This window comes from Canis lupus, chromosome 3, assembly GCF_048164855.1.
Source record: "Canis lupus baileyi chromosome 3, mCanLup2.hap1, whole genome shotgun sequence".
Taxonomy (NCBI): Eukaryota; Metazoa; Chordata; class Mammalia; order Carnivora; family Canidae; genus Canis; species Canis lupus.
The window spans coordinates 58,016,516-58,077,463 of NC_132840.1; the positions used below are offsets into that span (position 1 = coordinate 58,016,516).

The window sequence follows — 60,948 nt, forward strand, 5'->3', positions numbered from 1 at the left end:
TGCCCAACCTTTAAGAATTCATTCCAAGTCTAGCTCCTTTGCTCTCTCCTACTTTATGGCAGCCAAACCTGCTCCTCATGTTTTCCAAAGGTGACACCTTTCTTGTGATGAAGGGCTCACTACTGCTTGGGATTCAGTCCATGTGGCTGCCTCATGAGCTCGGCTCTCCAAAGGGCTCCAAAAGAGTTATGATTTGGTAGATTATCAGGGTTTTTCCCATAAGGGCAATGGGAGGGACATTCCTGGGTGGGAGGGATTTCTACATTCAAAGTAGAAGCAGGGCTTCCCAAGCACATTAAGTCTGAAGTGATCTGGAGACGGTCAAGTGAGCACGTGCAGGAGGCAGTTGACCATATGGGTCTGGAAAGGAAAAACAAGAATGGAATTTGGTCCAGTTTATCAACTGCTGTATAACAAACCACCCCAAAACACAGCAGCCCCAAACCCTGCTTATTTAGCTCAAGAATCTGCAGTGTAGATAGAGAGTGGTGAGGATGCTTGTCTATGCTCCATGTTGGTCAACTGAGGCTGGAGGAGCCATTTCAATATGATGTATTCACACATCTGGCTGGCACAGGGACACTGCTGTCAGCTGGACCTCAGGCAGGCCTGGGAATGGGGGGTCTTCTTGCAGGATGCATGAACTTCCTCACAGCATGGCACAGGGCCCGAGAGCAAGACCCCAGGAGAATCATGTGGACATGTTTATGACCTACTCTTGGAATTCGCTTGGCAACACATCCCACCAGGCATAAGGGGATGGAACATGGACCCCACCGCTGAATGGGGAGACTATCACAATCAGATTAGCAGGAGAGCATGTAGGACGGGATATATTGACAGACTATTTTTAAAAAATACAATCTGCTCTAGATTCTAGGATTTAGATGCAGGCTGGTGAGGACAGGATGTGTCTGGACTGGGATCTTCCTTGGGGGACACACCATAGAGTGGATTCCAAGGCCATTAGTTTTCTGCTTGCTTGAAGAGTATGTTGAACCCCAAAAGATTGTAATAAATATGAGAGGGTGGTAAAGGGTCCCTCAGTGGCTCAGTGGTTGAGCATCTGCCTTCAGCTCAGGGCGTGACCCCAGAGTCCTGGGATTGAGTCCCACATCCGGATCCCCGCAGAGAACCTGCTTCTCCCGCTGCCTGCCTCTGCCTCTCTCTTGTGTCTCTCATGAATAAATAAATAAAATCTTATAAAAAAAAAAAAAGAAAGAAGGTGGTAGAGCACAAGGGTTTGAATCCCAGCTCCACTGCTTATCACTGGAGTGGCTTTGGACAAAGGAAACAACCTCTGCGCACAATCTTACTTTCTCCAACCGTAAACCGGGGATGATAAATAGTTTCTACTTCCTAGAATCGCCACAGCATCAGATGAGATCACTCATGTTAAAGATCGTAGCATAGTGCCTGGCATTTAGAAAAGAGATATTAATCACAGATAACAATATATAATAACACAGAGGAATCCTGATTCAAATGTCTGCTGTGAACTCACATTGGCCGGCGCACATACGAGCCTCCAAACCAAGTTTCACAATTCAGAGTTTGGAATAAAAATACCAGAGTACCTATTTCTTGGCTAATAATAACAGAACATTTGGGGAGCATTTTCTGCTTCAGCCTTGAAGCTCATTCCCTCATGAATTGTTAAAACAACCCAGATGAGAAAGTGGATGCTGGGGGAGGAAATGCGCCCACGGAGCCACAGCCAGGCAGGGGCAGGAAGGGGCGGGAGGGCAAGGACGGGTCAGGCAGATGGTCTGACTCTGAGTAGCAAACGTCTCCCCCAGAAGAACGAAGACCAGACACACCCCCCGTGTTTTTCCCTGGAGATTTCCACTCGTCATTAATTATCTATTGTAATGCTTCAGGTTTACAGCCTCGGCTGAGAAATGCAGGATTATTCCAAGTTATCACTTTTATTAATGATGATCAAAAGTATCCAGCGATGTTTAATGAGGTTCTTCAGAGAGACAATTACCAAGGCATTGAAGACTGGGAATAATTCATTACATACTAATGATAAAACTGGAATCGGCTTTAATGAAAAGTTTATAACTTCCAGCCTGAAAGGGCTGGACTCTGCACCTTTTCTCTTCTTGCTGTGAGCCTCTTTTTGGGAGCAGGAGAGACAGACTGGTCTCACTTTCTGGGCTGGGGAACAGTGGGCAGAAAAGTAACAGGGGGGAACCTGTGATCTTTGGAAGGCCTTGCTTGGGGTCTTTGACACTGGGAGACAGTCCCTTCGTACCCCTATGGCACGTGGAATCCTGGTCACTCACCTCCTACTGTGTCGAGTGTGCAGGGAGCAGTTTGGAGCAGCGTCCAAAGCAAGGGGCTCCCAGTCAGGAGACTGGGGTGGGACCTGCCTCTGCTAGGAAGGCCTTGGGGTTCCCAATGTCTTACTGGCACCCCAAGTTGGTTGTGCCAACCAGCAGGTGCCCAAGCATTCCCTGTGAACAGGGATGTGTTTCACCCCAAGGTCATCGCAGCACAGGGGCCTTCCATGGGGTGGGGAGGGATAGGTAATGGTGAAAACACTGATTCTCCGCCTGCCCCACCACTCAGCGCACTCGGCCTCTGTTGCTATCATGGGACTGAGTGTCTGGCCGGCGCCAGCCGCAGGCCTGCAGGACAGATGGGGCCAGAGAGGTTTCCTGGAGCAGCTGTGGGATCCTGGAGCACAGAGCTAACCGCTTTCCTGGGTACACGGGTTTGCGGTTTGTCCTGTGAGCGTTCTGGCCAGAGGAAGAGGAAGAGGGACTCCTGCAAGGGCCACTGGGACACCCCTACCCCAATCGCCATGCCACCATGCACACCGGGGACCACAGGCTGGCTCGTCCACGAACTCATTGTGTGATCACCAGCAGGGCGCTCGTCTTCCATGACCTATCTTCTCGCCATCCCAGAAAGAGCACACGGTGGGTCGCCACCACCAAGGGCCGGTGACCCTGGACCTGGAGGGTCAGCCTGCACTTTGTTCTGATCCCCCCCCTCGTGCTCGGCAGCCACGTGCATGACCACCACACTGTTGCCATGGCAACACTGATGGGCCCTGGATTCAACCTGCACCAGCATGGTCCTTCCTGTCATATCTGCTGCCCCTGTCGCATGGCCGGCTCGGGGTCAGGCATGGAGGAGGCTGTCCTCTCAGTCCCCTTTTTCTAGGAAGTCACAAGAAGTTCCATCATTGGTCTGACTGCTCCTCAATAAAAGCAGAATGTGTCAGTGGAGTTATGAAGCCTCACCTGCCATCTGTGGTCTGGGGACCCCTGGCCCCACTGAAGGTGCCGCAGTGGGTGCCCCAACCCAGGAAGGACAGCCAGCCCCAAAACCTCTCCTCTGAGGCGACCATTAGTCTGACGCCTCTTTAAAAGGGCATTTTGCACGTGTTCCTACACAATCCCACCAACTCGTTCAGATTAAAAAAACCTGATGATAAAATATTTCATACATTCGGAAAATAACATGATGCCTGTGAAGCCAATTCCCAGATTGGACAGAATGTCACCATTTTATCAATATTGGCTTTTTCTCTCATCCTCAATGCCATGAGTCTAGACGTGGATTTACTTTTTTTTTTAATTTTTTTTTTTTTTTTTTTGCATTCAGGATTCTTCAATCTGAAGATTGAGGTAGTTCAATTAGGGAGCATTCTCACCCATCCTGTCTTCTGGGGGTGTTTGTTTCCCTTCTGACCTCGGTCGTGACCTGTAGCACGCACAAAGAAGCCCACACGGCTGGAAAGCACGGTCTGTAACTCAGGGCCCTGGAGGCGGCCCTCAATCCCTGTCCCTCCAGAATCCTTCACCACCTCACCGTTTGCGGCCATTCCTCTCCAGGTTTTCCGCACGGGTTTACCCCAAGGATGCGCGTGTAAATACCAGGGTCAGCTCCGTCTGTTTTGCAAGTGTGTCGTTCCGTGCGTGTTCTCCTGAATGATCCCATGTTCTGTAATCCGCCGCTCTGCGACATGCTTCAATAGCATTCGATTTGCGGCAGAAAGCAGGACACGCGGCTGGGGAAGAGTGTTCCTGCTGGAAAAGCGAACACCCTCACCATCCATCGTAAGCGTTTTTAAGTCAAAACACGGCAATAGCGGTTCACAAAGGCAGAGCAGCGTCAGGGGGTGCCGCCACCCCCCAGCCTTCCAGGTGTCAAAGCTTCTAGTGGGTGGAAACAAGCTGACCCCAAAATAACGGGGCTGCTCATCAAATTGAAGAGACACAGGAAACCCCAATGAGCCACGCGGTGTGTTTGCGTCTGTGTCTGCGGCGTTTGCACCTGTGTCTGCACCGTTTGCACAATGGCCAGCACCCTGCCCACGGTGGGGAAGGGGGTGTCTGTGGGAACGGTCATTGTGTAGGTTGCAGAGGAAAGTAGATCACGTACAACCCCAGAAATCCCGGAGAGTCGAAAAGATAAAGAAAAACAACTCCCTGGCTATGATTTGCTAACATCGCAGAGTAATGATGATAAAATAGATCTGCAACAAGACCCATCAGTCGAAAAACAGGCAAACATCCCCCACCACCCCTCACCACTGCCCCTAATTCTGTGTCGTGTCAAGAAACTCCAAGCAAGACAGCAGAGGGATCGATGAAGATACTGCGAGTCTGTCCCCATGGGCTTCAAGCTTGAAGTCAGGTTCTGAAATACCAACATCATTCCTTGTTTTTTTTTTTTTTTTTTTTTTTTGAGAAATGAAAATTAATGAATTAAGGCCTCAGCTCCAAATGGCCGGGGGCGGGTAGAGGAAAAAAAAAAAAAAGACATGTGAGAGGAACAAAATAAGCTTAAGAAAAGCAGAAGAAGGAGCTGCCGGAGATAAGAATAAAAAGTGATGCATTACCAACCGAGGAACCAATAAATACACAGACGAGCCGGCGCTTGGGGGGAGATGTGATAAAATAAGTAAACTGCTCGCTCATCTAATTAAGCAAATAAAAAAGAGCAAAAAAGGCAAATATGTTAAAAGAGAAATGAGAGAGTAAGAGGAATCTCCAAAGAGAACACGAGACGATGGAAAGAATCGCAGAGACAGAGGAAATTAAAAACGGATGATTCCCGGGGGCCTGGCTCCCCTCGCGCCGCACCTGCTTTGGCGCCGGCACATCACGGCCACACCCCCATCTGGGCCTCATGGAGATGCTCTGTCCCAGAGGACACGCGTGGATGTTGGCTGTGCACCTGCCACCCTGTGGCCGTGGTCAGGGGTGCTCACCCGCCTGCCCGTCCATGGCGCAAGCACCTTCTCTCCTTTAAATGAACCGATAGCCATGGGGTGATGTGCGGGGGGCGGGCGCTGGCATGAATTTCCTGTTGCCCTGTGTCATGTCCCCCTGTGGCGCCATCATCCTCTGTGTCCGTCCCTACGGGGCTGGCTGCAGAATGCGGACTTCAGCCCCAGTTTTGAGAGATGTGGCTCGAGGAAGCCGAGTTCAGCTCCCACCCAGGCATGGGCCTTAAACCCGTGCATCCTGCCACTCCTCCCTGCTGCGCGGGGAGGGGGCGCTGCTCCGGAAACTCTGGACCCGTGAGTTCTGGGACAGCTGCCAGGACACCTGCGTCACCATCAACCCATCCTCTGGAGCTTGGGCTCCTGCAAGCAGAGGGGAGGGAAGCAGGGCTGGTGGGGGTGGTGGGCGGCAGGTGCGGTGAGATCTGTGACCCACTAAGCGCCGTTGGCCGTGGGCTCTGCAGCCTGCAGACCAGTGTCGGGGTGGCCGCCTGTGCTGGCGAGTCAGAGTTAGTCCCGTTGGCCTCTTACGTCTCCGCTGACACCTGTACACACGCAGGTGTTCACTTACCCCCTGGGTGCTTGTTTTAGTTGTGTTGATGCTGCAGCAAGATTCGGATATCTCACCATGCACGCCTCACGTGGCTCGTCACTTGGAACTAATGACAAATGTCCGGCGTTTGCAAAATGGTTTCATTTTAAAAAACTAATAAAAACTGGAGGCATCTGGGTGGCTCAGTGGTTGAGCATCTGTCTTTGGCTCAGGGCGGAATCCCGGGGTCCTGGGATCGAGTCCCACATCGGGCTCCCCGCAGGGAACCTGCTTCTCCCTCTGCCTGTGTCTCTGCCTCGTTCTCTGAGTCTCTCATGAATAAATAAATAAAATCTTTAAAAAAGCCAATAAGAACTGGAGAGAATTTGAGGTTATTTTGGTAAGATATGCTTTCATGCACTGCTCTGGCGGTGAGATGGGAACCAAACCTACCAAATGCCTAGAAGGTACCCAGAAATCAATCTAATGAAAGACTTGTAAGAAGACAACCTGCAGTGCCGGAGGTCCTTAAACTGCCACATGCAGCAGGGTGACCTGGGAAGTGTATTCAGACACGAATGGGCCTGGGGCCCCAAGTGTCTGACACCGCTGGCGGGAGATGAAGTTGGCAACCTGCGTGAGCCTGATGCTCTCGGCCCTTGGTCCATGCTCTGGGGACCTCTGCCTGCCACTTGCCCTGGGAGCCCGCAAGGCCCGCCCCCCCGCCCTCCACCCATCCCCAGGCCAGGCTGTCTGGGAGGCCCTGGGTCACGGTTTTGCCTGCACCAACACCTTCAGCTGGGTGCCTGGCTGCGTGGCCACAGCTGAGCATATGTCCATCTCTTGGAAACTTCTCCTCCCATATCATGTTTGTTGTTGTTGTTATTGTTTTTCTTCTGAGGGAGAGCTCCCCACCAACTGAGTCAGTCAGACAAGAACCCGGGGTGCAGCTTGGATAGCTCCTTGGATCCTTCCAGGGGGATTGTTGGGCAGGTGGCAGGAGGCCCAGCCATCTCCAGGCTTTGCCTCTTGTCCCTGTGCTGAAGATGAGGTTGAGGACAGACAACAGAAACCATACAGAAGTCGAGATATGTCATCCACTGTATTACCAATGAAGGTGGATCAATGAGCTCATGACAGACTGAGCCCCACACACGGTGCGGGCATTTGAATTTGATCAGCCACCCGGAGAGGGCTGAGGGCGGGAGCATCTCCCCGGGGGCAGTCCCATCCCCAAGCCTCCTGCGAGGAAGAAGCAGCTGCCGGGAGCGCATGGGAGGAGCGGGGTCCGTCGCTGGTCACTGGCAATGCTTGGCCGGGGGTCTTCACCGTCGTGTCTCTGATTTGATGAGGGTTTTCCCATTCTCGGAGGAAAGGGCTGCAGAGAAGGATGGGAATGTTCCTCCAGCCCCATCCCATACTGGGAAGCCTCCTGTGCTCCCTGGAAAACACAAGAGGATGGTGAGCACTCCCTCCCCAGAAGCCACTAGAACGAACCGCTGACCTGTGCTGAGCCCCGGTTTCCCCGTCTATGGGTGTGAACCTTTAGAACAAAGGCTGCGAAGGTCTCCCAGGCTTTCAGCTTTGATTGACTCCCGTGCTGGAGGAAGGCTGCGCTAGCAGAGGTTTTCCAGAGGAGCGGGCAGGCGATTTGTCATTTAATTACTCCACGAGAAGTTGGCAGCCCCGCCCTCCCCGGGGGCCCAGAGAATATTCCAGCAAACCTCCAGGAGGCTTGCATCCTGTACGGTGGAAAAATGACAGGCGTCAACACAGCGCAGGACTGCGTGTCACGCTTCCCTCATTCTTTCTTTGCCCGGGGTCGGGTCAGGCATCTGGGCCCCTCACTGGGGTCAGGGGGCCGCAGTCCGCGTGCAGCTGGCTGCCAGCAAGGTCACCCGCCAGCCAGGACAGAGCCGATCGTCAGCAAAGAACGCAGGCGGTCAGGTCACAGGGGAGAACCAGAGGGTCAACACCAGAAGGACAGCGCAGCAGGGAGGGCTTCCTGGGGAAGGCAACGTGTTAACTAGTGGCTGGCGGTGGAAGGCACCCGGGCCTGCGGGGTCCGCCAAGAGGGTTTTCCAGGGAGACGGAGGCTTGAGGACCAGAAGTCACCTGCTTGACTCAAACAGATGGTGTGGAGGGAAGAGTCGAGGCAGATCCAAGACAGGACATCGTCATCATTTCAGAAAGTTCTCCCCTCCACACTGCCTCCAGCCTGAGCCTGATCCACATGGGCGAGTCTGCCCGAACTGGGACCTCACGTCAACGGAGGCGCATGTGCACTGTGGTGTCTGGCTCCTTGGCCTGGGAGGAAAAGTCTAGCTTGTTGCAGAATGTGCCAGCAGGTGCATAAAGCTACTGCTTTGGGCTGCCCTGAGGAAGCGTCGAGCACTGTGCCCTCCTCGGGGTCGCAGCCTCTTTCCTCAGGGATGACCCCCGGGGACTGAGAGAGTGGGTCCAATGGTCAGTTCTGCTCGGGAGATGTCTGTGCGCTTCTCGGGCACCTGAACACACACTTCCTACCTTCTCTGGGCTTCCCCCAGGCATCAGCAAGAAAATGGAAAAATCTGGGAAAATGTCAGAACATCTCTAAAATCAGGTTTCCTTGCACGGTGCAGCCTAGCTGTGAAGCTCAGCCCTGAATCCCCACCTGTGCCCAGAACATGCCACCTGAACACCCCAGGGGGTTGGTGTGCAGCCTGAGCTCCTGCTCTCGGAGGAGACCGGGCAGGTGTGCAACGCTCCCGCTGGCCAGTGCATGCCAGGTGGCCAGTGGGCGCCGAGTGGACCCGTTGGTGGCAACTCCGAGTCCCTGGAGAACCAGCCTGTCCCACCAGCCTCAGTCCCTGTAGATCTGGTCTTGTCTGGTCTGACTCTACACGCCTGCCAGGCTCTTACCAGGCTCTCGGGCTGAGGTCCCTTGGGGTCATTGCCAGCCCGCCCCAGGTGGGTTGTATGGAAGAAGAAGGGATTTGGAGCCGGAAAAGGTGCAGCGTGGTGGCACGGGGACTTCCTGGCAGGGCTCGTCCCTTCCCTGTGCTGTCCCGCTTAGGCTGTTTCTCTGCTGCTGTCACCAGCGTCACTGACATGAGCTTCTAACCTGTGCGAAGACGTTACCCCAGGCCCTGCCTCTAATCACAGCTCATCCCCTGCACATCGGGGCTTCTGTCCCCACCTAAGAGCTGGCTGGGCCGTCCAGGGGGTCGTGTGCACATGCCCGGCAAGCGGGCCCCACGGAGGGAGGATCTAAATGCACGGCTGGTGGCCGCTGGCACCCTCGGCCGCAGCCTGTCCCTGAAGGCCGACGCTGGTGTCACTTTGATCTCCTAACTCCCATCCCGAAGGAGGTTCCAGAAATCTGGGCTCCCCACAGCCCCAGCACAAGTGGAGGCGGGTGGTTGGCCCTGGGTTCCTGGGGCTGGTGTCCCTCTGTGTCCTCCCAGGAACAATGAAAGCTTTGTACTTGTGACCTGGAGCGTAGACGGATTCGTGAATGGGCAGCCCCATGGACATCCCAGTGCCCGGTGCAGGCCGAGGGATGGACAGCTGAGCCCCTGTATCCCACGTGGAGCATGTCTCCGGGTGGGCCGTCTGGGCAGGGTCTGCTGAGTCTCCCTCGGGGTCCCACCCCTCCCCAACCCACCAGGAGAGTGAGGGTCAAGGGTCAGGTGGAAAGTGGGCGCCTCCCTCCTCGGATGGTGAGGTCCTGTCTCCTCCGTCTCAGGCCAGAGCCCCCGTGCTCAGCTGTGTTCTCGGCCCCCGCTCAGTCTGCATTGTCCATGCTGCCGTGTGCATGACTGGTGAGCTGCCCGCCTTTGGAAGCCGCATGCAGAGGTCAGGGCAGCACAGGTGATAGGAGCACGAGAGAGCCAGTTCCCTCTGGGGCAAGCACACACCCAGTCGGAGGGTCCTGACCACCAGCCACCTGGCAGCTGCACAGTCGGCATCCGCACCAGGACTCCCACGTGCTGAGTCTCGCCTGCCCGGCCTGTGATTCCCACAGACCAGGCTCGTGGGACTTCTGGTGCCTGCCTCCAAAGGAAATTTCATGTTATCCTTTACGTGAAGGTTTGTCTTGCGTTAGAGTCAGGAAATTGCACCCCTTGCTGAGCAGCCTCTGCGCAGATGGGAAGCCAGGGGCCGCCGTGCCCAGAGTGGTGCTGACCCAGCAGGTCACCACAGTCCCATGGACACAGGCAGCTGCCACACGTACATCGGCCCAGAAGAGGCATAATCCTCAGACTCTGGCTTCTCTGCCTCTAGGGAGGGGGTCCCTGGAGCCCCTGCCACAGTGAGGGCGGCCAGGAGTGCTGGGCCCCTTGTTGACTCAGGGCCCGGGTGGCCCTTCCCAGTGCACAGGGTGCTCGCCTGCAGGGCGGCTCTTCAGGAGGGTGCGTGGTCCCTGGCCACTGACCTTGCCGGACCAGCTATGGCCTTCCCTGGGCACCGGCTGGACAACGGTGTGCTGCGGCAGGCATTTGTATCTGACCACTTCAGGCATCCTTTCAACCTCAGGACTCATCACCACAGGTGGCATATGAGGAGTACATGATGGAGGAAGTAACAAGTGCATAGGTGAGGCAGGCTGGTGGGGACGGAGGACAGGTGCCTCACAGGGCTGTCCCGCCTGCACCGCTCCCCCACTCGAGAGAGGGAAGCTGCAGATGCCAGCAGAGGGAGGAGCTGGAGCCATGAGGCCAGGTCCCATGCGGACTCTTCTTGATCCAGAGGTCATGTTACTGAGCCCTTATCAGCATCAAAGGGCATTCAGCTCCGCCCTATTTCATCCTGTGCCTGTTTGCTTTCGAAAGAGCCAAGGAGATCCAGAAAACTGTGGTCTGGGGTTTCAGTGAGGGGCCAGGGATCATTTTATTCAGTCCTTCATTGTGCAGGTGGGGAAACTGAGGCCAAGAACATGGCAGGAATTGGTCACTCAGCAGACGGATGTCCAAAGAGGACTCAGGGAACAATGGGGAGAGTGCAGGCTCAGAGTCAGGAAGTGTGTGCATGTGTTCATAGATAAGTACACGAATGTGCGTGTGTGCATCTCTGTGCATATGTGCGTGCATATGCATACACGTGTGCATACATGAGTACATGCATGTGGGTGCAGGTTTGCATAAATGAGTACATGAATGTGATCGTTGTGTGCATGTGTGCGTACATGTACATTTCTGTGCATGCATCTGTGTGTATACATGTGTGCATGCATGTATACACACACGACTACATGTGTACTCACATGTACTCACACAAACACACACGAGCATCTGTGTGTGCTTGTGTGCATGCATTTTAGTGTGTGTGTGCATGCATCTTTGCATATATGAGCACACACATGTGAGTGTGTGCATGCATGTGTGCGCATAGGGGCATTTGTGTGCATGCGTGTGTACAGGCGTATCTTGGAGATACTGTGGGTTCAGTTCCAGGCCCATGTAGTAAAGCAAATATCACAATAAAGCAACGCAAATGAATCCTTTGGCTTCCCCACGCATGTATGAGTTATGTTTGCATCGTACCGTTGTCTATAAGAGCTCTTGTGTGCAAGAGCATCATGGCTAAAAAAACAATATATGCACATTAATTTAAAGATCCTTTATTGCTAAAAAATGCCAGCCTTCCTCTGAGCTTTTAGCAAGTTCCTGATTATTGATCATAGATCCCATCACACCAAAAACATAATAACAAAAAGTTTGAAATACTGCGAAAATTATTGAAACGTGACCCAGAACAGGATGCGAGCAAACGCTGTTGGATACATGGTGCGGACAGACATGCTGCATGCAGGGTGGCCTCAGACCTTCACTTTGCAGAACACGCCGCATTTGCCTGCATGCATATCTTGGCACCACTGGAGGAAGAGCAGCGTCTACACTTCGTTCCACTGTCTGGACCCCAGTTCTAGAAACCGCTCGGCGACAGAAAGTCCCGCGGTCAGACCCTAAACCCTGGCGGCTTGTCCACCCCTCTCAGCGGTGGCTGTTTGGCCCAGAGCGTGGTGAGACAGTCAAGGAAGCAGAAAACAGGAAGCAATGCTCTCACCCCAATGGCAACGAAATCATGGCTAATTTGCTGGGATGCAGACGTTTATTCTCAACAAGGAAGCCATTCCTGAGGGCCTGTGGTGAATACCAACTGGGGAAGAGCCTGGCTGACGATTTCATGTCCCGGAATGTGGGGGAGAAGCCGGGAGGGGGGCCCTCCAGCCCCTTCCCCATGTCTCTGCCATCCCACCTGGCCCCAGCCCCGGGACCATCTAGAAGCTTTCTGCTACCACACCTGCTTGTTTGCCTCGCATCCAGATAGGTGCAGTGTGTTCTTTAAAACATACGTAGATAAGCCGAATTACCGGAGAAGAAGTATGTTCAGGAAAGCACACACACGTGGCAGGCCGTTTGTCACACGTTCGCTCGGTGAGCATATCCACACCAGCTCCACCCCACGGAGAGAGACGCCGCCGCCAGCCCCTAGAAGCCCTCTGTGTGTTCTTCCCTGTGGCCATCAGCCCCTTGGCCCCCCACACCTTGAGTTAGGTTAGCCTGATTTTGAATTTTACCACAGAGACCACAGAGAAATGGGACCACAGAGCACATGTTTTGTGTCTGGCTCTCTTCTCAGATTCCTTCACGCTGTCGCTGTCGCAAATCATCACAGTTGCTTGTGTAGTTCACCATTTGCTACTAGTTCACAAGATGAATATGCTGCAATTTATTTACCCAGGAGGATACATAGCATAAAAAAACAGAATTCCTTCTGTTCTACTGGACTTTGCAGTCGCTCCTAGTTTTTACCCCTCGCAGGTACCATATAGTTGGTGGTAAATGGGTTTGGGTCATTTCAACTTGGGGAGGCCCACCAAACTGTTTCCTTAAAGGGTTTGCACAAACCTATGTTCCCACGAGTGGCGCAAATGCACCCCATTCCTCCACGTCTTTGTCAGGACCCTAAGTCTCTTTATTTTGGACTCAGAGTGAATGGTGGTATTAATGCGTTTCCCTGATTCCCAATGACCTTGATTGATTTTCAGTTTATTGGTCACTTAAATATCCTTTTTCTTTCCCCCAGGGAGGCTCTGTGCCCAGCATGGAGCCCAATGCGGGTCTTGAACTCATGATCCTGAGATCAAGACCTGAGCTGAGATCAAGAGACGGATGTTTAATCAAAGGAGCCACCAAGGTGCCCCTAAATATCCTCCTTCTAAAGCACCTGTTCAAATACGTTGCCTGGTTTTCTCATCTTTTTCACTTACGGGTTTGCAGGTGCTGCCATCGCATCCTCTATCAGTCCCAAGTCAGTTATGAGTCGAAAACGTCTTTTCCACAGTGGCCTTCCTGCTTCCCTGTCCCCACCCTGATGGTGTCATTAGATATACAGAGCTCACTGCAGCCCAATTTGTCTGTCATATCTTTCAAATTTAGCGATTTTGTGTCCTGATGAAATCTTCGCTGACTCTGGCGTTATAAAAATAGTTCCAGCTCTATTGTATAAACAAGTAAATCTGTATAAAGTGTATAAATAAATTCTTAAAAAAATCTTGACATCTAAGAGCATAAAGATCATCTTGTACGTTCTCAGCACTTTTAATTTCTGTATGAATTTTAGAGTTGACTTACCAATTTTTACACACTCACTGCACCTTCTGGGATTTTTACTGGCACTATGTTGAAACTGCAAATCAATTTGGGGAAAATAGATGTCTTTATAATATTGCGTCCTCTGGTCCATAAACACAGTATGTCCCCTCATTTATTTAGGTTTCGTTTAATTCACGTCAATAATATTTTATAGTTTATAGCTTGTGGCTTTTAGAGCAGAGGTCTCTCACATTTTCTGTTGGATTTTTATGTAAGTATTTGGGTTTTACACCATTATAAGTGGTAGATGTAAAAATTCTCTCATTTTCTCTTTGTGGTTAGCATATGGAAACATAATTCATTTCTGTGTATTGACCTTATGCTTAGTGATCTGGCTAAATTCATGTATTTACTCTAATAACTTATCTGTAGATTCAGATTTTCTAAGTATGCAATTATGTCATGGCTGAAAAATGATGAGTTGATATTTTTCTTTCTAATCCCACACATTTGGAAATACTTAACTTCCTCATTGCAGCAGCTAGGACCTGCAATAGACCAGCAGCAGAATAGAATTATTTTTAAAGGTTTATTTATTTATTCATGAGAGACCCAGAGAGAGAGGCAGAGACACAGGCAGAGGGAGACGCAGGCTCCCTGCAGGGAGCCCGATGCAGGACTGGATCCCAGGACCCCGGGGTCACGACCTGAGCCAAAGGGAGACGCTCAACCACTGATCCACCCAGGGGCCCCCAAAATAGAATTTTTGATAGCAAACTATCACTTCGTTACTAAGTGTGATATTTGCTGGAGATTTAGCAGGTTCAGGACTGTCTTCCGATTCTTTTTCTAAGTCAAAATGGGTCTTGCACTTTGTGTGCGTTTCTTGCATTTATGGAGATGATTATGTAACTTTTCTTCTATATCCCCTTGTATGGCAGCTTGATCCTGGACACTGACTGTCAAAAGCTCGGTCTGTTTCGGGTTAGCCATTTGTCCTTTGAAGTGTCCCCAGTGATAAACCTGGGATAGTTGTGATCCTGGTGTACCCTGAGTTCCAATTTTTGAGTCCGCCAATCTATGAGGCCACGGAAAGCTCTCGACCTCACATTTGCTATTTTAGACAATGCTTTGGTGACTTTTCTTTTGCCTTTAAAGTCTTTTTTTTTTTTAGGGCAATTTTAGGTTCATAGTAAAATTCAGCGAAGGGTGCAGACATCTCCCGCACACGCAGAGCCTCCCCACCAGAATGTCATGCTTGCTGGAGGTGATGAATGTCCGCCGACCTGTCGTGATCACCCACAGGCAGTCAGTCACAGGATGTGTTAGGGTTCGCTTGGCTCTTGTATGTGGGTTTGGGCAAACATGTGATGAAATGTACCATGTACCATACAGAATATTTTCCTGCCCTAAAATCCTCCATGCACCCCGCTCACCCCTCCCCGCCCCGCCCCGTGGCCATACCTTTCGGCAGGTCCTTTGTGACCTTGGGGCAAACTCCCATGGGTGAGGTTTGTGGGTTCAGAGCAAGACCCTCTGGAAAGTCTCTGTGTCCTCTTCCCAGCAGTTCCCCGGAGGTGCTCTCCAGTGGGCCACGTGCAGGATCCCTGCAGGGTTCCAGCACATTCTAGGGAGGCAGCTCCAGAGAACCAGGTGCCTGCAGCCGAGGGCAGGAGTCAGGAGACGCTCACCGGGCTCCGAGGTGTGGAGAGAAGCAGGCTCACGGCCTGGCCAGCAGAGCCCAGGGCTAAGTGACCACCGAGTGCAAAACACCCTCCTCCCTTTTGTCACGAGCTCCCAGAATCCAGCTGAGACACCAGAAACAGAATAAATTCACTCACAGAATAATTTGTTGTCAAATTCAGTTTTGGTGTTTCGAACAGGGCAATTTTCCCAATCGCGTCAGCTTGTTTAGCGTTTAGACGGCTGCCCGGACACCAACACTGACTTGGGTTTATGAATAATTGAAGAGGAACTGCAGCAGGCGTAGCAGTAATCAGCTCCTCGTCGGCCTCTCGAGCCACGGTTCCTCCTTTCTTACGCCCTCCCCCGACTCCGGAGAGGCTGTCTGCTTTGGGACTGTGGTCTCAGGGAAAGAGGACCCTCCCTCTGTCCGGGAGGCAGGACGGAATCTCCCTGTTGGCAGTTATCTCCGTGAGCTGCCGAGAGAACCGGGTGTGACCTCCACGTGGTCTGGGTTAATGGGAAGGTCTCTGTCCAGAGGGCCGGGGCGCAGAGCCGCAGCACCGAAGTTTGGGACACAGAGCCGCAGCACAGAGGGTTGGGGGTAGAGCCGGGGCGCATGCCACAGCACAGAGGGCTGGGACGCAGAGGTGCAGCAGAGGGTAGGGGCACACGCTGCAGCACAGCAGAGTCATAGCCCCAACCTCACAGGCTTAGGTGTGTGTCCTCACCTACACTGGGACGCTCAGCGATATTGCACCTGCTGGGTGGGATAAAGCAGGGGAAATCGCCAGCTCATGACAATGAGGATTTCCAGCCTCCCTCACCAGCTGGAGGTCGACTCTGGGGGAAAGTAGTGGTTACCCTGGCTGCCTGCCCGGCATCCGGGGGGTCCTGCTTCGGTGGAGCTCAGGGAACAACCGTCGAGGACACTGAGTCAGTGAGAATGGGCCTCCAGCCCAGACCCTAACCTGAAGGGACTCCTCAAGAACATGCAGGTGGCAGGGCTGAATGGCCGCTGGGCTGAGGGTACAGTGGTGCAGCCTCCAGGAGATCCTGGGACAAGAGGCGCCAGCTCTGGGCTCCTAGTCCCAGGACCAGAACCCCTGCTGAGCTCCTGACTTGGACCTGTGCTGGGGCCGGAGCCCGTTGGATGGACTCTGAGAGGTCACAGCAGTGGAGGAGGAGGCAGGTGGCCCTGAGAGGGGGGATACTGGGCTACTTTTGGACGCTCACATACCTGTAGTGGGCAGGCCTTGCTCACTTAAGCTTCCTGGTTCCTGCCCAGAAACGGGGAGACATCATGGTTTGACGAAACATTGCAGGTCTTGGGGCCATGTGGACTAGGTTTGTACACCGGGCTCGGGCCCGTTCAGTAAAAACATGGTGTGTGCCTTCCAGGGGGGCCAGCGGTGGAGAAAAACATGGAATATGTAATTATAAAAGAAGGAAATGCATGAATGTGCACATGTGTGTGCCTGCGACAGCAAGTGTGTGTGCCTGCGTGTGAATGCATCTGCATGTGTATGCGCATGCATGTGTGTCATGTGCCTGCATACGTGGGTGCATGTTTGAACATGTATGTGCACCTGGTTGGGTGTGTGTACATGTGTGCATGTGCCTGCATGAGTGTGTACATGTGTGAGCATGTATGAGCATCTGGTTGGATGTGTGCATGTGTGAGCATGTACATGTGTGCATGTGCCTGCGTGAGTGGCATGTGTGCTTGTATACGTGTTCCTGCAGGGGTGTGTGTGCATGCATGTGTACATATGCGCGTGTGCCTGTGCTGGTCCCATCACAGCAAGGGGTGACTGGACCTCAGGGCTGCGGCAAAGGCAGCCCAGAGAGCAGGGGTGGCTAGCGGCACAGAGCCAGGGATGCGTGGGCTCCTGTATCTGCCCGGCCTTGCCCGGTGCCCAGTGCGGCTGCCACCAGACCCTAGGCCTGGCAATACTGCCCTGAGGGACTCACGTCCTGGCGGGTCGGGGGCCATCGTCTTGCCGTGCTTGGGCTCCCATGGGCTGCTCGTCCCCGATCTCAGGTGAGCCGTGGGTGGCTGGGAGTCCAGGTAGTGGTGCCTCACCCTGCCAGGTCCCACTGCAGATGTGGGGGTACTTGACATGCTCTCCGTCCCCTCTCGGGTGGGCCCCCCATGCGAGGGCATTGTGGGCAGGGTAGCCCACGTGATGGTCCCGGCTGGAGAGTCAGAGCCTGGCAGGTGGGTGGAGAGGAGCTGGTGGGGCCGGGAAGTGAGGCCTCCTGGCCTCCAGGAGAGGCGGACGCGGGAGCTGGGTGCGCAGATTGCTGGCGGTGAGCGTGGTGGGGCCGTGTGCAGAGCCCTAAGCTCCCAGCCTGCGGTCTGTGTGCACATGGTCCCTCATTTAATTGAACTCTTACAGGGACCTTGGGAGGGAGGCTTTTTTATGCCTATTTTCCAGACAAGGAGACTGAGGCTCAGAGTGGGAGAGTCAGTGGCAGGGCCAGGGCCCCAACCAAGATTGCAGTGGGAAGGGGGTCACCTGGGACAAGGTGGGGCAGGGGGTCGGGCAGAGACGCTGCCCTTTGTCCTTCACTCTGGCCCGCACCAGTTGAGTCCCTGGAGGGTTTATAACAGGGTTGCTGTGGCCACAGTGGACGATGACTGCATGGACAAGGACACGTCCACCTCAAGGGTACTAATCTCAGGGCAGCATGAGGGTGGCTTTGCTGGTCCAGGTGTAGGAGCAGAGCAGGTGGTGCTCAGGCTCTGGACGGGCCGTGAGGCTGCAGTGGAGTTTGCTGACGGGATGGACTCCCGATGGCATGGACGGCAGGATCAAGGAGGACACGGGGGGTGGGGTCTGAGCGCCCGGGGAAACGGAGCCGCTGTGAACAAGAGCCGCCTGGTTCCAGGCTGTCCTGGCCGAATCAGCGGAGAGGAGGTTGCTTCCAAGGTGCCGGCCGTGACATGGGTGCCCAGATGCCCGGCCCCTCCCCTCCCCTCCCTGGGCACGGCAGGCCCCCCAGCAGACCCAGGGCCCCAGGCTGAGCCTAGGGGGGAGCCCCCCATCCCCTACCATCCTGCTCCTCAGCGATCCCCAAGCAACCCCGACAGCCGTGCATTCCCTCTGACCCCTGTTCCTTCCACGCGGCTGGCCCGGGGCTTGGAGCAGGCGCTGATTGGAGTGATGCCCCAACCCTGGGGGGGGGGGGGTGCCCTGCCCCCTGCACACGGCGTCTCCCCTGTACTGCTACAACCAGTGGGAACCAGCCTCCCCCAGGGCCCAACACCTCCTTCTCTTGTGGCTGCAGAGGACATGGATGTGCTCGGGGCACACTCTGACCCGATGGGTGGGGGACCAGCCTGGCTATTCCCTGGGCTGGACCCCAGGATTTTATTTGTTCCCTGATGGTGACTAGAAGGACTCAGCTCCGACCCCGGGGCTCAGGCCTGGGCTTCCCTCCTCACTGGCCCCTCCAAGAGGAGGTTTTCCCTTTGGTCAGAGCCCTGCCTGGAGGAGGAAGCTTTCCCTCTGACAGGGATGCAGCCACCAAGGGGACCCAGGACGGGGATCTGGCGGTGAGGACACGAGTACCCTGACCAGTTGCTCCACGGGGAGGGGGTGGGGGGGCTGTGGGAGGAGCAGGCCTCAGGCTGTCCCTGCCCCTGAGCTGGGGAACAGTTTCTACCAGGAGAGACTCAGCCCTGATGTGAGGAAAACACACATGGATATTCAACCCTCCGTGACCTTTGGGGCCCCTGGGGAGCAGAGCAGGGAGAGAACTTTTGGATAAAGTCCCAATAATCCTGCTTGGAAGGCAGTTGCTATGGTTACTCCCAAAGTCTCCGGGGGCTGTTCCTCACTTGGGCAGGCGCTGGCAGGTGTTTGCCCCAGGGCGAAGCCCACTGACCAAGGGGTGCGCTGGGGGGGGGGTGAGCGCTGGGAGCCCCCCACCCATGTCGAGGGAGCAGGAAAACCGAGTCCTGATGGCGTGGCGGTCAGGACCCCACCCCTCTCTGGGCACCGGACAGGCACCCATGTTTCACCGATCCTCACTCACAGCGTCAGAGGGAAGGAGGTGATGCTCCCAGGTCACAGCCACAGCCACTCTGGCCCTGCAGAGGCTCAGGCCCTGGCTGATCCCACAGCAAGAGGTGGAGCCAACCCCAGCCCGAGTGCACGGGGTCAGCTCTCTGGGAGCCCCGGCCCAGCACTTCCTTCTCCTTTCTCTGGGTCCTTACCTAGGGGGTTAGTAGGGGGTCGGGGGCCAGTCCTGCAAACACCTTTGATGTTGGGAGGCCCTGCCCACTGCCGTACCCCCCAGGGAAATAATTCAGGAGCATCCCAGCTCCTCCTGCCAGGTGGGCTGCCACGGTGATGAAGTGGAGGTTCTACCGGGGATGGGGTGTTTCCAATGTTCCCTGGCCTCTGACCCCAGAGAATTTAATTCTGCTCCTTTCATAACTCCTGGGAGCCTAGATTCTGTGCACGAGCAGGTTTCCTCCTGCAGAAACCAACCTGGATCCTGAAGCTGCAGGCTGCTGGTGGGAGCGGTAAGCATGAGCATGGGGCTGGGATGGGAGGGCTCCAGGGGTTGGAAGTGCGAGCCCCTCCTCCATCATTCATGCCTTTCGCTTGATGCAAGAAAATTTATGTTCCCGTCACTGGATGGGGTTCAGGAGGAGGCAAAGAGGAGAAACGTGTGGCCCCTGAGGGGAAGACAGACATGTGTGGACAACAGATATGGTGGGAACAAGGTGCTCCAGAGTGTAAGGCTGTCCTGCCGTCCGGGCTGCACTGATGCACACCTGACCCTGGAGGGGCCGCTCAGGGCCCCGTCTGTAGAGCCCTGGGACTGAACCGGGAGCTTTGCTGGGTGTGGCTAGAACCACACGGAAACATGAGAAGGGGAGGAAATACCTTTCTACCGTGTGGCTGAGCTGAGGAAGACATTCTGCAGAGACAGACTGAGGGTCAGAGGGGGAAAAGGGGGGAAAGAGACTCTTTCCCGGGTAGAAGGGAGTGTCCCGCGTTCCAGGTTTATACTCCGAGGTTTAGACCGAGGCCTTGCCCTCGGGATTCTGAGGATGCCCCAAGGGCCTGGTAACCGGACCCTCTTTCTGCCTGCATGGGCTTCTGACCCTGGGGGCACAGGAGTCCCTGTGATGAGGCTGAGGGGCTCGGGTGTGTGTCGGCCGCGGGGGCGGCCTGGGAGCTGGGGGAGGGCACCAACATCTCCGAGGACAGTTGGCTTGTCAGAGGATGGTGCTGACGCCCAGGCTCAGAGGACAAAGGGCAGGGACAAACCGTCAGATGGTCCTTGTGCCACATGCTCCCCGAAGCGCTGGAGGGGAGTGGGGGTGGGGTCTGCGCACGGCCCTTGGGGAGGCCTGGGAAGCAGCCCCCCCCCCCCCCACGATCCTGTTCCTCAGACGGAAAACTGAGGCCGCGGTGGACTGTGGTGTTCAACCGTGAGTGGGAGGGCAGAGATGTGCTCCGGGACCCTGGCTTGTTCAGACGCTGGGCTGTATGGAACCCCTCCCAGTACTGCCCTCCACCGGCCAGGTTTATCCTGAGGACAAGGAATGTGCGGCCTGGATCTGGGGCAACTGGACAATGTGGGGAGACCCTTAGTCATGCATGATTGAGAATTTTAAGGGAGGGGCACAAGGTGGCTCAGTGGTGGAGCATCTGCCTTCAGCTCAGGTCATGATCCCAGGACCCTGGGATTAAGTCCTGCATCAGGCTCCCTGCTCAGTGGAGAGTCTTTGTCTCCCTCCCTCTCCCTCTGCCCCTCCCCCTGCTCATGTTCTCTCTCTCTCTCTCTCTGTGTGTGTGTGTGTGTGTGTCAAATCAATAAAACCTAAAAAAAAGGAAAAGAAAAGAAAGAGTTTCAAGGTGACAACATTAAGGCAGATGCTGCCCTTCTGGCCACCGGGCTGCCCAGGAAAGCGTCTGGAGCCTGGACAGCTACACCACCATTTTGAGCCTGGCACTCAGCGGGGAGTGTGGTGGGCATCACAGCCCCAGTGAGGGCAGGCTGGGGGGCTTAGCTTCATCCTGGAAGAGCCAGGGAGCCGGCAAGGGGCTCTGAGGCACCGTGATTCCGTCAGAGCCGGTACTCACACAAGGCCGCAGGCCGTGCGCGTGACAGGTGGGCAGGGAGGGCGTCGTTTCCATGCAGGATTCTGACGAGGTCGCCTTGATGTGGGCTGCTCGGGGCCTCGGACTGCATAGGGGATCCAGCCCTGAGGGTTCAGAGGCCGGGGTGGGGAACGTACCCACGTAGGGGGAAGCTGAATCCATTAACACAGTATTTTTTGAAAAAGCCTCAGCTGGAGGAAAATATTTAAATAGAAGTCATTAGTGAGCATATTTCTGAAGCTGTTGATGCCTAATAAGCCAGAATTGCTTCCCCTAAAAATGAAACCTATTGAAAGTTTCCAGCCCCCTTTCTGAAGTCCTCAATAAGGAAGGAAAAAAAGAAGGAAAAAAATCCCTGTAGCTCTCCCTGGATTGAAATTGCTGAGAGGCGGGAGTGCTTTCTGGTCAGGCACTGTCCAACCACACTGATACAAGTCAGCCCTTTAGGGTAATTTATGTCTTGGAGAGGACTTCGGAAATGGGTCTGCTTGGAGCTAAAAGCATCATAAATAAGCTGCGCCAGCTGCAGTGGGAGATGTGGACTGGCCTCCCCACCTCCCTGCCCAGCATTCAGGGCCTATCCACCTGGGGCAGGTGAGCCCACTGCCTCCTGCTGCGCCGGGCCATCCAGGTAGTCTGTGCTGGGTGCTGGGTCACTGAAGGGCGGAGAGGCCAGTGAAAGAGGCACCCAGGATCTACTGTGAGGCTCACCAGAAACACATGCAAAACCCATCTGTGTGCATGTGTGCACTGTACATACACGTGCAGGTGAATGCGTGTGCACCTCTGTGTATTCACTCATATGTGTAGGGGTGTGTGTATGTCTATGTGAGGACTGGTGGCACTGGACCCAGCCTGGGGGAGTCAGAGGATTTAACTCCTGGGACTGACGGTGGGTCATGTCCTGGGCAGGACTGGCACAAGGTGGTCTCAGGTCCAGCTGGATCAGGCTGCGTCTAGCTCATGCGTTCCCCACTCTGTAGGACCCAGGAGGGTCCTGAGGAGGGGAGTGACTTGGCCAGATCTGTGTTTTAGAGAATGCAAAGGCCCGCGTCTAAGATGATGTTAGATTTCTCTAAGTTTTCCCTTGGAAAAGATTCCTCCTGAGGTTTGTCGGGTAACAAACGGGACGCCGTCCGGGTTGTTGGGAAAAGCAGGGCCATTTGGAGAAAGACGCAGTAGCCGGGAGCCCCTCAATCTGTCACCAAAAAAGGGGGGGAAGGAAATAAACGAAACGCAGATGGAGCGATTCATTGCTCCCGGGAGTCTGGCCCCAGACGCGCCGATGCAGACGCAAGCGCCGCTTTGAGGGGTTCGCTCTGCGGAGCCAGAGAGAGGAGGGCGGGTTGGGAGAGACCCCGTGATGTGACTGGGGTGAGGGAGGGCCAAGCCAGGCTGTGGGGGCAGGGTCTGGAGCCGGACAGGAAGCCTGACCCCCGGGAGGGAGGCCGGCAAGGGGCCCGGGGTCCCTGAGGGGCCGTGTCCACTTGAGTCAGCTCCACCCGCCTGGACAGCTAGGTGATGGAGACTTAGTGGCTGTCACTTCCCGTTTCCTCGTTCAGTGGAGCCAGGCGGGAGGGGGGCCGAGGCGCGGGGGCGGGGGCGCAGCACAGTGGTGCACCTGACACACCTGAGCCCGCCGTGGCTCCTGCGGTGGCACCTGCTACGAATCCAAGGGGCGTCCGCGGCCGGGACATCTGTCTGGATCTCAGCCTGAGATCCTGTGGGTCAAACCCATCTGTCCAGAACCGCAGAGAAGGCACCTCACCTGCTGCCCCGCCCTGGGCCTTCTTACCTCCCCCAGCCATCCAGGTGGGCCTACGGCCTGACAGGACACCAGCACGGCTGTCACTCCAGACCCTTACCCCCCTCCATCCCTCCCGGGTCCCCTGGGCGCTGGCGGTGACCCTGGTCACATCCTCTATGGCTCAGCCGTGTCCTTCCCAGCACGTCCTTCAGCCCTTGGGGGGGGCGGGCACATGCAGAGGGGGTGCCCACCATTGTGGCCACAAGGGACAGGGCCTCAGGGACACGGGGATGCTCTCCCACCAGCTGGTGCTGGGATCCGGGCTCAGCCGCTGATGCCTCTGAGCCTGTGTTCTCACCTGGAAAGCAGGGCTAACACGTGCCCATGTTGTCAGGTTTGTAGGATGGGCCCTAGGGCCTCTGGGTCAGAGCCCCAGCGCCACACCCACAGACCCGGCCTCTCCCCAGCCACCAGGCTAGCAGTCAGTGGGAGGCAGGGAGGCTCCACTGGTGCACACACCCCTGTGCTGCCCGCTCACCCCGTGTCTCCCCATCCTGGCTTTTGCTCAAGCACAGGCTGGGGGGACCCTGGTGGGCGGGGGCCGTGCCCCTGAGAGTGCTGGTCACCTGGGAGCAGGCATGCCTCAGGACCTCGCTGACCCTGTGGGGGATATTGGGGCCTCCCAGCTTGGGGGGAAGAAACCCACAGAAGGGCTCGAGTGTGGAGCAAAGAGACATGGTTTTCCCCACATGTATCCAGAGGGAAGGGTCCTCCGTCGGCGCTGCTGCCCCCGTGCTCTGTCCCCTTCCAGAGGGAGAGTCCCTGGTCCCTGGCGGCCTCCGAACGGCCACTTGGCTATGGGGCACAGAGGACGGGGCACCATGTGGGAGGTCCTGGGAAGGTTACACGCTTCCCCTGGGTAGGATCCATCCAGCAGAGGATGAGGTGCCCCGACCAAGACATCTGGTTTCCTTCATGTGAGGGCCACGCAGGTGGATGATGGGGGCCCCACTCAGGGTGGAAGAGGGCGCGGGGGCAGTGGGCAGGGGCCGCGAGCATCCGCAGCCCAACCAACCTGTCCTCCAGCGATCATTTCAGCACCGGCCACCTGCCAGCCCTGGTCCTTCCACAGTGGCCTCTCCTTCTCTTCCCCTCTCCTCAGGATGCTGACCAGCCGTCCAGTGGCAGAGCTTGGCCAGGAGGCCTCACACAGTGAGAGATGGCGTCCACACCCCCCAGACCCTCTGCAGGGGTGAGGGCCTGGCCGGTACCTCCCAAGGCTGCCAGGTCCCAAAGAACAAGGGAAGCGCAAGGAGTTGTCACAGGCCAGAGACCAGGGGGCATGGCCACCAAGGCCACGTGGGTCCTGGAGCAGGGAGACAGCATTTATGCAGGTCAATTCTGGAACATGGTCACTGGCGGCAAGCTGGTGCGGGGTCGTGTTTGGCAAAGGTGTCCCGGTACCATGAAAATCCACAGTCACTGCACGGTAGGACGTGCTCAGAAGTGGACGTGCATCCTCTTGCACTGAAGGAGGAAGCCTGGGCTCCACCCGACCGAGAGGACCACCTGCTCCTCCTGGACCTCTGACGAGCGACGTACAGGGACGTTCACAGAAATGGAAGAGACGAGGCAGATATTTCTTCTGCCGCGCACCCCCGTGTGCGGAGCAGGTGCCACCCGCGGTCCTCCTGCCCCAGGTCTGCTCCCCAACCTCCGCTGTCTAGGTGACAGCCGCCCCCGTGAGCTCAGCATCTGACCCAAACCACGAAAGCTGGCCTCTGCTCCACCAAGAGGGGCCTGTGTGCTGCGGGGAGGGCGGTCGGCTCAGGCAGCTGCAAACCCGCCCCAGTGAACCTCATCCTGCACCTGCCAAGCCAGACCGCACGCTGGGGCCATCGGGGGCCACTGGGTGAAGGGTCACCGTGGCTACCGTGTACTGTGCCAGGAGCTTGGCCCTGGAACCTTCTCAGTCTGGCAGACTAGGAAGCCACCCGGAAAGGGGGGGCAGGGGCGGTGATGTGATTTATACAGTTAGAGGAGTAGAGCTGACCCCCAAGCACTGCCCTCTGCTCCCCTGCATCCCCCACAGAAAGGCCCTTCCCTGTCACCCAGACATCGTGCCCTCTTACCGCGAGGCAAACCAGGACCCGGTGGAGGGGGTGGTCTGTATGGGGCCAGGCAGCCGGCTCAGGTCAGCCCAGAAGGGACCCCGGGGCTTCCTCCGCTACCCCCACGCTCCCGAGACTCCGGGCTCCCTTGGCCAGGCCTGCACGTCTGGCTGCCCCAGGGCAGAGCTGGGGTCCGGGGGCGCCTTTCCAGGCAAATGAGGTCCTTCTTCCCACTGCAGGCCCCTCCTTCTTCTGCAGGCTCCTCCGTCCCATAAGGGTTACAATTCCCGGCTGTGTCTCGGTGGCCTCGTCAAAGCCCGGCTGTGGCCCCTCCTCACGGGGGGCGGGGGGGGGGGGGACCTGCGAACAGGCAGCCCAGCCAAGCGCAGAGCCAGGCCTGGCGTCTGAGTGCGCAGAGCGTGCCCCGAACGGTTCACGGCGCTGCAAACCAGCACAGGCGGGAAGAGGGTCCCTCCAGGTCTCCAGGTCTCTGAGGGCCGCGGCCTCTGGTGATGCGGATGCCATGCTCCACAGGAGTGAGGGCAGCCTTCCCAGGCCACTCCAGGGCGGTGGAGCTGATCGCCCTGTGGGTCAGGGTCTCCTGGAGTGGCAGCCAAGGGCTCCGCGGTCAAAGGGGAGGGTGCTCATGGGCAGGTAGCCAGGCGCTGGTGCCTCATCATCCCACCCTGGCCCGTGGTGGCTGGACCCGGCACAGTGAGCCACCCATACTCCCTCCGACCCAGGGCCCCCCTGGCGGCCACAGAATCCCACAGGTGACCGCAAGACGCAAGCCGACTGGGTGGAAACGGGGATCAGTGTGCGACCTGAGTGGGAGGGCGTGGTCTCTGAATTCCTGGGAAGCACCGTGGCTGACCACTGGGGACCTGCCCGGATTCATTAAAAATATGTCATGCTAGACTTACTGCATTTTAAAAAATCAATCAATTATTTATTTAATAAATATTTAGTGAGCCAGCCTATGTGCCAAGAATTAAGCTAGACCCCAAGGATGGAGTTGTGAACTATGCAGACGTTTCCCCAGGTTTGCATTGGCAACATTCTAAATGGGGCGCGGTGGGGGGCTGTGAGGGTCAGGAAGGAGATGACAGACAAAAACCATGTGCCCCGGGTCACGATGGGGTGAAGGTTTTGTGCAGCCCAGGAACTGGCCGGCAAGGTGGCTGCTTTAAGTAGGACATCAGGATGGCCGCGCTGCGGGGGAGGCACGCCATGAGCCTGCTGGGTCAAGAAAGTGCCCATGTGCGGCATTTCTGGAGTGCGGAAGCTTGGGGAGAGCTCCTCAGATGGTATTTGCTAAAAAACATTATATGTTTATTCTGTGGCAGACCACAGGCTACACATGTCATGACATCGGGTCACCAGCAACCCTTCCACCACACTGTGTGTTTCATGCTTCCCCTGCCTGGAATGGCGCCTGCTCCCTAGAGCCCCGATAATGCCGACTTCTCCTCTAGGAGTCCATGGAAATGTCACCTCCTCCGTGAGGCCTCCCCTGAATTCCTCCAAACTTTTGGTGTCATATGCATCCATGCACACCCTGCTATTTGCCCTCCCAGCAGCCATCATCCTCCTTGTGCTTTGCTACCCCCAGAGGAACACTTTTGACCACGTGGTGATGAGCTTGAAGCTACAGCCTCCCAACGGACACAGCAGAGCTCCTTCTTTGTTGCACATGCTCACTTTATGCATTATTTCATTGTCCCGTTCTTCACACTGGAAATTCTTTGAAGAGATCCCTCCTTCTTTTCTTTTTTTTTTTTTTCCCCTCCTTCTTTTCAAAGAGGCTTCAGTGGTCAATACTAATGCAATGGACGTCTTGCTCAGTGAATAAGTGAAAACATGGGTGGATGGAAGGATGGGTGGATGGATGGTTGGGTGGATGGATGAATGGATGGGTGGGTGGAAGGATGGATAGATGAGTGGATGGATGCATGAATGGATGGATGATGGATGGGTGGGTGGATGGAAAAAAGAAAGGATGGATGAAAGGATGAATGGAAGGATGGATACATGGGTGGATGGACAGATGGAAGGATGGATGGGTGGATGGATGGATGCATGGATGGATGGATGGGTGGGTGGGGGGATGGAAGGATGGGTGGATGGATAAGCCAGCAGGTAATATGAAACTAGGAGACAATGTAAATACTTGGGGTTCAGTCCCTGGATCCACAAAGAGAGGAGCAGATGGGGTCTAAACCCAAAGACAAGAGGTGGGATTGAAGTGGGAGCAGATGGTCAGGTCCCTAGTCCCAGACCTGCAGGGAGAGGGAGGCAGTGCTCTGCCAGGGGTAACTAGATGTGTCAGTTCCACGATGGGACCCCCACAGAGGTCCCCGTGGTATTAGGTACCTCCTGGGATGTGGACAAAGATGACATGCGGACCACTGTCAAACAGTTCTACCCGTGCAGACGTGACAGCTGTGAGGCAGAGCTGGACAGTGGTCGGGAGTGACAGCTAGTCCAGGCGGCCTCCTCATGACCTCTTGTCTGTCACCTCGTCCCAACTCTGAAACACCCCTGGCTGTCTGGACACCTGACAGGTGGTCCGAGCCCCATAACCAAGCCCTTGTCCACCACTTCCTGGCTTCCATCCTCCTCCTTCCTGCTCCACATGTCTCCCAAGTCAGCAGACGCCCCTACCTGTGCCCCCCGAAGAGGCTGCATGGCACGCCCCTGGAGGGCTTTGCACAGCAGGTGCAGTGTGGCATGGGGCACAGAAGTGGCACAGACACACAGTGGACGGCTCTTCTCTTGTCATGAAGCAACTCTCCTCCCTGGCAGTGGCCACAGGGGTCTTCCTGGCTGAATGCTGTCCCCGGTGACCTCCCAGAGGGGCTGGGCTAACAACACTCCCCTGAGCTCTGTTTGCTGGGAGCGTTGGGCATTTATCCGCCTTCGGGCCACAGGAGCTTCCTCTGTAAAATGAGCCGGTGAGGGCAGCCCCTGACCTCCTGTGAGCCCCCAGGGAGATAATGGGCAGGGGGAGGGGGCCTGGACCAGCGTCGCCAGCATGATCCTCTGCACACATCCGCAGTCTGGGAGGGATACACGTGGGGCTATTCTGCAAAGCTGGGAATGCCAGGGCAGTGCCGGATGTGGATCTCACCCCGGTACCCTCGCCCAGTGTCCTCAGGGCTCCAGGGGGGGCTGACTCTATTCTGACTCTGGGGCTTGGCTGAGCGAATGTCAACAAGTCCCCTTCCCCTCTGGGTGCCGCTTGGCTGACCTCCATGAAGCGGGGCTCCAACGGGTCCCAGTCTCATCCTCTCCTTGCCCGCCCTGCACCTGTTGCAAACAGGCTCCTCAGAGTCTTGCCAGGCAGCTCTGCCCCTAGCGGTTGTTGGAGGCATGAAACTCCCCTTTCAGGAAGACAGGGTTAGAGCCTCGCCACCGCCACCTGCTCCTGCAGCCTCTGCTGCTGGTCCTCAGCCTCCCGGAGCCTCTAGCCGCGGTGAGGACAGGGCCCGCTGGTACATCCGCAGGGGGTGGCACTGTGGCTGGGGGGACTTCTGAGGGGCAGGGGCAGGGGAGAGGTGTTGAGGGGAAATCCTTAGGGTTGGATCCAGCCCTTATTTAGAGGGGGATTGTGGATAGCAGAGTGATTGTATACCTGTGTGTCCGTATCAGAGCCTGTCTGCCTCGTGTGTCACACACGAGTGCCTGTGGGTCAGTGCCTAGGCCGACTCCACACCAGAGTGTGTCTGTTAGTGGTCTCTGGTGTGGGGCATGGCAGGAAGGAGTGGGTCGGCCCTGAGGGTGGAGGGTCCGTGTGGGGGCAGTACCGTAGCAGGTGGCAGCACCCTGAGTGTGCAGGCTTGGGAGGTGGTGTCCGTGTGTCTGCTCGTGGGGTGGTGATTCCGTGTGTCCGAGTCCAGCCGTGGATGGGACAGTGACCCGGTGTGTGTCTGTGTGTTGGAACCAGAGTACCACCAAGTGTGTGACCCTGTGTGACCCTGTCACAGCGTCCTGGGTCGCCTGTGAGTGAGTGGGACAGAGCACAGGGTGCGTCCGCGGGGCTGGGAACAGGGATGCGGTGTGTCCTGTCCTCTGTCTGAGTGAGTGTGGCAGTGCCGCGTGTTGTGTATACGTGTGCCGGAGTGTGAGCACCAATGCACTGCTGGGTGTGTGCATCACGGGGGGGGGCGGCGTGCGTGCGCGTGTGCACCCGTGTGCACGCGCCCGGGCAGCTCACGCGCGTCCTTGCTCCGCCTGGGTGGCCGGGCTCGCGGGCCAGGTCCGGGCGCGGCCCCCGCCCCCAGCCCGAACCCCCTCCCACGCGGCGGCCGGAGCGGCGCGGGCGCCTCTAGGACCCGGCGGCGGCCGGCCGCTGTCCCCGGGCCGCGCGAGTGAGCATGTGCAGAGCCCGCCGCCCCCCGCGCCCGCGCCCGCCCCCCGCGCCCGCCCCCCGCGCCCGCCGCCGCCCGCCGCCCGGAGCCCCGGAGCCTCTGCCTGGAGGCGCGTCGGGCCGCTCGCGAGGGCGCGGGGGCTGCGCGGCTGCGGGGCCGGGGCTCGGACTCGGTGCCCGGGGCGGGCGCCCCAGCCGGCGATCACCGGGTGAGTCCTGCCCCCGGGCGCGCCGCCGGGACCCCGCCCGGACCCTCGTCGCTCCTTCCCAGCCTCCCAGCCGCCCGCGAACAAGTTTGTGCAGACGCGGCCGGCGCGCGGCAGGGCTGCACCTGCCTGGGCTCGGGGCGGCTGGCGGGGGCGCCTCTGGGGCCGGGGCGGGGAGTGGGGTGCGCGCGGGCGCCCGGGGAGGGCGCGGGGTGCACCTGCTTGGCTGGGGCGACCGGCCAGGGCGAGGAGTGGGGGAGCACGCGTGGGGGCAGCGATCGGGGCCCGGGGTGGGCGGGGGCGCGCAGGGCAGCTTTGGATGCGTTCTACACCCGCCCTTAACCGCCCGTGTCCGTGGAAGGGAGGCCATGGGCCGCGGCGGTGGGCGAGCGCGGGGTTGGGGTGCGCGCTGCCTCTCCGGGAGGAGCCGCGTCCCCGTGGCAGCTCCCCTTGCTCCGCGGCCAAGCCAGGCTTCCGGCCAGCGGAGGCTCCGTCTGCCTCTCCGGGAACTTGAACGGAGGCAGAGAAGAAGGCGAACCGAACCGTATTGCTGGTGCATTTGGTCTGGAAAATATCCCCAGCAGAGCCCTGCACCCCCCCCCCCCAGGTGGGGACCGACACGGGACTGGGGGCTGCTAATTGTGTTTCTCCTGTGTGTCCTGAGCCTCGGGGTGGCCAGTCGATGGGGGGGTCTGCTGGTCCTCCCCAGGGAGGTAGGGGCACAGAGGTCCAGCTGTCCATCTCTGGGCAGGGGGAGGCTGGCACCGAGGTCTGGCTCCCTCCCCACCGGCAGGGAGTGACTGTCCACACGGGCCCTTCCAGGGCTGCCCCCAGACAGACAGACTGGGAAATCCACTGTACTTTCCTGACCGCAGCAGATGCCACCACCCTTTCTGTGGCCTGAACGGCGTGCTTGGGTTTGTGGAGTCACTGGGGCCATCCTTGGTTGGGCCATCCTGGGTCAGGTCAGGAGATGGGGCCTAGGATATGGGGTTAGGGAAGCGAGGGGTGGGGGGGGGGGGTGGAGAGGACGGAAAGGCTGGCCAGCCTTGCTGTGTGCAGCAGCTCCTTCCTGAGGGCTGCAGGTGCTGGACAGGAGGCAAGGGGGGCTCCCCCAAGGATGCCCCTCACCCCCCATCACATACTGTTGGCTAGGGTCTCGGAAGTCCCTGGGAGACGGTGCCCCCATGGGCCGCAAGAGCCCCGGGTCCTGTGAGGAGCGGCAGGGAGCAGGAACGTCAGTCTCCCGAGCACACTCGCGGTCAGGGCAGCTGGGCAGGCTGCTGGGCTGGTGCGCTGAGCCCGGGGGTGGGGGTGCCCGCAGCCCCCACCTGCAGCTGCACCTCCCATCCTCAGCGTGAGATCTCCTAACTCCTCTGGAAGGATGCTCAGTTTGGGGGTAAGCACACCCCGCTGTCCAGCAGGTGTGGGGGCCCTGCGGGGTGTGGCCCATGGCCTTGCAGCACACCCGGCTGGAAGTGAAATGAAGCTTAGGTTAGGCAGAAGGCCAGGCCCTGTCCCTTCCCTCCTGTCCACCTCACCAGACAGAAGGGGATGATGCTCTGGGCTCCCACTTGGTGGGCCGCCAAAGCCCGAGTGTCCGGCCAGGTCATTGAAGGGCCAGCACTGGGGAGTGAGTCACGGAGCTGGTTCCCGTGGAGTTGGCCTGCAAGGCCCCCGGCGCCCCACGCCTGGAGGCCGCACTGAAATCCTGCTGAGCAGGCGCTTGTGAAGGGCTGCTTCCCTGGTGGGCAGTCCGGCCTGTGCTTCCATCCGGCTCAGCCCCAGGGCCGCCCGTCCCTCACGGGCTGCACTGAGGTCAGGGCCCAGGAGTGGGCTGGGTGCAGGGTGGACCCTCGGGGACGTCATCCAGGGATGCGCCTGACCAGCATGCCCACCAGCGGGCCACCCTGCTCACCTGGGGAGTGCGTGCGTGACCATACCCTGTCCTTGGGCCTCCAGGCCTTGTTGTCACATGGTTTCTTCTAACCTTTCCTTGCTGGTGTTGATGGGCTGCCTGCACGGTGTTCACGAGTGTGCCACTTTTGGAGAATGTGGTTGGAGAGGAGCTGCCTGCCCTTGTGGATGGGGGACGCGGATGGGGGAACAGGCTGGGTTAGTTAACTTAGGGGGTCAGAAACAAGGCGCACCTATTGGCTACGGGGTCCCCTTCCTTCTGCGTGGCTTCTCTTCTCCATGAAGACACTGGGCAAGGTGAGCCCCTCCGGGAGGGTGTCCGTCTTGGCCTGAGGCCCGCAGGGTTCTGAGGGCAGGAGCGCCCCGGGCACCCCATCCTGTAGCGACTGCAGGGCGGGGCTGAGGTTGCGGGTTCCACACACTCGCCCAGGCACTTCCGAATTGCTGGGAGGGATTTGGAGAAGCATGTGAACGAACAAAATGGGGTTCTCCAGGAGCAGGGCCCCACGGTAGCCCAGACAGGTTGTGACGGGCTGCTTCGGGGGAGCGTTGGGCTCCCTCCCATCAGCCCGCAGAGGAGGGGAGTCGGCAGCCCCCACGGTGGCTCCCTGCTGTCTTTCCGGATCTGCACCGTGGGGCTCCCTGGACGTGGGCTGCGTGGTGTGTGCGGCACATCGGGAAGCGCAGGTCTGGTGTAGTGAGCCCTCAGTGAAGGCTGGGTGGGGACGCGGGCCCTCTGTGATTCCTTCGTTGGGGGCTGATGGGGAGGTGGCGCATTCACGCCTGAGCGAGCGGGTCATTCCAGGCGGGTCATTCCAGGCACGTGGAAGCACCCAGTGGGCTCTGGGGCTGGGTGTGAGCCGCGCTGGTGGGAACCTCAGCATCCCTCCTCCCCGTCACGGTGCACACAGTCTCCACCTTTCTCTTATGTTTTATGCCCTCTTAGCAGCTTTTCTTATTTTGGGCTTTTTCATTGAAGTCCTGCATTCAGATCAAAGTACCTGGGTCTTCAAAGCTGGGGATCCCCACCCCGTTCCCATTTCCCAGACCTTGTCCCGCCCGAGGGCCCAGACATTTAACGTCAGGGAGTCCTTTGCTCTTTGGTCTGAGCCTCCAAGATGCAGAGGCGTGGGCACCAGGGTGAGGGCGGCCGGGGGCACAGATCTGCTGGGGGTCTGTCCTGCACTCCACCCAGAGCGGAGGGGCCCCCAGGCTGAGAGGAACCGTGGGGAGAGCAGCATGGAGCCCTGACTCCAGGCAGGATGCATCACCCAGGTGTGGTTTACCCAGCATCCCTGTCCTACAGTGGGGCTCTGGGGGCGGGGGGTGGCTCTGCCACAGATCAGGAAGGCTTCCTGGAAGGGGTGGCACTGAAGCTGAGCCTTGATGGTCACAAGGCATTTCAGAGTTATGTCAGGGTCACAGGCCCCCCCAGCCCATGGAAGAGCATGTGAGGGGACCCCACATGACACAGTTCACGCTGGCCAGGAGACACTGTGCTCGGGACGCAGCCTTTCCAGAAGGGGCCCCGAGGACCTTGGGCTGGGCCGTCCGAGTCTTGGGGAGTCGCCACGAGGGGCAGCAGCACTGATTCTTCCTGTGAATGAGGCCACCGTCCTGGGCTTTGGTGATGGCAGGGAGCTGAGTGCATGGAGGCTGGGCTGGAGGCGGGGACAGGCAGTGCCTGGCTGGGGGCTCCCAACCCCCCGCCCTGGGTCCCGAGGCTGAGGACACCCCCCATCCTGCAAGCTGGAGCTCTGAGTGGCCGGGACCCCATGGCCCATCTCCTGGGGGACAGTAGCATGCTGGGCCCCGGGTCTCCATCTGTACAGCTCTCGCTCCCTGGGGAGGGTAGCTCTGAACCCGGGGTCAGGAGGGGGCCCCTGCCAGCTCTCCTTCCAGCCCCCAGGCCCCAGGGACTGCCTGCTGTCCTCTCCCCATTGCCCCCACCCCCCGAGAGGCAGGCACCATGGGCCTGACACCTGTCCACCCACAGGCTGGGCACCTGCTGCCCCTGAGGCCCAGACAGCAACAGAGCAACAGGAGAGGGCCCCAGCTCCCCCGGGATCCCCAGGAGCCCCGTGCCCCCTTTCCCTCTCCTCCCCCAGGCCTGCCCTGGTCTGGGCAGGGCAGCGAGCATCCACCTGTGTCCAGCCCCGGGACAGGCTGAGCCCCACACCCCCTCCTGATGAGGGCCTGGGCGAGGTCCCTAGAGCACCTGCTTGATTCCAAGATGGGAAAACTGGCCCAGGCCCCCAGCGGAGGGGCCCAGGAGCTGGCACGTTCCCCCACACGCTCACTCACATGGCAGCATCTGGGACACTGGGCTTGGGGCACACCGGGCACGACACCTGCGGCTCGGACCCGGCGTGATTTTAGGGAGGTGCTGATGGAAGCGCGTGGGAGTCCTTGCATGCAGCGGGCGCAGGGGGGGCTCCAGAGCAGGTGGCCCAGGCAGGGGGCGTGCGGCCCTGTGGTCCGACGGCAGGCAGTGGGCCTCACCCCACGGGGCGTGGGGGCTGCAGCTCTGGGGTGGGGGAATGCCGGGCACCCACGGGGGTGGGGTGGGGGTGACCACGGCCCAGCTGGGATCTTTCCTCACATGGGAGCAGCTGCCAACAGCTGGGGGTGGTTTCAGGCAAGGATGGGGCACCAGGCCTGCCCCAGGGAGTGGAGGTACAAGGGACACCAGGGGATGGGTCACACCTGCCGCGGCCCCTCCTCTGGCTCTTGCTCCCTCATTTGCCTCCTTGGTGTTCGTAACTTCTCAGGAGCAGGAGTTTCAATGCAGGGCTGAGCTAGCTGCCCCACATCATAGTTGAGGAGCCTGGGCTCCGTCCTGAGCAGCACCTCACCCCCCGGGCTGTGGGGTGCCGCAGGCACCACTGATGGGTGCTGACCTGGGCGGGCAGGCCATGCTGTGGGGCTGACCCTGCGCTCCCCCCACACTCCTTGGAGCCGCCCTCCCTGCGGGCTGCGTGTAACACATCTGGTAGGATGGGTGCCCTGCTGGAGGGGCTGCTGGCCTCAGGGAGGGTGGGCATGGGTGGGGAGGAGTGCAGGGTGGGGGACCCCCCCTCCGCCCCCCACAGGTGTTCTGGGCTGGGAGTCGGCCTTATAATGGAGAGTTTAGGATGGCGGCCTGCTTTATAGGATTTCAGGGGCCGTCCCTGCCCCCAGGCGCAGCCCCTCCCTGCCAGGAGGCCCTCTGGGATGGGTGACTACAGAGGTGGGGTCCTGGGGGAGCCTAGGGGTGATCCCTGGCTCTGCGAGCACCCACCCACCATGTGTGGCTTGTGGGGACTCCAAGCTGTGACCATACATTCACAGTGCTAACCCGCCATCCCCTCCACCCCATCTGCCCCGACCCCTTCCCTCCACAGCCAGAGTCTGGCTATGTTCATTTTAGAGGGTTTTTCTCAAACAGAACCCCAGGTTCATCAGCAGAAGCCTTTTGCAAGCAGACCCGAGACCCCCTCCCTAGAATGACAACACGGAGAGGGGTCACACCTCGTGGCTCCTGCTGCCTCAGGGTCCTGGCTGCTGGGTGTCGGCGCTCGCCCGACTCCCCCACATTTGGGCGCGGCCTGAGAGCTCGGAGCCCCTGGACCCCATAGGGGGAGCAGCTTCTCGACCTGAGGATTTGCCTCTCAGGTCATCCTCTCCTTCACCTTGAAGAGCGTACTCAGAACGAGGATCGCTGCATGTACAAGGCCGGGCAAGCTCTGCGCTGGGGTCGGGGTTGCAAACATGAGCCGGGCGCAGGATCTTGCCTGGAGCTGGTCACAGGCCACCGTGGGTGATCCACAGCTTTCTGGGCGGGGTCAGCTGTTGCCAGGAGCCGGGTGCTGGGTGCTGGGCCAGGGGTCAGCCCAGGCTGTGGGACGGCAGAGGAGTCTACCCCAGTGTGTGCATGTGGTGGCAGTGGGGTGGTCAGGGAAGGCTCCCTGGGGGAGGTGGCACCCAGGCTAAGCCCTGGAAGATACCCGGGGATTCACTGGGCCTAGAGGGTAGATGAGGCCCAAGAGGAGGCAGCAGAGACTCTGTGCTCAGGAGGCTCCCTTCGTCTGGGTGCGTGCATCCCTGTGCGCGAGCCCCGGGCCTGGGGCGGGATGAGCTGGTTGGAGCCTGGTGTTTATCCCAGAGCCCTGGGGTGGGGGTTGTGAGTAGGGCAGCGCCCGTGAGCAGGTGTGCATCGGGAGGGTGGCCCTGGCGGCCTCTCGGAGCAGGAGGCACAGAGAGCAGCAGGGATTTCTGGGGATTTTCTCTGTGGCCTCACAAATCCGATGGGGCAGGGAGAGTCTGGGAGACCCACTGCAGGCCCCCACCCTGCACTGTTGGCCCAGGACCTGCCCACACCCCCACCCCTGGCCCCCAGGATATGCACAGACCCCGCACCCCACCCCAGGACCTGCCCACACCTCCCCACCCGCTAACCCACCCCTCCCCCTCTGGTGATGGGAGGGGGTAGGGGGTCGGAGGGGGGTGGCCTCATGGGCTCTGGGGGCGGGCCGCTCTGGCTGCAGAGTCTTCTCCCGGGATGCCAGCCCCTAAGAGCCCAAACACCTCTTTTCTGCTCATGCTGGGCTGGCTGAGCCCCACGCACAGAGCGGCCATTGAGGGGCTGCGGGCCTGGCGGGGGTCCCAGGCCGCGTTAGTCACGCTCCCAGGAGCTTTTCTTCCTGGGACAAGACCGTCCTTGTGCTCAGGGCCACCCTCGCGCGGCGGCCCGGCTCCCGGCAGCTGCAGAGCCCCCCTCCCCGAGCAGCGAGCAGCACACTTGAGGGGCGCCGCCGCAGGAGCCTGGGCCAGCGCGGGGCGCCCTCCTGCTTTCCCACCAGGTGCCCACCTCCGAGATAGCAGGTGCGTGCCCACACCCTCTCCCCTGCTCAGCCCAGTGACCACTGCAGAAGCAGTTTCTAGAACAGTTTCCAGTCCTGAGGCACCCCCAGCGGGGACTTGGCAGGCCGTTCGCATGCATGGGGCACCTGCTGCTTATGGGTACCTTGGCTCCTCTGCCGGCTGAACGACTCGGCAAACTATCTTTGCCTCCAATCGCCTTGCCTGTAAAATGGGGCTCCTACCCCTTCCGCCTCGCTGGGCTGCCCCGGGGTCAGTGCTCAGGTCAGGGCCTGGCTGGTGGAGTCTGTCACAGTCCCTCTGTCACGGGATCTGCTCAGTTGTGGGGATGGGGGTGTCATTCCCCATTGGTGGGGAGGCTGAGGCTGGAATAACTGCCCAGGGGCACACAGCCGGCAGCTCGCAGGGCTGTGCCTGGAGCCCTGCGCTCTGTCGGTGCATCCATAGCACAGGTGTCCCGTGGGTAAACTGAGGCAGGAGCCTCAGTGCCCACCCCCCACACACACACACACCGTGGCATCTAAGCGTGCTCTTTCTGCTCTTCCAGATTCCGCAGCCGGGGATGTGTGTCCGTGTAGCTCAGCGATGGTGAAGCTGGTGACACAGGGGCAGAAGCCACAGCTGCGGGGCTCTGTAGCTCGAGACGCGTGATGCTGCCCCCAGCGCACCTGCTGACCCTGAGGAGCACAGGCGGGCACCAGGACGCGGGGATGAGGCCTCTGGAGGCCCCGGCCTCCCTCCCACCTGGGCGTTAGGAGCCGTGCCCAGGCTCCAGCCGGGAGCCCCTCTGTCCCGGGGGCATGGCCAAACCCTCCTTCCGGCTGCAGAAGCTGCTCCGCCGCACCCAGTTCCTGCTCTTCTTCCTCACGGCCGCCTACCTGATGACCGGCAGCTTGCTGCTCCTGCAGCGAGTGCGCGTGGCCCTCCCGCCGGGACCCCGCGCACCTGGCCCCCTGCAGGCCTTGCCGGTGGCCGCCGTGGCGCTGGGCGTGGGCCTGCTGGACAGCCGGGCGCTGCAGGCCCCCCGTGTCAGCCCAGAGCTGCTGCTGGGCGTGGATGTGCTGCACGGGCCCCTGGCGCGGCCCCGGCCTGGGCCCCGCTGGCTCCGCGGCCGAAACTCGGAGCTCCGCCAGCTGCGGCGCCGCTGGTTTCACCACTTCATGGGCGACCCCCAGGGGCCGCTCGCCCCAGGCCCCGAGGCTCCCAGGCCCGCCGCTGGCAGCCGAGGTAGGTGCTCCCCCGGGGGCCCTCCCCTGCCCGGGGTGGCTCCCAAGACCCCGTAGGCCCCGCAGGCCCACTGCTCCCATCTACATCCTCAGGAGTCCTGCTGTCACCCGCGGGACAGGCCCCACATCCCGGAGCACGTGTCCTGGCTTTGTGGCAGGCTTGACGGTCAGGTGGACATGTCCCCCAGCGTCCCCGGGGCCCCGAGGCAGCAGGGACAGAGACTAGAGCCCCAGGGCTGCAGCCTCCCCCAGAACTCGGGGCACGAGCCGCGTCTGCACAGCAGTGTCAGCAGGTGATGGTGGCTCGTGCAGGCTGAGAGCCCAGGGTGGGAGGGCCTGGGGCATCTGTGGGCACTGGGACCTGGCAGCTGTATCTTGTCTGTAACCAGTTCCATCGTTTGGCATTTATGGTGCGTGTATAAATGTACCACATGCAGGAATTACCGTAATGGTTGGATCCCGATCCTACGGGGGAAAACTCTGGGGTGCAGAGGTTCAGGCAGGTCCCGCCATCACCCTCCCCTGAAGCCCTGGCCTATCTGGGGTGTGACCCCAGGTGCTGGCAGGGAGTGGAGAGGGAGTCGGGGAGGGGAAGGTGGCAGAGGAGGGATATGGAGGGCAGAGTGCGTATCTGGGAGTGCAGCCTGGAGGCAGTGGGTCAGGAGGAGAGCCAAGCCTGGCAGTCTGGCTTTATCCTCAGGATGGTGGGAAGGTCCAGGGACAGGGAGGAGCCCTGTGGCCCTCGTGATGGTGAGGGAGGCCCAGAGGATGGCGGGCTCCTGATATCACAGAAGGGTGTTTCTCAGGAAGTGACCTAGGTCAGAGCCCTGTGCTGTGGGGTTTGTCAGCGGGGCTTCCCCCAGGCTGGGGGGGGGACACCGAAGGTGCATGCAGCCCACTGTGTGCAGGCCTGCCTGCCGAGTGTAAGCCTGCCCTAGCACCTGGGAGTCTGGGTCTCCATGCAGCCTGTACTACCCTGCCTCACTCAGACTAGAGTATGAACGACTGCTAGTCAGCATGGAGTCCTTGGGGAGCCGCTGTGAAGAAGCACAGGTGTTGACAATGGACCTGAGCTTGTCTCTTGGTGCTGGGGTCACTGGCTCTGTGACCCTGGGCAGACTGGTCTGCACTTCTTGGGGTTCCACGTATGAGTCTACTAGGCTCTGTGCACTTGAGACCTGGGGGTAGGTCTTTATGACCTGGCCCTCAGAGGGCAGGGCAGGGGTGACCCTGTAGAGCCCCAGGGATCTCCCCCTAGTGAAGGGGTGGATGGGGTACACCAAGCCATGCTCAGGCCCGGAGGGTGGCGGTGCACTGCGGGTGTGGGATGGTCAGCACAGTGACCACCAGGAGCACCCGGGACCAGCGCAAGGAGGGTGAGTGGCCGGCTCAGCAGGAGCGTGTGGGCGGCCCCCCACCCCCACCCAGGACAGGAGGAAGCGTGTGCGCCCTGGGGGTAGCGGGGGCATCCTGCAGAGCAGGGGGCCGCTGGCCTGTGATCCTGCCCCCCCCCCCCCGAGCTTGTCACGAGCATGGTGCGCCCCCGGGCCAGCTGCTGGGGCTACAGACAAAGAGGGCGGCTCTTTGCGGCTGGGCAGGCGGCCACGCTCCTGGCCGGGGATCCTGCGGAACGCGGAGGCTGCGGGAGGCCCATCCATCACCCGGCATTTCATTATACCTTGGACAACGTCCATAATGGAGTAAAATGTCAGGAAGTTTACTAGGGGAGAAATAGTAACTTCCCACCGCCAGTTTGTTTTTTATTGATAGTGATTCCCAAAGACGTTCCAATATCTCCAAAGCCATCGTTAACGGCCTCGCGGCGTGTCCGTGTTGATGTGCAAATGAACAGTTGCGGAGTCACAGACAATAATGCGCTGCCTCCGTTTTAGCTGAAAGCAATAAATCCGCCTCAGAATGTGTCCCAGTGTGTCCCCCGGATGTCCTCTCCCCGCCGCACACCCTCGCCTCTGTCAGAGCTGGAGGAACCATTCGGTATTTTTCCAGGAGGGAGGGCTCACCTCCTCTTCCAAACGGAGCAGGCGCGTGGGTCTCAGGCCTGGTGCGCGGCCCGGGGTACGGCGAGTGGAGAGCCCGGCCTTGGAGTGTTTCCTCCCATCTCACACGTGTGGGTCATGGGCCGAGTATCCTGCGACGGTTTCCTGTCCCCGGAGTGGGCTGGGTCCCTGCCGGGTGGCACCAGAGCATGGGGAGCACACCCAGCTACACCCACTGAGTCCATCCCTGGAGTGAAGGAGGTGGTGCCCCTATCTCAGGGAGAAAGGAGTCCAGTCAGGAGGGGACGGCGCCCCGTTTGTCATTTAGAGTGAACCCAGTCCCACTGGGTGCCACCTTGCGCAGACCCCGCCTGCACGTGACCTCACCCTCTCCACCCTCCTGCGCCTGCCCCTCACAGGTGGGAGCAGACTCATGCACAGACTCGTGCCCCCCTGCCCCCAGACACGTCCCACCTCTGCCAGCCAGGACCCGGGGCCTGGAGCCCTGACCCCCGACTTGGTCTTGGGTGATCTCCCATCAAGGGCGACAAACGTTCGATGTGCTGTGGGCTTGGGTTTGGGGTTTAACTGAAAGCTGTAATAGGATCTCTTTGCTGAGCAACTCTCTAGAAATGTCTTCAATGAGGGTTTTCTCTCCCCAAGTAGGTGACTGGGGACGGCACTTCCCTGCAGTGGGGGAAGGGTGGTGCTGGTCTCAGGGGTCCCCATGCGGCCATAACCCCGAGGGCCCACATCCCGAGTGAGAGCCGGGGCCTGTGGACGCTCTGGGTGAGGGGCATCCCAGGGTGAAGGTGAGGGTGCACAACCTGCGGGAAGACACTGAGAAGGTGACCTCGGCCGCACCCTCCACGGCGTCCCCCTCGGTGACCCTGGCCTTGTGGGGTCCTGCCCCTGGCCACACACTCACCTCCCGCTGCTCTGCATCTATTAGTCGGGGCCTGGGAGCTGCGGGCAGGTGTCGGGCAGACCCTCTGGGCCCCTCCCCGTCCTTGCAGGACTCACCTAACCCTGGGGCCCTGACCCACCTTGGACAGTGGGCGCTTGTGCCAACGGTGTGCCGGGCCCGGTGGGGACCCTGGTGGACACAGTGGCGCCCGTCAGGGACAGGCAGGAAACAGAGGGCGGTTATGGGCAGGGGGAAGGCATAGGTCCATGCTGAGGGCAAGGGAAGTGGCTCGGGTGGGGTGGGGCAGGTGGCAGGCCTTTATCCATTGGGCCGCTAGGGAACCGGAGGGAGGCACAGAGCATTGCCTTGCGTAGCAGAGGTCAGAAGTGGAGTTAGGTGTGACACTCACAGACAGGGCGATCACCCTGGATTCAGCCCCGGGAAGGAAGGCTGGGACCTGCGTCTCCAAACCCCTTGGCAGGAGGCCTGCTCCTGCTCCAGACTGGGATCCCAGGGGCTGTGGGCAGAGCATCCTCCTGCCACAAAGCTGTCCAGGAGCCGCGGGCCGCCTTGGGCGTCACTCCCCAGAGGCAGCGTGTGCTACATGAGTGCCCTTCCAGACGTCCTGGGGGTGATAGGCGGCATCTGCCCATGGGCGCCCCATCCTCGTCTCTGCACAGCACTGGCATGCGTGGCATGGGACCCAGCGAGCTCCCGCACAGCGTGGCAGTGCCTTCACGCGCCCCATGCGCTGGCTCTGTGCTTGCAGTCTCTGGGCATCTCTGGGAGACTCCGCTGTGTTGGGAGACAGCTCCCTCTGCCCCGTAACTGTGGGGTGACACCAGCACCACCTGGCAGGGTCACACCCCCCAGGTCACCTTCCAGGGAGGGGCCAGAGGTGCCCGACTGCCGCACTACCGATTCCCTCCAGGGACTGCTGTCTCACAGCCTGGCAGACACATGTGGACTTCTCCAGCAACAGGGCTTCTGTCCTCCCCGCCCAGGACCACAGATTTTTTCTTGAACTCACTTTTTCCATTTGTGGGATGTTCTTTATTTCAGGGAAGGTCAGACTTTCCATGCCTGGCTTCTTCCCTCAGGGTTGTAGGGAGGCGACGTGACCTGCCTCAAGACCTTGGTGGAGGCCGGGCACCTTCCACACCCGGGAGGTGGGCTGGCAGTGGACAGTAGTGTCAGGCTGATGCTGGGGGATGTGGGACCTATGCCCTGGGCCCTCTGAGGTCCCTGTCTCCCCCGGCCTGAGTCTCTGCTGTGCTTTCCGCCCGCAGGAATGTATGTTGGCTGCTTCAGTGACAGTGGCCGGGACAGGACCCTGAAGGGGGCCGTGTTCTTTGACCTGAGAAAGATGACCGTCTCCCACTGCCAGGATGCATGCGCCGAGCGGTGAGTAAGAGCTCCAGGCCGTCCAGCCACCGGGAGGGAGGACAGTCCCCAAACCCGCCAGGTGGCCGGGAGCTGGACCATCAGCCTGGGCTTACTGATGCTGCAGCGCTGCCTGCGGGGACAGGGCCCGCTGTGCGGGGCAGGGGGCTTAGTGGGAGGTTCCTCACCCTGAGCCTCGGGTTACTTGTGTGTCCAGACATCGCCCAGGCCCCAGTCCTTGTGCCAGAACCAGCAGCTCGCCGGACTCAGCCGACACCCGCCTCTGTGAGGGAACGGCTCCCAGGTCACAGGTGGGGGGTTGGGTACAGGCGTGTGCACTTGCACATGGGACACGTGTGTGCCAGCATCGAGGGGGGCGTGCACTTGGCTTGTTTCTGCCATATCACATTCCTCCCCGTGTGTGGTCTTGAGTCCCCATCACCGGCCGACCAGTTAGCTCCCATCAAGCCCGTTTTATAGATGGAGAAACTGAGGCCAAAACAGACAGGATGGGTCCTGGCTCAGCCTCACAAAATAGACAGAATTGAAAGTGACTCTGGCAGTTTGGGGAACAGCCTACAGGTAGTAGGTGCTGGTCAGGGCCAGGAGGCCAGCAAGTGGCCACACAGGCACTGGGATTGTGTGGGGGTGAGGGTTTCACCTGGGTTTTCCGTGTTGGCCTGTGGAGCTGGGGGTGGGAAAGAGCAGGCCTCTTGGCAGGGCTGACGTCCCGAGGGGCACGTGGTTGGTCCCACCTGCAGTCTTTCTTCACCTGTGCTGTTGCCACACCTGGTGGAGTGGGGACTCTGGGGGTCGCGGTCCCAAGAGGCAGGTGGTAGTCGCTTACAGTCGTGCTGGCTCGGGGAGGACCGACCATGGATGCTCCAGTGTTGGGCTACAGCAGCACTGCCACCAAGGCGCTGACCCATGCCACAAAGCAGGGCCCCGTCCCCTGGCCCAGAGCCCATTCAGGACACCCAGTGGCACCTCAGGGCAGGGTGCAGGCTGGCGAGGGCCCCGCGGGGCTGGCCGCTGCCCCACAGGGGAAGGTCTGCTCCCCACCTCGCTGGTGGCCCTCCAGTCTGGCTGACAACCGGCCCCTCACCCCACCTGACCCCAGCTCACGGTCGGTGCTGCGGGACCTGGGCCGCGACAGGAACCCAGCGGGGCTGCTCTCCCTGCAGGTCCTACGTGTACGCGGGCTTGGAGGCCGGGGCAGAGTGCTACTGCGGGAACCGGCTCCCGGTGACCAGCATGGGGCCCGAGGCGTGCAACCACGAGTGCAAAGGAGAAAAGGGCTCTGCATGTGGGGGCGTCGGCCGGCTGTCTGTGTACCGCGTGGAGGAGCTGCAGCCCGGCTCCAGGAAGCGTGAGTATGCCGGCCTGCCCTGCCCTCTGCCCTGCGGCCTGAGGCACACGCAGGGTGCAGCCCTGCTGGGGGGCTCACGTAGGGGTGGGGGGTCAGGCTCAGCCAGGCCTGGGCCCCTGGCCTGTGGGTTGGTCATGCTTCTCTGGAGGCCTGGCCCTGCCACATGTCGGACATGCTATGTGGCCCTGGGCATCCTGCCTGCCCACTCTGGGCTCTGGTTCTTCGTAAAGCGTGGAGGCCCACCTGGCCGTGCAGCAGTGAGGCGGGCCTGGCGGCCTGACATGCCCTGGCTGTGGAGCGCCCAGATGTTCCAGGCAGACAGGAGCAATCCTCAGAAAGCCCAGGCCCCAGGAACAAAGAGGGGCCTGAGGGTGGCAGGGAGGCCCACACGGGAGGAGGTACAGGGCCGTAGGCACAGAGTTGGAGTCAGAGCTGCCAACAGAGAGCTTCAGTTCTGCGGGAGAACAAAGCCCTGGAACTTTCTGTTCAAAAGCAAACGGGATCCCCAGGTGGCTCAGTGGTTTAGCACCTGTCTTTGACCCAGGGTGTGATCCTGGTGTCCCGGGATCGAGTCCTGCATCAGGCTCCCTGCATGGAGCCTGCTCCTCCCTCTGCCTGTGTCTCTGCCTCTCTCTCTCTGTGTCTCTCATGAATAAATAAATAAAATCTTAAAATAAATAAATAAAATCTTTAAAAAAAAAACCCAAAAAACAAAAGCAAACAGCAGCTGCTGTGTAGGGAGAGAGGAAGGTGGAACTGACCTGAGCAGGAGGGGAGGGGCAAGCAGACCTTGCAGGGAGCGGTGACCTGCAGGCCTACATGGTGGGGGGGCGGCGAGCATCCAGTGGGCATCCAAGTGATCGTCTGGTGGGTGTGGGGATGGCGTCAGGGTGAGCCTCTGGGTAGGCATTGGAGGGGCATCCAGGTGGGCGTCAGGGTGGGTGTCGGGGGTGGCATTGGGGCGGGCGTTGTTGGGGGCGTTGAGGTGGGGGTGGGGCGGGCATCAGGGCAGGCATCAGGGTGGATGTCCAGGGGATGTGGGCTAGGGGCTGGACCCTTCCACCTGGCCTGGAGGACAGCCTGGCAGGAGGCTTCCTTGAAGCATGGGCTCCAGGAGCTCCTGGCGGGAGTTGGATCAGAGACAAGAGGGTCTGACACGGCAGCACAGTGAGCCGATTGTGGTGGGATTTCACGCATCCGGGTCTAGTTCCTCCTCACGCCTGCACTGCAAAGACATGGAATTTTGCAGAATATCAGCCTCTTGGGTCACAGGGTGCAGAACCTGGCCCATAAGGGGCACAGAGTCCAGATCTGTGGAAGGAAGGAGGGAGGGACAGAGGGCTGGCTGGATGCTGTCCCCGAAGTGGGTGGGAGACGAAGACCTGAGGTCCACCCCTGATGGCAACCACAGTGACAAGGTTTGGGCGCCTGGGGTCTCAGGAGTCTGGCCTGCCAACCCCTGGCCGCAGTCTGCTCTCTGGTTTAGAACCCACCTGCTGACTGCGTGGGCACCCGGGTCAGACCCCGAAGCCACCTTCCCCCCCGTGACAGGCACCAACAAGGATCCTCATCAGCAACCCATTTTGTCCCTACAGGGAGGACCGTCACATACCGCGGATGCTTCAGGCTGCCGGAGAATGGCACCCACGCCTTCCCCGACTCCCTCGTGCAGGCCAACGCAACAGTGGAGGCGTGCTCGGGATTCTGTTCCCAGAAAGTAAGGCCACCTGTGACAGGTGCGCGCGGGGTGGGCTGCGTGGGGCAGGTGCGCAGGTGTCGGGGCAGGAGGGGGCGGTGAGGAGACCCCGGGAGGGCCTTGCGGCCTGTGCTAGCTGACAGCAGGGCCGCATGGCTCCCTGACGGCAGCTCTTGGCAAGGGCGTCGGGTGCTGGACTGACTGGTTTGTTAGTGAGAAGTGCTGGCCGGCTCAGAGGGAGCGGGAGGGTCACCTGCTTCGCCTGAGGACGGGGCAGGGTGCTGAGCCTGGCTTCAGGGGCCATGGTCACGGGTGTGCTTTGGGCTCCGTCCGAGCTCAGGGGTGGGACGTGGCTCTGCAGAAGGTGGGTGGGGCGCCTGGCACCGCAGCTCTGGGTGGGACACAGTGGTCAAGGCCAGACAGGACCCCCGGAGCGCTGAGGTCTGGGGCCGGGTCCAGCGGCCCTGCGGGTGGCCCCTGTGGGGGGCAGTAGGCTGCTGTGAGGACTGTGACCAGAGGCTGATGGTGACATCGTTCATCCAGCTGCTGTGCGTCCCTCACCAGGCAGCAACCCCGCCTGATCCTTCTGACGGCCCCTCCAGCGGGCACTAGGATGCGCTGCGTTTTTGGGTGAGGGAGCGGAGGCAGAGGGGCTGGGCATGCTGTCCGAGGTCACGCGCCCCTACATGGGCGAGCCGGGATGTGGACCCAGCCAGTGCCTGGTGCTGTAGGGAACCCCGAGAGGCGCGCCCTCCTTGGCACCCCTTGAGATGTCCCCCCTGGAGGCCAACACACAGTCTTTCTGCGCTTCCCACCCAGGCTGCAGCCTTTGAGGTGGGTCTCTGCGTCTGCAGCAGCTCGGGATTTCTGGGGCGTTCTTGGGGCTCACACCATCTGGCTGCTCACAGCTTCTCAAGAGCACCCACAGGGACCAGACCTGCAGGTGTCTTATGTGCTTGGGGACCTGCGGTGACCTCTCAGGGCTCTGGGGGGACACTCCACCCCCCCACGTGCTGCCATCCCCTGGGGCATCAGGGGAGGGACGGACGGCTCCATGTCCCCGACCCACAGCCCATGGCAGGGCCCAGGGACGGCTCCATCCATATTGGCAGGGAGAGCACTTTCCTGCTCTTCTGCTCTGCTGTGCGGACATCCTGTTCTTCGTGTGACCAGTGCTCTGCTGTGGAGTGTTTCGGTTGTCTTCAGCGTGTGGCGTTTGCAAGCAGGGTTGCAGTGACCTCTTGGTGGGTGGGTTGTTCTGTGTTGCTGGATCCGTAGAACAAGACCCCAGGGGGATGCTGGGTCAGAGTCTGTGCATCCTTGTCCCAGTGGTAACCTCGGTCGTGCTGCGCTGGGCACAGAATGCGTGGCTTTGATGCCCTTGCCGCTGGTGCATGAGAGGCCAAGGAGGTGGCTTTGTGACGTCCAGGGGGAGCGGCTGCAGAGCAGTCCTGGGCCGAGTGCTCTGACCTGGGTAACCTGGGACCTGCACGATGGCTACAGACACAGAGTGTGCAGACTGGGGACCAGTTTCACCCTGACGGGGGCGGGCTCACACTGTCCTGAGCCATCTCGGGCTTCGGCACCTGAGGGTCTGCCGTCCAACGGGTCTCATGGACCAGGTACCTGCCTGGCCCGGCTGGTGCTGCTGGGGACTGTCTGGGTCAGACCGAGGCTGGAGGCGCATCCTGGGTTCTCAAAAACGGCCGCGGGGCCCCCACTGCACACACAGGCCTGCCTCCCCCTCCCCTGTACCGTGGATGTGGCTGGAAGAGGGGGTCTGGAGTCCTGTTGCCATCCACAGGACTTCCAGCTTTGAAGCTGAGGGCAGGTCTTAGCAGGACATGTATAGTGGATGGAGGGTTGTGGGCAAACCCTGGGGTGGGGGGCGCACAGCTCAGCACCCGGAAGGGCTGGGGCAGGCCCGGAGGGTCAGCGGCCCCCGCGGGGGATGGTGACCTGTTGAGGGGTGCCGCTCCTGGAAGGGACGGAGCTGGAGGACATGATAGGAGCCGGCAGGCAGATGAGGGCGAGCAGAGTGCACAGAGCGGGGGCTGCGTGTGTACAGTGGGCGCGGGGGCCGTGGCCGGGTCCAGGTGCATGTCTTCAAGTAAGCGGGGGTTGTGACAGCCGCAGGGAGGGCTGGCTATGGTAGGATGCTCTGGAGATGTACTCTGGAGACCCAGGGGGCACCTGACATACCACGGAGGGTGGCCTATGACCTGGCTCTGGACCCGGGGTCCAGGTAGGCAGGGAGGACACAGAGGGTCACGCAGCCAGGTGAAGCTACCTTCTACCCAGTGTGGTGACCTCTGTTCCCAGCCTGCTGTACCCCTCAACCTTGTGCCCTGTGGCATCCATGTAATGTGCCTGGCCTCTAGGCGGCCGCCAGGTTGGATTCCGTGGGGTCTAGGGGCACCCACGTCAGCCTGCAGCAAGGGCGCTTCCTGGTAGATTGTGTCCCCATGGACAGGGGCGCAGCACCCCCAGTGCGAGGCCAAGGCTGGGCTCAGGTGGGGCTTCACAGGGACCAGCCTATGCCGTGGCCACCTTGCGGCACCCCGCTTCCCAGTGCCTTGGGAGTCCTGCTTCTGGCCCTGGATGAAAGCCTCTACTGTTGTTCAGTGGTTACGATGGTTCAGGAACTCCAGGATATGGCCAGACAGGATGCCTGGGGCACCATCAGCCCCCCCAACATCGTCTGAACCCAGAGAAGCCATCTGCTCTGACTTTCTGCAGTCTCGGGAGAGACCTGCCTTGTCTCCGTTCCTGGATCTGGGATGGTGGTTTTGGGGCTGGTATTTATGTGCAGGCCCCGCGGTGGGGCCCAGGGACTCAGGCACCATCGGCGATCCAACTGCTGACACCTGCTGCTCCTCCAGCAACCCTGCGTGCGGCTGACCCCTGCTGCCCGACCCACCTGGATCCCCGCAGGCGCAGTCTGTTCCCTGGGGGCAGGTGGGGGCACTGCCTCTGCGGCTCTGCCAAGGGTCAGGTCAGTAAGGGTCTGGGTTTTGTGAATTAACTGCCTGGACATTCGCAAGTTTTCCCTTTGCGAAAATGCTGGACAGTCCTTCATCGGGGGACGATCCCGCACAGCTTTGGGTTTCTTACACTGTTTCTGCAGTAGATCTGTCGACGTTGTACCATGTGTATCTTTAAACAAAATGTATTATTTTTCGGGGGGTTGGTGGTGACAAAGGCATATCTATTTTAGAAAATTTCGAAAATTTTGAAATGCAAAATTACATGAAAACTCAATGGTAACTTTACCACATCGGAGAAAACCACCAATAATATTTCACAGCCTCTGGTCTTCTACCTTTGTGGAATTCGCTTCTCAAAAATTGATGTTTGGGGGCCCTTGGGTGGCCTCGTCGGTCGAGCGTTTGACTCTTAAACTCAGCTCAGGTCATGACCTCGGGGTCGTGGGTTCAAGCCCTGCATTGGGCTCCATGCTCGTCGTGGAGGCTGCTCAAAAAAAGAAGGAATGTCTCCTTCCATTTCCCCCCTCTGTGATACGTGCCCCCTGTGGCTGCAATGCACGCCTCCTCCTGTTGGGCCACCTGTTGCCGCGACCCTTCCTAAAGGTGGACCCGTGAGCAGGTGCACAGCCGTTTGCTGCATCATCACACGTGGAATCGCTGTTGTGAAGGAGTTGTGTGTCCCCATCCCCTAAGTCACCCCTGAGACTTGAGGTGTGTTTCCAGGAGTGAGTCACCCGGCCTCGCTCTGACTTGGGTCAGTGACCCGGATGCGTGTCCCTGTGCAGCCATGTCCTTGCTTTGCAGTCCTGGCCAGTGCGTGGCCTTGAGCCATGGCATTCTCACTGACTGTCATGGATGCGATTCGAAGCTGTGGGTTCCTGGCGTCGAGCGTGGGCTGGTCCCGCCTCTGGACCTGCCTCTGCAACCCCATGGTCCCCACTTTGCAGCCAGACGGCAAGAGCCTCAGATCAGCAGGAGACAAGGATGAGGTGTCGTGTTCCGCGGACGGGCTCTGGTTCACCCTGATGCTCGCCTGCCAGCAGAAGTCCGCCCTCCACTCCCATCCCCGCAGCCACCCCCGAGTACCTCCTTCCCTTTGGGCCTCAACGTCCAGGCCTGCCTTGGAGCAAAAGCAGGTGGGAGATCCGTCCGGGTGAGCTCCGTGCTGGTTCAAAGACTTCACCAAAACCTCCCACCTTGCACTCATCTGTGTCCACAGAGTTGAGTGTGGAGTGTGGCAGAGCCCTGGGCAGCTCTGTCCAGCTTGGCCTCACGGTCTGAAGTCCTGGCCTCCTCGCCTCCACCTGCCCTCCTGAGGCCTCGAGTCCTGATTCTGGACGTTTCTGGGAGTCCCTGGAATCCTGGAGACTGACAGCAGGGGAGATGCTCAGGGCTGCTGGCCTGCTGGGACGTCACTCCCGAGCCTAACCACGACCACGCTCTGCACGTGGGCCCCCGGCACCTAGGACCCGGCCCCTGCTGTGCCGTGACCCGACGCGGGGCCCAGGCTCTGGATGCAGTTCCAGGCAGCAGGAGGACGTGTCCCCCACCCCAACCCTGACAGGTTGAGCCGGTCCCCTCTTCATGCCTGGGATGTTAACAGTCCCACGTCCGCGTCCCAGATTCCTCCTCCCGCCTCCCCTCCTCTGATCGTCTTCTTGTGCGGGAGCTGGCAGAGAGGAGCTTCATCAATATTTAATCTTTATGGAAATCACGTCCTAGAAATCCCCAAGGGGCTGAAAATTGTTCTGTGTTTTCAGAACCCAGGGATGTCGCTGAAGCAGGCACGTTGTAAATAAAATCACGTTAGTGTCTGCGGCTCCCCTTGCTCTGCACACGCCTGGGAACTCGACTGTCTCATCCACTCGTGGAGGCCGAGGGGCCGGGGTCACTGGTGGGGGCAGCCCAAGCCGGCCCGGGGGTGCGGGGTCATGGGGTGGCCCTAAGGCCAGGGAGGGGTCCTGCGGTGGCATTTTGTTCTCTGAGCAGAGCCCAGGATGCTGGCAGGTGAGGCCCTGCCTGGGTTTGCTGCTGTCTGTGCGTCCCTCCAGGAGTCTGGTGCCCACGCACGCTGGAGGCACCTCAGGGGACACTTGTCTGCCCGCCGGTGTATTCGTCAGACACTCACGGGGCGTTCACTGGGTGCAGACCTGCTGGAGCACACAACACAGCACGGTGTGCCCGCGGCACTCGATCCTGCCAGCACGCCCGTGGACGTGGCACACAGGGCCCAGGGACCACCCGATGCATGGGAGCCAGTGGAGCGCCCGATGGCGCGTCTGTACACGGACTGCAACGCTGCAGTAATAAGGAACTGTCCCAACGGAGGCATCAGTGCACGAGGACTGGCACCCAGACTTGAGTGAAGGGAAAGTACGTGCTTCGGGATCCTGTTCTTGGGACTAGACCGACCGGGCACAAGAGTCAGAGCCGCAGCTGTTACAGGAGGGAGCGGGGGCAGGAGGGAACGGCGGCGCATGCGTGCGCGGGCATCAGAGCTGTGCGAACGTTCCCGTGGGACTGAGCTTTCCTCTGGGTCAGTAAGTCCTGCCTCTCAGGGAAATAACCAGAGGGCTCGCCCAGGGCATAGGGGGCTGGTGAGGGTGGGGAGGGTGTGTCGATGTGAAACAGGGTGGCCAGTGAAGGCCTGTCAGGGAAGGGAGCTTGAAAACGTGAGGCAGGGGCCTGAGCGCAGAGGGAGCTGCAGGTGCAAAGGTCCTGTGGTGCACAACCAGGGACCATAAGGACCCCAGTGTAGGAGCTCTCCACAGCTGCCCCAACAAAGTGCCATGGATGGGGGCTCGCCCTTCCTGGGGTTCTAGAAGCCAGAAGCCTGAGGTGGGGTGTCGGCAGGGCTGGTTTCTTCTCAGGCCTGCCTCTTGGGCTCACAGGTGGCCATCGTGTCCCTGTGTTCACACGGCCATCTGTCCATGTCCTAATGTCCTTATAATGACACTAGTCAGATGGGATCACACCTCCCACCCCGTGGCCCATTTTCACCGAATCACCTCTTTAAAGGCCCTGCCTCTGAAGACAGCAGCATCACGGGGAGCGGGAGGGGGAAAATGTGGGTTCGGGACAGATTCCGTGTGTGCAGAGTGCCAGCTCGGAGCCCTGCTGGTGCTGCTGACTGGCTTCCAGCCTCTGTGACACGCCACCCCCCCAACACCAGCCCCACTGTGGTGCCCAGGCATGTGGCCAGTGTGGGCTGGGGCCACTGGGGCCACAGGCATGCCTGGGTGTCCTGCGGTGAGACTTCCAGCCTCTCTCCATCCCAGGCGCAGGGGCCTTGGAGGGGAGCCCATGGGCAGAGTTCAGGGGTCAGACCCTGGGGTACCCTACACATGTGGGGGGACAGTGGAGGTCTTGAGATAAAAGCGGGGTGCCTAGGATGCATTGGGCTATCATCCCTTGTCCTCCCAACAGCAGGGAGTTCCTGCCGCCAGCTTGCAGGTGGGGAAACCGAGGCTTGGATGGGGCAGCTGTTGAGCTGTAGGGCTTTGTGTCAGGGTCTGACAAGTTACACACCTGCTGCTTCCTCCCTGGTCCCTGCGCTCATGAAGACCATGGACACCCGGAGCCACTGCCTCCCCCGTCCTCCATCCTCCGAAAATCCACGTCCTGAGCCTCGCCTAGCAAAGGCATGGAGAGCAGGGCTGCGGCCCCAGGGGAGCGGGAGAGCTGTGAGGAGACTGGAGAGAAGCGAGGTCCTCTGCCTCTTCTAGGCAGGCCACCCGCAGGTCTTGTCTGTGTCACAGATGGAGAGGCTAGGGTTCCAGGAGGTCCCACAGCTGTTCCAGGGCTTCTCCAATGTGAGAAGGAGCTCGGTGCTGGAGCAGGGATGGGCATGCGTGGTGGGGGTGTGCAGGGATGTGCAGGGGTATGGGGGGTGCACAGGGGTGCATGGTGGGGGTGAGGAGTGCACAGGGGTGCATGGTGGGGATGAGCAGGGTGCGTGGTGGGGGTGAGCAGGGTTGCATGGTGAGGGTGAAGGTGAGTGCATAGGGGTGCGTGGTGGGGGCATGCAAGGGTTTGTGGTGGAGTGTGCAGTGTCAGAACAGTTCAGGGTCTCTCCCGTCCCTGGGGTGGGAACCCTGGGAACTCCTGGCAGGGACAAAGCCACCCGCAGGCGTGCTGGAGGAGCAGGGAGGCAGGGAGGGGCTCTCGTGGGGGCTGCAGGGCACTGGGGTCACAGGGGCAGGCCCTGTGTTGCCCTCCTGCTGTCCGTGGGGGGACTCAGCCCATGGTGTCCCCATGGAGATCCCGGCTCTGCCAGGCCTTGCTCAGAAAAACATGATTGATTGTCTTTTTACTTATTTATGAGACTTTTGTTGTGAGCGAGAGACGACGAGGCCTGTGTGGCACGGCTTCAGCCGTGAGGGGCTTTCTGGCCTCCCGCCTCCCCCTCTGCTGGTGTGGCCAGCCTTCCTGTCTGCAGGAGGCAGGACGGGCAGGGGCGAGTGAGGCTGGTGTCCCTCCCTGGTGCCCGTCCCCCAGAACATCCGCCTCACCACCCAGCCCCACTATGACCTGGCCCTGCACCCCCACCTCTGCAGGAGGGTTGGGCTCCCCCGACTCCAACGTGGCCCATGCTGCCCAGTCCTGCCCCCGCCCAGGCTTCTCCATCCCATCCTGACCCCCCACACACACCCCTACCTGCTCCTGCCCACACTCCTGCTGGCAGGAGGACTCCTCTGGGATGGCCATGCCCGGCTCCATCCACGCGGGGACTGCTGAGGGGTCCACAGCCTCTGGAAGCTGCTGGGGGTAGAGGCCGTGTCCCCCCCGGCTCGTCATCCCTGTGGATCCTGCGTGTCCCCCCAGCCCTGGGTCCAGGAGGCCTGGCCCCCCGCGCCCCAGCTGCTCTCACCCCTCGCCCCCCAGGAGTTCCCTCTGGCCGTCCTCCGGGGCTGGGAGTGCTACTGCGCGTACCCCACGCCTCAGTTCAGCCTTCGGGATGCCGTGGACAGCTCGCTGTGTGGCCAGGAGCCTGAGCTACAGAGGCTGGCTGAGTACTGCGAGGTCTACCAGACGCCCGTGCAGGGTGAGTTGGGGACGGGAGACGCACTGTGTGGGGCCCCCACCCCATGTCCACCACGGTTTGCCCTCCAGGGGTTTGGGGATGCCAATGTGGCTGTGTGCAGTCCTGGGGAGGGCAGGGAAGGGGAGGGCAGGGGAGGCCACCACCGTCCCTGGAGGCACCTGACCTTTTCCTGAGTCGGGGAGAAGGTGGTTTGAGGATGGGCAGGGGAATGGAGAGGCAGGGCCCGGCCATTGCCCTGTTCTGGAGCTTTCTGTGCTGTGGCTCAGGGCTTGCCGAGGCCACAGAGACCAAGCAGCAGCGGAGCTGCCCTGGGCGGAAACCCCGTCTTCCCTGGGCCTGCCTCAACTTCCCCAGTGTGAAGCAGGGTCTGGGGGCAGCCAGTCCCCTGGGCATTCGGTGGCCAGCCTGTGCACTTGCAGACACCCGCTGCACTGACCGGAGGTTCCTGCCCACCAAGTCCAAGGTGTTTGTGGCTTTGTCGAGCTTCCCAGGTGCCGGGAACACGTGGGCGCGGCACCTCATCGAGCATGCCACAGGCTTCTACACCGGAAGCTACTACTTTGACGGGACCCTGTACAACAAAGGTGAGCGACAGCTGCCAGCAGAGGGTCCCCCGGAGGGTCAGGGAACCTGCACAGCTAACATGCTCCCAGCTCGCGGGTTCCCAAGAGCCCCTGTGTGCGGTGGCCCCACACGCAGCCCCCTCCACCCCCAATGTCATGTCTAACTGAGCACAGCAGCATCCTGTGGGTGCACGTGTGGCTCTGTGATGGAGGGTGGGCCCGGTATGGGGCCACGGCATAAGGGCAGAGGGCAGGGCAGCCGTGGCTTATGGCCTGGCCCCTGGTGACTGCACGCCGGCCCCACTGCCAGAGGTGGGAAGGAGACAGGCCTCCCAGGGACACACGTGCCCTGGTTGTGCCACTGCACTGCTGTGGGATCTGGGGCAGGGCACGTGCCCTCTCAGGGCCACACCTGCAGCCACGACTAACTCACAGGTGATTTGCTGTGCTTGTGTGGCATCGCCATGCAAACGCCCCCATGGACCACGCATCTCCGCATCTAGGGGGCATCGGGCTTCTGTGCCCTGACCTCGGGGTCTCCTGGAGGTGCGTTCAGCTCGGCCTGCTGCCATGGCAGGGCCCTGGCGCCTTCCTCAGGGGCCTCCCCTCCCTGTGCAGGGTTCAAGGGTGAGAAAGACCACTGGCGCAGCCGGCGCACCATCTGCGTGAAGACCCATGAGAGCGGCAGGAGGGAGATTGAGATGTTCGATTCAGCCATCCTGCTGATCCGGAACCCGTACAGGTCCCTGGTGGCCGAGTTCAACCGCAAGTGTGCCGGGCACCTGGGCTATGCGGCCGATCGCAACTGGAAGAGCAAAGGTAGGTGGCAGGGGCAGGTGGGGGGAGTTCCATGCAGCTTTATCTGGTGCAGACACATGTGCCCTATCCTGCTGGGGTCGGACTGGCAGTCCCGGCCTCTGCCTGCCACCCCAGGCACCACAGTGCGGTCAAAACATGGGTCTGCATGGCAAGTGACAGGATACCAGGTGGTCAGTGGGGACTTGGAGCCATAGGGTAGGCAGGCCGTCACCACAGACTCCAGCCCTTGCCTCCCGGTGCCTCCTGCCGCCCCTGCCCCTTGCTGACCTCCTGGATACAGGACACTGAGCTCCAGTCCCTCCTTGGCTCTCACAAGCCTCGGTTTGCTCATCTGAGAAACCAGGGAGACCCTGAGCTCAGGGTCATCGAGAAGGCTCCTGGGGCACATGAGGTGTGCTGGCGGCTCGGTTACACCAGCTGTGTCGGGGCCGGTCTTCACGTTTGCACCTTCCCACCAACACGGAGAGCCTGCCGATCGAGCTGCACTAGGACCCCCGGCATAGAGTGTCTGTGAACGTCGGCAGCTGTCCCTCTGGTCCTTCATGGCGCTTCCTGCCACTCGGCAGGGTCATGGGGTACACTGACGATACCGCCACCAGACACGGTGGGGGCCTCGTTCACTGAGCTTCCCAGGAGGACCCAGGGCAGGCGATTGGGCCGGAGTGCATCCTTGCCGCAGCCCTGCTCATCCCCGTCACCCGCGCTGGACGGGCATAGCTGGCGGGGGAAAGGTGAAGGCAGCGAGGGTCATCTGGTTTCCCAGTCATCCTAACGCCGCTGTGGCTCCCCCGGCCCCAGCGTGGGCCCAGCGTTCAGGGACTCCCGGTCCACGGCAGAGGGAAGCAGTTCGGCTGGTCTCGGTCCACATCTGTCCTGGCACGGTGCGCCCGCGGCCGTGGCCACGTGACCCAGGCCAGCCCGGGGTGCTGCTCGCGCTCCCTGTGGGTTGTCACAGGGCCTTGTCCGTCGGGTGCCCGGGAGGCTGGCCTGACAGGCACCGTCTCTCCCGCGCAGAGTGGCCGGACTTCGTCAACAGCTACGCGGCGTGGTGGTCGTCGCACGTGCTGGACTGGCTGCGGTACGGCAAGCGGCTGCTGGTGGTGCACTACGAGGAGCTGCGCCACAGCCTGCTGCCCACGCTGCGGGAGATGGTGGCCTTCCTCAACGTGTCTGTGAGCGAGGAGCGGCTGCTCTGCGTGGAGAACAACAAGGAGGGCAGCTTCCGGCGGCGCGGCCGGCGCCCCCACGACCCCGAGCCCTTCACCCCTGAGATGAGGGCGCTGATCGACGGCTACATCCGGACAGTGGACAAGGCGCTACGTGAGCACGGCGGGGCCGGGCTTCCCGGCGAGTACGTGCCCAGATGACGGCTCGGCAGCTCTGTCCGTGCCCGCCTGGACGCTGCAGGACCCTCGGTGTGTGCACATGCCACGGTGTGCTCACAGGGCCACGCAGGGGGCTGGACACGCTCGGACATGCAGGCGTGGGTTCCCGGGCTCCCAGGCTCCTGTTTCCCGCTGCGGACTTGCTAGCCGGGCTCCTTGCCCTGAATGCAGGGCCAGGTGGGCGTCGGCACCGTGGGCAGGTGCTGCTGGGCCCCACAACTCTGACAGCACGTCCGACACCCGACAAATGCATGTGGTGTGACCACCAGGCACCACGGTCAGCAGCCCCGCCTCTCCCTCCTCTGCAGACAGGCCGGCAGCACTGGACACCGAGCAGGATCCCCCAACACTGACCTCAGGACCTGTGCCAAGCTCTGCACCCCCACCCTGTCCACATCTGCAGTCCCTGCAGGGCCCCCTGCCTGACTCCCAGAAGTGGTCTAAGGGTGCGAGGACAGGAGGGGCTGGCTTCAGGGGAGCCCCAGGCCTCAGGGGTTGCAAGGGGTTGCAAACCCCTCTCAGGGGGTGCTCAGGGTGCACATGGAGAGACCTGGGGGCTGTCCTGCTCCCTGTGGGGTCCCATGGGCCGTGTCCCCCTGGACACACCCCTGGGGGGAGTCTGCCCTGCGGCCAAGCCCTCGGTGTTCACCCCACGCCGTCCCTGGGCCTCCTGGTCACACCCCGGTCTCTGTGCCCCTCCTGGAGGAAGGCCCCTCAGGGATGCTGCTGCCTGTGGTGTGCCAGCCGGGGCAGGGGGCAGAGGAGAGGCCCCCAGCTCACAGCCTCAGGGACCGGGCAGGGCTCACCAGAAACCGCAGTGACCTGCTGGCAGAGGAGCTTGTGTGCTGTGTGGGCGGGGTTGGCACCTGGGCTGGGGGCTCTGCAGGAATCACGCAGCACAGCAGAGGGAAGGGTGAGGAGGCTCAGGGAACAGAGGCATGAAGGACAGGTGGGTGGGGTGTGGCCGTGTGTCTGAGTCCATGCAGTGAGGACGGGAGCAGGAGGGTGGGGACAGAGCTGTAAACGCAGAAGGGGACTGTGCACACACCACCTGGCACTCAGCCTGGAGCACAGACGGCCTCCTTCATGGGCACCGTGGGTTCAGAGTGAGGCTGCGGAGACCAGGGCCCGGGCCAGAGGTGGTGGGTGTGGACCCCTGCGAGGGGCGTGACAGTGACTCTGGCTGGGCCCTTGGTCTGGCCTCCTGTGGCCTGAGCCAGGCTGCACCCAGGGGAGAAAATGAGGCACGAGATTTGGGAGAACCAGCACTGGGACACCCTGACCCTGCACCCTGCCAGCCACGGGAAGCCAAGAGCCACTGCAGCGAGGGTGGGCGGGGTGGAGAGCCCAGCAGGCTGCCCTTCCCAGAGGGAGGCCTCCATGCCCGCCCCGGCTCTGCTAAACCCACACTGGTGCCGAGCCAGTTCTGGGCCCTCTCATGGCTGTGCATGGCACACAGGTGGACATGCCAGGTCTTCGTAGACGTTTATGGGTGCGGCTGTGACTCCGCAGTCCAGCCTGGGAAGGGCCCCGATGGCACTCTTTCTCTGCAGTCGCAGGAAGGGGGGACCTGCCAGGAGTTAGACCTGCCGTGGAAGGCAGCCAGCACCAACGGGGTCCTGCAGCCCTGGGCAAACCTAGTCTCCAGGGGATGAGGGCCAGAAGCTGGCCACCTCCTGGGAATGGCCCCCTGGCTTTGGTCCTCTTCCTGGCCAACTGGATGGTTTGGGGAGAAGACCTAGATGCCAGGGAGGCCGGGAAGTGCAGCGGTGTGGCTGGAGGGCCACCCACTCTCCTGCCCACCCCGAGGTCAGGATAGCAGCAGCCCACTCCCCCCCCACCCCCCCGTAGATGGTCCATTTCCTGCTGCCAGGGGCCCAGAGACCTCCTCTCCCTCCAGGTGGAGAGCCACCTGCTCAGGCGCCTCGTGCTTCCTGGGCACCTTAGCCAGACATGCAGATGAGTAACTGCATGAGTGGGGATCAGTCTGCACCCGGGTCATGCCGAGTTGGTCCACACGGTCAGGCACCTGATATGGGGCTGGTGCTCCTGGGTGTTGGATGGGCAGGGACGTGCCCGGGACCTGGAAGTTACACAGACGTGTTAAGACGTGTGATTTCCATGGATTTCACCTCCCGTTGTGGATCAATTTGGAAAAACCAAAATATGTAATTTTAGGAAACTAAAACACATTTCTGATAATCCCAGTGATGTGCAAATGAGACAGAAGAATAGACAGGCTCCCAGACCCCGGGAAGAAAGCTGCTTAATTATGTGAGCGTCTCGTAATGAAGCCTCTTACAGCTAAAATTAGACCGCGAGTGTGTGAATATGTGATGATGTTTGCACACCAGAATGCATTTCCCCCTTAACGGGAGCCGGAGCTGCTTGGTTCCCCAAGGGGGCCTGGGTGGGGGACGCGAGAGTGCCGGGGGTGGCCTTCGTGGCTGCAAGAATTCTGAGGATGCAGGTTTGCTCACTTGCGGCTGGAAGCTCATCGGGGTGTCACCGCGTGAGGCCTCCGGGGCCGGGGTCTGGGGCGGGTGGGTCAGGATCCACACTGATCACTACTTTGCACAGAACTGGCCGGCCCGGACAAGGTCCGAGTGAGGGGAACTCAGCCCGCCCACTGGGCAAGGCCGCATTCCGTGTGGTCTCAGCTCCCAGGCACACAATGAGGGGTGTGGTACACGGAGTCGGTTCCCCCCCCCGTTCTCCCCATTTCTTTCCCCAGCAGCCCCGGTTTAGGTGGGGGGACCCCCAGCCTGGACAAAGAGTGGCTCTCTCCATTTCCCTGGCTACTGGCCGCTTCAGGGACGGTCATGTGAGCTCAGGCAGCCAGAGGGCACCCCAGGATACCCCAGGACATCAGGAGTTGTGGGTAGAGACTGCGTGTGTGCATGTGCGCCGCTGCTGGGACAGGAGGCAGGCAGCCCTGCGCCTGGAGAGGGGCCACCCCCAGCGCGAAGCTGGTTCTCCCGCAGGGGCCGTCGGGAGGCACAGTGAGCCGCGCCCCTTGTGGCACCGATGCGCGCTCCAGCTTTGCCTGCGATCGCCCTCCCTCTGGACGGTTTTGTTACACAAGCCAATAAATCCCCTTTATTATTCACATTGTGCTGAGTCGGGCTTCTGTTGGCGCCGCGTTCCGACCGTCTCTGTGGCTGACACAGGTGAGGGCTGAGCCTCAGCCCGGCTCCAGCTGGGGGCCTGGGGACGGTGCCTTCTCCTGGAACGGGGCCGGGTGTGTGCTGCTCTGCAGGATGCTGGGCTCGGCCGGCCAGGACCAGCCGCGGTCGGTCACCACTCAGTAGGTCGCCCATATGTCCTCATAAAGTAACTCCTGTCATGTGCCCAGTGCCGACCAGCAACTGGATCGTTTAACCTTTAACCAATCCTTGTTGTCCCCTGGACAGTATGAGTGACCATGGAAGCATGGCCCTGTCGTGGTTTCCATACCTGCTTCTGTGGGGGATGTGCTGTGGGGCTGGGGGGAATCCTTTAATTAGTGGTTTTGGCTGGGTGGGGATGCGTCTGTGCCACAGTCCCTCGGGAGTGGGAGGTGGCCACGCAGCTTCAGGCAACTGCGAGGGGCGTGGGAACGTGAGAGGGCAGCGTGGCTGCCGTTGGAGGCAGGTGGGCTGATGTCAGTGAGCAGCAGCCCCTCCTCTGGCCCCGTCCTTCCCTCTTCAGATCAGAGGACAGAGTGTGCTCTGTGTGGCCCGTCTTCAAACCCTCCTCTGTGTCAGCCTACGACACAGGGCCCCAGGGTCCCAGGAAATCACCAGGATCCCCCACCCCCACCCCCGTACTCCTGTTTGTGGCCGAAGGCAGATGCGGCCCACCGGGGAGCCCCTACTGTGTGCACACTGCAGGATCCTGGGCCCCTGCCGGGGGGAAGTGAGCAGACCCCCCGGAGGAACAGTATCACTGCCCATGTACAAGGAGTCTCCACCTCAAAGATAAAAGCAGCCCCAGCTGCTGCTGTTTGTGCAATCGCAAGTTGGACACGCAGCCTTCCCGAGGGGCCTTGGGTCCCTTGAGGTGTGCTCAGGTGCAGACGTCAGGGACGGGCCCGCGGTGATGGGATGTCACGGAGTTACAGAGACCTCGCCCCGGGTGTGCCTCGGTGGGGTGCACATTGTTTCCATTCCTGGGAGGAGAGAGTTAGCACTTCTACTTCACAGACAAGGGAAATGGGACTCGGGGTAGGCGGGTCTCCCATGAGGTTGCCCTGGCAGGATGAGCCAGCAGAGCGAGGGTGGGAGTGCGGGCTCCTTCCACGAAACCACCTGACCGCCCTGCTGCATCCCTATAACTCTTGGAGGCGTCGCCACAGATGGGCAAGTGTGCACACCCAGCTCATCTGCAAGCGACCCCATTAATCTCCCTGCTAGTTCTGTGCCAGGATACACTTGGTGGGCGCCTGAGCTCAGCGCCCAGGGCCATTTTATCAGCGCGCCGCCAGTACTTGAAGACCTGCCCAGAAGGAGCAGTGAGAGGGACTGTGACGTGCCCGGGGCATTCATCCTCCGTCCCAGCATCCCAGACCGCAGGGGGCCCGCCCCCCAGGTGTGTCCACCAGCAGGACAGGCAGGTGACCCTCAGCATCACGTGCCAGCCCTCCTGACCATGAGACAGGTGCCCGGTCACCTGCACTTTGGCATCAGGTCCCTCGGTGATCTTGTCCCCATAGACCAAGCCCCACACCCAGCTGATGTGACTCACACCCACCTCACAGGCAGGCACACCCCTGGATGGCAGCGGAGCAGCGGCTGCCTTCCTTCCTGCTGCCTCCACCCCCCCGCCCCACCCTCCCCCGTCCCACCTGCACTGTAGATCCAGCGGGGGCTTGAGATCACACCACACCAGCGTCCCCTGGCTGGTTTCCGCTGCCACGTGACACAGTACCTCCAAGCCCACAGCTCCAATTCCTCACTCCCTGGCACTGGGACTCCAGGGCTCAGCTCCATCCGTCCCTTGTGGCGGCCCTTTCCCACACATGCTGTCTCCATCCCACCACGCCGGGTGCTGGGGCCATTCTGCACTTTGATCCTCAAAAGTTATCATTTGCTCTTCACTGCATACAGCTCCCTTTAACCTGTCCGTTTCCATATGTGGGTTTTCTTTTAAATTCTTCGAACTCCTGGTTGATGCTGACCGCAGTCTGCACTGGCTTCATGGGTGGTGCCTC

At 60.4% G+C, this 60,948-nt stretch overlaps 1 protein-coding gene across 3 annotated transcripts; it reads left to right on the forward strand.

Moving 5' to 3' along the window:
- Positions 1 to 28,402: 28,402 nt before the first annotated feature.
- On the forward strand, positions 28,403 to 58,866 carry WSCD1 (WSC domain containing 1). 3 transcript variants are annotated; one of them, XM_072821634.1, is made up of 9 exons: positions 28,403 to 28,504; positions 36,929 to 37,608; positions 41,801 to 41,915; positions 43,079 to 43,263; positions 44,859 to 44,980; positions 52,831 to 52,990; positions 53,410 to 53,574; positions 54,172 to 54,372; positions 55,387 to 58,866. In XM_072821634.1, exons 2-9 carry the CDS (start codon positions 37,182 to 37,184, stop codon positions 55,737 to 55,739), a joined length of 1,728 nt encoding a protein of 575 aa, XP_072677735.1. In that variant the 5' UTR covers positions 28,403 to 28,504; positions 36,929 to 37,181; the 3' UTR covers positions 55,740 to 58,866. The 3 variants fall into 3 exon arrangements, with proteins under 3 accessions (XP_072677735.1, XP_072677734.1, XP_072677736.1); XM_072821633.1 differs by lacking the exon at positions 28,403 to 28,504 and adding an exon at positions 29,477 to 29,607; XM_072821635.1 differs by lacking the exon at positions 28,403 to 28,504 and adding an exon at positions 36,130 to 36,384.
- The last annotated feature ends 2,082 nt before the right edge of the window (positions 58,867 to 60,948 follow it).

Coding starts and splice junctions, on each gene's coding strand:
- WSCD1 (XM_072821634.1), top strand. CDS start 37,182: ATGGCCAAACCCTCCTTCCGGCTGCAGAAGCTGCTCCGCCGCACCCAG. Junction 44,981..52,830: donor CGGGATTCTGTTCCCAGAAA/GTAAGGCCACCT, acceptor CTCGCCCCCCAG/GAGTTCCCTCTGGCCGTCCT. Junction 53,575..54,171: donor CGGGACCCTGTACAACAAAG/GTGAGCGACAGC, acceptor CTCCCTGTGCAG/GGTTCAAGGGTGAGAAAGAC.